The sequence below is a fragment of the Ursus arctos genome, unplaced genomic scaffold, assembly GCF_023065955.2.
Source record: "Ursus arctos isolate Adak ecotype North America unplaced genomic scaffold, UrsArc2.0 scaffold_2, whole genome shotgun sequence".
Lineage (NCBI taxonomy): Eukaryota > Metazoa > Chordata > Mammalia > Carnivora > Ursidae > Ursus > Ursus arctos.
The window spans coordinates 19,966,509-20,038,597 of NW_026622874.1; the positions used below are offsets into that span (position 1 = coordinate 19,966,509).

General features: G+C 39.4%; 1 protein-coding gene and 2 pseudogenes across 1 annotated transcript; 1 reads left to right on the forward strand and 2 right to left on the reverse strand.

Annotated features, from left to right (window-relative positions):
- The first annotated feature begins 1,340 nt into the window (after positions 1-1,340).
- LOC113262765 (complement factor H-related protein 2-like) lies at positions 1,341-24,031 on the forward strand. Its single transcript, XM_026509251.4, has 5 exons — positions 1,341-1,544; positions 4,829-5,023; positions 6,034-6,210; positions 21,698-21,880; positions 22,336-24,031. Exons 1-5 carry the CDS (start codon positions 1,415-1,417, stop codon positions 22,542-22,544), a joined length of 894 nt encoding a protein of 297 aa, XP_026365036.1. The 5' UTR covers positions 1,341-1,414; the 3' UTR covers positions 22,545-24,031.
- On the reverse strand, positions 16,603-17,052 carry LOC113262969 (protein BUD31 homolog; annotated as a pseudogene).
- Positions 24,032-71,354: 47,323 nt separating the features above from the next.
- Positions 71,355-72,089, reverse strand: part of LOC113262583 (transcription factor BTF3-like) — a 1,103-nt pseudogene continuing 368 nt past the window's right edge.

Consider the following 72,089-nt stretch of genomic DNA (forward strand, 5'->3'; position numbering starts at 1 on the left):
GTGAGGAATTTAATAAGATATGCTGGCCTTGAACTCCAAACTCATTCTCTTCCACACTAGGTATTACTTGAATTTTTCAAAGTTTTCAGCTTTGCAGCAATTTCTTCCCACTGGGCTGATTGGAGTTTTGCCCCATGCAGGCTCATGTAGATGAGGAAATAATTTAAGGGGACATATGGAGATTATTGGGGATTTCCCTGATGGGGCTCCATACATTTCTCTTCTCACCTGGCAGAGGTTCTCCCAGCCCCATATTCAGATCTCTAAATTGTCCCACAAGTGAGACTCCTGCTTTCTGCCTGAGCACTATCATCCATGCACCAAATGGATGTGGGTATGTTCTAAATTCATAAAATGGATAAATATTGACCTCACAGTTTAATTCCATTCTTTCAAAGATTGGACACTATCCATTTTCTGCTTGCATTTACTCACTCAAGCAGTTCATTTTTATAATTTATGTTGTTTATATTTGTTACTTTAATATAAGCTCTTTTGCTCTTCTGTAAGTACTAATTACTATATTACTAAATTATTTAGTATTTTAAAACTATGTAGTTATAGTAACGAAATAAATAAATTTCAATGCATTAACACTATGACATTGGTTCTGAGTTATTTTCTCTTCTTTTGTAATGATATTATATTTTCTATATTCATAATCTGCTTGGAAACAATTCTCTTATATTAAGTAATTGTATCTTAGAAGATGACAAATATAATTGGTTACATATATGTAAATATACAAGAATATCTAAAAAAAATAAAGAATTAATGCAGTAATGAATCAGTGAAAGGACAGCTGTGAGGACATTTGAGATATATTCCTATATGAAAAGGGAAATCATTGCATGCATCTGAATATATTGTACCCTAAAATAAAAGGTGCCTCAAAGCACATTAGTTAAAAAATATTTAAGTGCCAAAAATATGCTGAAACTCTTGCACTTAGTAGTATAACCTAATGTGAGTTTAAAAGTAAAGCAGTGTTTCCCTAAGCATAACAAAATACAGATAATGGAATGGGGTCCAAAAATACACATTGGTTTTCCTAGACCCCTAAGCAATGAAGTAGTGAAGGGAAGTAAAGGATAAGAGAAAAATATAATGACAGGGACTCAGTTATTTGCATATGATTCACCTGGTTGGGAAAGAGCCCTATTGATTCTCAAGGGGCGTTTAACTTAAAGTTTAGTGGTTTACATCACTTTTGGAGCCAGCCTATTATTGTCCCTAAAGAAAGTTATACAGTACGTATCAGGGAATGAATTCAAGAAATCATTGCAAAACAATTAACCAATAGGAATTGAGGGATTTTGCAAAGTTCTCTGAACTTTGATATTTACTGAGCAACCACAATTAATGAACTTCATGGTAGTGCACTTAAATTCAGGGTCACACTTGATAACTGCTAATGAACCAAATTTACAACTCCAAACAGCACAACTGGAATATTTGTATTAATATAGCATTGGGAATAACTAACATGCTGTTACCAGTTAGTATTATTCTCATCTTGTGGGTTTCCTGTGCTCATGGACAAGGTAAGTTGAAAACCGATCTGAACGCTTACCTTCTCTCTCTCTCTCTCTCTTTTTTTTTAAAAAAGATTTTACTTATTTATTTGAGAGAGAGAGAGCACGAGTGGGGTGTGGGGCAGAGGGAGAAGCAGACTCTCCACCGAGCAGGGAGCCCGATGTGGGGCTCGATCCCAAGACTCTGGGATCATGACTTGAGCTGAAGACAGACACTTAACTGACTGAGCCACCCAGGCACCTCATTTACCTTCTCTCTTAAATGTAACTTCATATCATATCTACTTTCTTGTGTCTATATTTTTGAATGAATTTATTAGTAAAAGTAGTCTGTATTGTGGCACCATAATGGAGTATAAATTTATAGGAAAATTATCTTGTGCTTATGTAAGGGGAAAATAAACTAAATTTTGTTTTCTGTTTCCTAAATTTGACAGGAAAAGGACAACTCAATGCTTATTATGGAGATGTGTGAATATGGTCACACAACTTTGGGAAATATGTCACAAGAAAAGTGAGATTCTGACCTCAAAATATATGGAGGTTTTTTATTTTTAATGCAAGAAATGGATATCTACATAATCTTGTATATGGTAATGGTTTTATGAATTTGTATGTCACAACTTCTTAAGTTTAGGAGAAGCACAATATTTGTCATTTTTTTAAACTATTGAGAGTCACTTAAAAACCTAAATTAATCAGTAATGATCAACACTTAATAGTAATTTCTATTAATGCAAGAGGATGCCTTTTGGTTGGGATAAAGTCATTCTAAAATATTTTGGATTTGTGGGATCACCTAGGTGGTTCAGTTGGTTAAGTGACTGCCTTTGGCTCAGGTCATGATCCCAGGGTCCTGGGATCGAGTCCTACATTGGGCTCCCTGCTCAGCAGGGGAGTCTGCTTCTCCCCCTCCCCCTGCTCATGCTCTCTCTCTCTCACTCATTCTCTTTCAAATAAATAAATAAAATCTTTAAAAAATATATTTTGGATTTGAACAAGTGTAAAGTCTGTGTTGTTATTCACAAAATGTGGGTATATAATTTTTAAGTATAAATTTATACACATATCACTTACTAAAACTACTTAAAACATAAAAATATCTATCTTTACAGTACAAAATATGTATTTGTTCTAAGCTAGTAGTTTAGTTAAATAAAGTAATTGATGTTTTATTTGGTGAAAACTGTTATCCCAATTCACTGACACAAAGAAACTTATTAAATCAGACATTTCAAATATATGCAGTTTACTGTATTTCAGTTATACCTTAATAAAGCTACTATGAAGGGTATCTGGGTGGCTCAGTTGGTTGAGCCTCCTACTGTTGGTTTCAGCTCAGGTCATGATCTCAGGGTTCTGGGATCAAGCCCCATGTCTGGCTCTGGGTTCAGGGAGGAGTCTTCTCCATCTTCCCCTCCCTCTGCTTGCACTCTCTCTCTCTCTCAAATAAACAAACAAACAAACAAACAAACAAATAAATAAATAATCTTTAACAAAACTAAAGCTGTTACAAGCAATTATGATCAATTTAATATTTCAACAAAATTTTAATTTACATTTCTGAGTCTGCTGGTAAATATCGAGTAAATAAAGAATTTTCAGATCATTAACTGTGGCATATTGCTCACCGATTTGTTTTCACTTTTTGAGTAATATATTGTCTGGATTATATCTCTGAATTCATTCCTTATATATTAAAAATTATACCTCATGACATAACAAATATAATTGGTAGATTTTTAAACATTAGAGAGCAATTTATTTTTGTGTACTAGTTCTAATAGCTTTTTGCTACATGTATAAAATCTGTAAGGTTTTTATTTATACGATTACATTTTCTCCTTCCTTAATGTCTTTATAAATTCTTTATTTGGTATCTTTTTTAAAGGCTATTTCTTTTAAAATCAAAAACTCTCATTTCCAAATTATTATAAACAAAGTCTCTAATGTGCTTCAGGATACTTCATTGCACCATTTTTGAATAGAATATAAATCACAATGCTTTACTCCTGAATTTACTAAAATTCATTTCAGTAATTGGCTGGGCACAGAGTTTTATATGCTCTTTAAGACTATATCCAGGCAATTCCATTTACTAGCAACAATAAGACAACAAAGCATCCCATCTAGTTTGAAACTCCTCCCCCAGCGAACTCTTTCTTTTTTTTCTCTTTTTTTAAAGATTTTATTTATTTATTTGACAGAGAGAGAGCCAGCGAGAGAGGGAACACAAGCAGGGGGAGTGGGAGAGGAAGAAGCAGGCTCCCAGCGGAGCAGGGAGCCCAATGCGGGGCTCCATCCCAGGACCCTGGGATCATGCCCTGGGGCGAAGGCAGAAGCTTAACGACAGAACCGCCCAGGCGCCCTCAGTGAACTCTTTTTGAAAGCAGCCTTTGAAATGAATGCCCTATATGTTTGGGTTGCACCATAGTTTCTCAAAGGAGAAATGAACTCGCTTGGCAGAAGCACACTGTTTTGTATATACAAAACATCTTTGTGTGTTTATTGTCATGGGTTTAATTGCGTTCCTGCAAAATTCAAATGTTGAAATCCTAACTCCCAGGACCTAAGAGTGTGACTGTATACAGAAATAGGGTCTCTAGTGAGGAAATTAAAACAGGGTCATTAGGGTGGCTTCTTCCCCAATAAAACTGGTGTCCCTATCAGAGGAGGAAATTAGGACACAGACACATATAGGGAAGACTGATGTGAAGACACAGGGAGAAGAGGCCATCTACAAGCCAAGGAGAGATGCCACAGAAGAAACCAGTCCTGTTGACACTTGATTTCTGACTTCTAGCCTCTAAAATTACAAGAAAATAAGTTTCTGATATTTAAGCCACCTATTTTACAGTTATAGTTTCCTATGTGTATGTGTTCATATATCCTATGTAATGTGTTGCCTAGAGTAGGAAAAGAGGGATGGAAAAGGCCAAGATATCTGGGGGGAGATTTGCAGAAGACACAGGAAGAAGAGACACAGGAAGTGAATAGAGAACTAGAAATAGTCTGACCATCCCTTCCCAAGCTAAGCTCTTAGATCCGAGAAGCCTACTGGAGAGAACCACTTTTATTCTTTCCTCGGTGTTTACATTTTAATCTTGGAAATACTTCTGAAGAGCTTAAACATCACAAATGCTTCAAATACCTTTGCACTCTTAGTTATAGATTGTCCCAGTTCTTCAATCACAAACATAAGTGGAACAATTAAATAGAATAATAAATTCATCAATATGATTATTAAAATAAAATATAATTATTCATATATGATACTATTTTTTTTTCTTAAGGAGGAACTTGTGATTTTCCAGAAATCAAACATGGAAACATATATGATGAAGACAGATATAAACAAAGCTTCCCAGTTGCTATAGGAAAATATTTCTACTATTCCTGTGATCGTAGCTTTGCGTCTCCTTCACAAACACTCTGGACTCAAATAATCTGCACAGAGGAAGGATGGTCACCAACACCAAAGTGTATCAGTGAGTAAATACCTGGTCATTATCTGGATGAATTATTCAGTGCATTCAGTGGGGGAGATGGGGATGAGGGGGATGCCAGGGGGATCACAGAATTTAGACAATCATAGAGTTGGGGGCGGGAGGAGCCAGCAAAGGCAAGAGAGTCATTCCTCTTTTGTAAGAAGCTGTTTGTAGAAATCAAATCAGAAAAAAACAAGTACAAACTTTTGTAGTCTATCTGGATCTTCTCATTTTAAATACTAATGGTCAATACTGTTAACTGCTACTATTTAATTTAAACACACTCCTTTGGTAATTGTATGAATGTAGATTTTCTCAAGAGAGTTAATTTGTGGGGCACCTGGGTGGCTCAGGCAGTTAAGCATTTGCCTTCACCTCAAGTCATGGTCCCAGGGTCCTGGGATGGAGCCCCAAGTCAGACTCCCTGCTCAGTGGGGAGTCCGCTCCTCCCTCTGCCTGCTATTCCCCCCACTAGTGCTCCCTCTCTCTCTCTCAAATAAAAAAGATAAAAAATCTTGAAAAAGAGTTTATTTGTATGTATAATATCTGATTCAAAGTGTGCTGTTCCTTCAAATATTCAAGAAGTGTTTTTAAGCTATTTTCCTTAATTTTGTGTTTTTTACTGATTACATCTTTGTTTTTTAAAATTATATCTGTCTAACCCTCTCAATGAGTACAGAGATAAAGCAGAGAAATGAAGAAGACACTGTCATGAAAGAGAAAAGTAACAAAGGCAAAGGAGAGAAAAGTCATCTCCTCCTTCAGAAATCAATTTAGACAACCAAATGAGAAATAAAAACTAACTTATCTGATATCTAGAGGAATTTTATAAATGTAAAAAGTTTTACATATGCACATGGAGTTTGAGGACATTACATATTTTTTCTTTTTAACTTGAATGTACTAATTTTTAAGAAATGAATTTTTGTGCTTGATTTCTCTTTTGAAGCTTGCAAAATGTCATACTCTTTCATTGCAAGATTTGTACTTGTCATCTTTTGGGTTTTTAGGGCAGTGCTTTTTCCCTTGGGTGGAAAATGGTCATTCGGCATCTTCAGGACAGACACACCAGGAAGGTGACACTGTACAAATTGTCTGTAATGCGGGCTATAGCCTTTTATATAATCAGAGGAACCTCAGATGTACAGAAAGTGGCTGGTCCACTCCCCCTACATGCAGTCAGCTGGGTAAGTAAAATACTGTCCTTTGGGATCCTGCATTCTTTTTTATTTTATACAGATGTAGCAGCATGAACGATGTGCGGCTTTGCTGCTGTGATTGTCCTCCTTTTAGGTTTAGGTTTCCAATTGTATCTGAGTGGACATGAAAGTCTCTGGATAATCACTAGAAAATCATTTTGTCTACTTACATGAGTTCAATGTAGGCAATATTAGAAAACACTAGTTACGAACACAGCAAAAATCTTCAAAAGATCCTTGCATGTTTTAATAACACAAATTTAATGTTTATAATGAAACGACACAAAATCAGTTGACATAGCATGAGGATAAGTTAAATTTTACATACTGTAATAGTTAAAATACTGCATTTGCACGATCTTATTGGTGGGAAACGTAGCTACTTGGCACTTATCTTTTTTTGGCAAATGCTAAATTGATATCATTTAAAGACTCGCACAAACATATTGATATTTCCACATTGTTAGAACTTTGTACTTCTGACATTTAGGTCTCCAGGGTATAATTTAGAACATGGAAAACTCCTTTATAAAAATCCATGTCAAAAACAGGAATGGGGGGCGGTAAACAGAAGGGGGGATGAACCATGAGAGACTATGGCTCTGGGAAACAAATCGAGGGCTTCAGAGGGGAGGGGGTGGGGGAAAGGGATAGGCCGGTGATGGGTATTAAGGAGGGCACATATTGCATGGTGCACTGGGTGTTACACGCAAGTAATGAATCATGGAACTTTACATCAAAAACTAGGGATGTACTGTATGGTGACTAACATAATATAATAAAAAATTATTATAAAAAACAGGAATATATTGGAACTGAAGTTGAGTTGGAGTTTCTCATTCTTTTAATGGAAACACAGCAATTGCTGGAAGTGAATTAGGGTCTTGGGAATAATAAGTTTCCTAAAGCATAGTCAAAGCCTCTAAGGGAACAGTGTCTATTCTAGCCCTCCATATTTTCCCACTCATTTAATCAATATTTACTGTGAACTTGTATATGCCGAGCAGTACAACAACTATTGGAGATCAATGCCCTACAAGAGTCCGTGTCTCTATTCATAGACTATAATGTCAGGTGGAAAACTGAGAGTAAAAATAACAGTAATTTTACAAAGAAGAAAATAGAAAATTAAAGATGATGAAGCATGCACATTGGAAAAGATAATATTAATAAAGTGACTGGAGGAAGGGCATATTTCACATGAGTTAGTTTTCAAATCTTCTCCAACCTTAAGGATGACATCTGGAAAAGAGTTAGATCAATTGCCCGAAGGCATCAAAAGCTTTGGACTCATTGAAACAAAACAAGGAGGTCAATGTGGCTGGCTCATGATGAGGCAGAGTGTTGAATTAATTAATTTAGAAGTTATAGGCCATAACACATATTTTGGATTTTAGTCTATGTGCAGTTAGAAACCTCTAGGAGATTTTCAGCAGGTAAATGACACAAAATGAGTTTAAAACAAAATCATTATGAATGCTATTTTGAAAATGAATCTGTAGTGACCAAGAAGAGAAGAAGGGAGGAGGACCAGTAAGAAGAACGCTACTGTCATCTAGAGGTGGCATGTTCTGGGGTTCAATAAAATGGAGAAAAGAAGCATCTTTCTGGAGCTGCAGTTTATGTTACATGCAATGTAGAAAAAGAGCGAATTGAACTGTCTGATACAGGCTGAATATTACAGTATGTCAAGTATGCTTTTAAATAAAAGGAAACAAAAAGTCAAGAAGAATTTTAATGCCTTAAACTTATGCAATGTTATTTGTCAATTATATCTCAATAGAGCTGGGGAAAACAGAAGCAAGTCTCTTGTAGACAGCATATATATGATTCTGAACATTTAAAAAATTTTTTCTTCAAAACTTTACCTTTTAATTAGAGAGTTTAATTCATTTAAAGTAATTACTGATAACAGAGTTTTTACCACTGCCATTTTAATTTATTTTCTGTATGTCTCGTAGCTTTTTTGTCCTCAGTTTTCCATTAATGCATTTTTTAAAATGTTTAATGGATTTTTCGGGTAGTGAACCAGTCTGATTTCATTCTCATTTGCTTTTCTTTCTATTTTTAGTGTTTTATTTTAGTGGTTTCTCCAGGGATTACAAATCACATCTTAAATTTACAATGACCTAGTTTGAATTAGTACCAGTCAAGCTGAAGTAGCATCTAAAAATCTACTCCTAAACATCTTCATTCCTTCCTCTTTATACGTTATTTTCACGCAGGATATCTTTATCATTGTATTCCCATTAATATATATTTATAATTATTGTTTCATGCATTTGTCTTTTAAATCATATAAGAAAAATAATTTAAAAACATGAACACAATAATAATGGCTTTTATACTTCCCTTTACTACCTATAGTTACCGAATGGGACCTATGGTGACCTTTACCATTGTCCTCTATGTCTTCATTTAGCTTCAAGTTACTGTCTGATGTCCTTACACTTCAGCCTTCAGCATTTCTTATAGGTCATGTCTACTCATAACAAATTCCCTCTGTTTTTGTTTATTGGAAGATGTCTTCATTTCTCCTTCAATCTTGAAGGATATTTATTGCCTGATATAAAATTGTTGTTTGATAGTTTTTTTTCTCTTTTAAATATTTCTTATCGGGGCCTCCTGGCCTCCATGGTTTCTAAGGAGAAATTGACTACTGACGTTAATTAGGACCACTTTCATGAGATGCGCTGCTTCTTCTTTGCTATTTTCAAGATTATCTCTTTATCTTTGGATTTGATACTTTGAGTCTAATGTATTTCAGTTTATTCTCCTTGGAGTTTGTTGAGATTCTTGGTTGTGTAGATAATACCTTTCATCAAATTTGGGAAGGTTTCACCTATTAATTTGAGCAGTGGTTTATTTTTCTTCATTCTTTTTTCTTACTGTTCCTCTTTTGACCTACCTTCAAGTCCACTGATTCTCTCTTTTGTTATATTTTCTTTTGTGCTTACAGACTTCTCCTTCAGTCATTCTTTAAGGGTAATTCTGCTGGCAACAAATTCTCTCAGTTTTCCTTTGTCTGAGACTATCTTATTTTCCTATAGTCCTGAAGGATATAGAATTCGAGGTTGACAGTTCTTTTGTTCCGCCACTTTTAAAATATTGGGCCACTTGTCCTGTCTTCCTTAGTTTTGGATAAGTAATCTCTCATTTGAATCATTGTTTGCCTATTGGTTCTGCATTATTTTTCTCTAGCTACGTTTAGGATTTTTTTTTCTTTTTGTTTAATTTCAGCAATTTGATAATGATGTGTCTTGACATCAATTTATCTTGTGAGGAGCTTGCAGAGTTGCCTGAATATGTATATTTATATGTTACATGAATTTGGGGACATTCTTGACCACATTTTTTTTAGTTATTATTATTTTTTTTTAGCTCTACACCCTTTCCCCTTTATGGAATGCCAATCTTATTTATTTTCCCACAAGTCCCTGTAGTCTGTTAATTTTGTACGATTTCATTCTATTTTTAGATTAGATCATTTCTATTCATCTATCTTCAACATCAGTGATTCATTCCTCCATCATCTCTAATTTATTACTGAGCTCCTTCCAATGAGGGTTTTTTTTTAAATGTTATCTTATTGTATTTTTCTATGTATATTTCTTATTTGGATCTTTAAATTTGATATCAAAGAGTTCCACAATCTGAATGATCTCAGGGTTAGCTTCTGTTCATTTTCTTTTCTCTTTTGAGATTTTCTGAATCTTGGTCTGATGAGTAATTCCAAATTGTATCCAGGACCATTGGGGTAAAATGTAATGAGAATTGGGATTTTATTTAAACCTTCTATTTGATCAGGTTTCCACCGATACAACTCTTGCAGGTAAAGAAGGCAATGCCTTATTAGTGCTGGGTAGGAGTAAAAGGCCTATCACTTGTTTTTGCAGGTATCTCGCTGGACTGGTATTGGGGCAACACCTTATTAATAAGCAAGGTACATTTCCAACTATGCACTTGGCTTCCACTGATACCATGCGAGAGGAAAGTTTATTTATTACTGCAACTGTGGACATAAGTATAGCATAAGCAGTCAGCCTCTGCTGATATCATGGGAAGGGCAAGGAACACCTTGTTTGGTAGGGCTGGTTGAAAATCTAAGCTACCTACTTAGCCTTTGCTGATTGATAGGCAGTCTGCAGTGTTTCTATGGTGTTTTTCTAGGATAAGTTAGGTATTATTAAAAAAAAAAAAGCATCTGTCTTTGTAGGCTGTTTTTCTTGGTCTTTGCCTAGAAAGAGAGCAGATTCCTTTGAGGGCTTTTTTTTTTTTTTTTTTTTTTTTGGTATTAATTTCATGGCTCCAGGTTGAAAGTTTCTCTCATCTCATGTCTGAGATATGCAAGAGGCAAAAAACAAAACAAAATAAAACAAAAAAATAAAAACCCAAGTAATTCATGGCTGTGTTGCTCCTTTTGTTTCTATCTCTCTAGCAAGTCTGACTTCTCTACATTATTTGGAGTTTCCTTATGTTTGTTTTACATAATATGTCAGACTTTTGTGTTAGAGGGAGTTAGAAATGCTTCTAGATTCCATCTTTCTGAAACAGGAAGTTAATATACCCTTTTTACCTTCTATCAATTTGTTTCTTTAGTTTTTGCAAGGAGCTGATTTTTAAAAACAATGAAAAAATTAAATGACTAGTATCCCAAGAGACATTGTAGTAGGTTGTGTAAGAGTACAGGAAATTTAGGGGCACCTGGGTCGCTCAGTTGGTTAAGTGTCTGCCTTCAGCTCAGGTCATGATCTTAGGGTCCTGGGATGGAGCCCCGCATCAGGGTCCCTGCTCAGCAGGGAGTCTGCTTCTCCCTTTTCCTCTGCCTGCTGCTCCCCCTGCTTCTATTCTCTCTGTCAAATAAATAAATAAAATATTTTAAAAAAAGAAAAGGTACAGGAACTTTATATGATGGCTAACTATGCAAATGTCCATCATTAATCATTGTAAACATTTTTATCCTGGAATATAGCAAAGCAGAAATATTTATTTCTCGTGTATGTGTAGTTTAATGTGGCATGAATGGAAGGGCTACAAGATACTGCAATCCTAATTGCAATAGACTGCAATTATATCACCAATAAATTATTTCTTTCCTCAGAATCACACAAGTCCTGATATCACATATTGTGCTGCTTCTCAGATATACAGGATATTTTGTATATAATTCCTAACAATTTCACATAATATAACAATACATTAAAAGAAACGAGTCAAAGTAGGGTTCTATCATAATACTTTTAAAAGGTGGCACAGTTTGATTACTCTGACAAGATCAGTTATCAAGAATGGATGGTGTATAGAAAGAAAACCGTTACTGGTATCTGGTGTTCCCAGATTTGCATCAGAGAGAGCTCGCTTGAAGCATGAGAGTCCCAGACAAGGCAACTAACTAGAAGGCAAGAAGCAAGAGTTCTACTGAACAGAAAGACTCTGGGCTTAGGGGAGCAAGCTGGGGTAATGGTGTAGTCTAGGGGTTTCTACAGGTTTTATCTGGACAGGGGGCAGAGTTTGTAGCCCCCTCTCTCAACACTTTTCCAATTGGTCAGTTGAAGAACTTTTCTATATAAGGCTATGGCACCATGGACTTGATGGGCATAGTGCTATGTCCTAGCTTCCTGTTTTCCAGGCCCATTGTTTAGCCTTACATAGTCTATTGTCAGCTTTTTTTAAAATCTTCTTTAGGCCCCTTGGTGGATTCTTTGTTCAGTGGCTGTTTGTCTGGTTTTAGGCATGGAAAGTTTGACCTGCAGATGTTTGTGAAAACTTGCTTCAGCCCAGGTCCCTGACTACCTATCAATTTCTTAACGCCTATCAAAACAAAGGGAGGGGAGAAAACTAGCTTTATTTTAATTGTGCAAAACCAAGTTGTAAAATAGAAAATTTTCAGTTATCCTATATGGCTTTGTCTTATGTCCACTAAAGATGTCTATTTGTAATCCTGACTGAAATTTGCTATTCAGCTGGTATGATGATCTTTCCTTTTATCATGTGTGTTTTTTCCACACCACCAAACAATTATCTGACACCAGCAGGGTGTCCTACAATTCAACTCAAGTCTGCCTCTATCTACCTGGAGATCACATGATCCCATAGATTAAGGGCTCGGTCCTACTAGACGGCTCCTACTCCCTTCACTAGCCAATTGTAAATTCAGTGTGTTACCTGTGCCTCTAACCAAATAGCTATAGATCAGAGGTTCCTAGGACCTTGGTAGAGCAGCTCACAGAACTAAAAAGCAAAACAAAAAACAACCCATTTTATTTACTAGATTACTAGTTTATTATAAAAGGATATTACTCAGGAATAGCCAGATGAAAGAGATGCGCAGAGCAAGATATGTGGTAAGGGGCATGGAGCTTCCATGTGCTCCATGTGCTCACCATCCTGGAAGCTCTCAGAACCCAGTCCTTTTGGGTTATTATGGAGGCTTCATTCCATAGGCATGGTTGATTAAATCATTGGCCATCAGCAGTTGATTCAACCTCCAGTCCCTCTCCCCTCTCTGGAGGTCAGGATGGTGGGACTGCAAGTTCCAACTCTAAAGATAGGGCTCATTCCTCTGGTAACCAGACCCTATCCTTGGTGTTTCCAAAAGCCACCTTATTAACATAACTAAAGACACCTTTATCACACTCATCACTTAGAAATTCCAAGCATTTTAGGAGCTCGTGCCTAATGTGCCTGATGGGACAAGGACTAAATATATATTTATTATAAATCATAATATCACAACTATTAACTTTGCTGCAAGTAAATTGGGATTGTAGCGTATCAACAGCTCTCTTTTGTTTGCTTAAAGAAATTTCCTTATATTTGTGTTTGTAAGAATTTTGTTGATTGTATTTCTTTTTTTGGCTAAGTAGTTGTCTTGAATTATATTGGATTATCACTTTATCTGCATCTGTTAAGATGTTTAATCACTAATAACTTTCTTTCTCCAGGCTTAGGACTTTGTACTCTGCTAGTTTAGAAGGTAGGTCATAAGATACAATGCTTTCACCAGGACCAAATCAATATTTCCCTTTACTGGAAGTAGATGGTAACTCTGTTGTTATCTTGGGCCTCTCATGTCATTGAACTAACAGGCAGAGGAGTGGATTATGTACACAGGCTAGGATATTGAACTGAATTGCCAAAGGGTCATTGTTTACTGCTACACGACAAGAGCAGGGAAATTATATTTGAATGCAGAAATTTCTCTGAGGCTTCTCCTTTATACTTCTCTGTGTATCTATCAATAAAGGTTAATAGAAGACATCAACAACCTACTAAATGTAAGGTTGCTATGGACCCTGTCAATTTGGAAATGAAGTTTGGTTAACCCCATCAGGTAGAGGACCTGGACAAGTATAGATGCTGGCTGAAGGGGAAGGAAATATATAATGGGGTGTAGAAAAACATTTATAATATCAACCACAGCCTAATGATCAATAACTTACATGAGGACTATGGCAGTATAGTTTCTGTTTTGATTTTTATAGATTTATTTGTATATTTTTAAAACTGTTTTCTCTTCCTTGACCTTACCTTTTGTGAAAGGGAGTGAATTAGCTTCTAAGGTACAGAATACCTCTATGGGATTGAAACTAAAATAAGGTAATAACATCACCAAATAGTAATAGAATGACTCTTGGAAGTTCTGACTCCCACTTATAGGAAGAGAACAAGGTCATCTTCATTACGGGAAGGCAGATTTGATCTTGCTATGTGGAGCTATCATTACTGTTATTGTGATGGACAGTGGTGGACTACGTTGATTATTTCATTGATGTTGTCAAGTACCACACACAAATTTCTTAAGATTTAAAACATATAAACTACATTTCCTATTATTCTTTGTTGGTTTTCATTGAGTTTCACCCATAGAAGGAGTAGTCGGAAATCAGAAACAAGAAAGATCATTTTGGCTTTACCAGTGTAGCAGTTCCCAACGGTAGTTAGGAATAGATGTATTCAAGTGGAAATTGCGTGATCCAGAGGGAATACTACTTTTGGAAGTCCTGATAGTTTGTTCCTGTTCTTCCATAGACCCAGGACTAACTGCAAAACTCCTTCCAACAGCAGACCAACAGGTTCACGCTTTAGGTGCCATCTTGAAAGCAATAGAATCTTTTGCTTTTTGATATTATACTTATTGCCCTTTATGTCCTCCAGCTAGATTGGTGTCTGGCCCTCAACTGAATGTGACTAACTCAATAAGCAATGACAGAGAGGACATATTCATTACATGCAAAGTTTAAGATGTGGGGAGAGTAAATGGACCCAAATGGAATTAAAGTCTCCACATTTTACTTGAAGTGGTAATGTGTGAACACCAGAAAGGAATGCTAAGCTATATACGTACATCTTAATACATAGAGCTACCACTAATAGAATTATACAAGAGGTATACTCAGCAATATAGATGTCTTAAAATAAAATTATTTTAAAATGTTGAAGAAACGTAAGGGAAGGCAAGAAAAGGAAACAGGAATGAGAAACAGAGGAAACACACACACACACACCAAATAATAAAATGACTGACATGGCCTTTAACAGCAATAATTACTTTAAATGTAAATGGTCTAAATACTTTAGTTAAAAGACTGAGAACAGCAGGGTGAACACATAAACAAGACCCAACTATGTACTGTCTCCAAAAACTCACTTCAAATATGAAAACATGGTTCCACTCAAAGTAAAAGATAGAAAAAAAAAATCACTTGATCTATTTTGTTGTCAATGCTCTCCATTGCATTTTTTATTTCATTTCTTGAAGTGCAGAATTTGTTTGGTTCTTTTTGGTGATTTCTATATCTTTGTTAAATTTCTCATTTTGTTTGCGTATTGTTTTCCGGATTTTATTGAATTGTTTTTCTGTGTTTTCTTGTGACTCACTAAACATCTTTAAGACAGCTGCTTTGTTTTGTTTTTTTTTTTTTTTTATAATGATTTTTTATTATATTATGTTAGTCACCATACAGTACATCCCCGGTTTCCGATGTAAGGCTCGATGATTCATTAGTTGTGTATAACACCCAGTGCACCATGCAATACGTGCCCTCCTTACTAAGACCTGCTTTGAGTTCTTTATCAGGTAAATTGCAGATCTCCAATCTTTAGGGTTCAAAGTTACACTTTGGCGTCCCTTTGGTGGTGTCATGTTTCCTTGATTTTTTATGTAGTTTTATGTTGTTGCCTTTACATTTGAAGTAGCGTTCACCTTCTGTCACCTTTAGTGATTGAGTTCAGCAGAGGAATACCTTCTGTCAGGCATCCTAAGGATTCTGATGATTTCTCAGATCTTTTTGTGGTTGTGCCAGGTCCACAGTTCTTGCTTCCCCCTGTGGCAGAAATATTAAGCTTGTATGCCTTCTCAACCCTGCAAAGCCAGGCCAGGCACTACAGTCTTTATGAAAATAATTTTCTTGTGGTTTATAAATTCATTTGAAGTTTATGTAATTTCTAATATTTATGTTATTAAACCCAAACAGAAATATCCAGAGGAACTCATTTTTAATGGATCTTTACAAAAAAAAAAAAAAAAAAAAAGAAGTCTATCTAACTTCTAGTGAAGGATATGAGAGAAATTTAAGGTATAGACGCTTAAATCTTATAAAAAATATTGTTTTATCTCCTTACACTTAAATTTATTAAAATTAGCAGTTTTTAAAAATGATGGTTTAATAATTGATTTTGAATCCTGTTTGACATATACTTGGAATCCCATTTGCTGAATTGTTACTCAAATTATCATTACATCAGAGATACATTTATTTTCTAATCAATGTTTCTGCTGTGAATCCACTCATAGTGGAAAATGCTATTATACCAAATAAGATGTCTAGGTAGGTATCCGTCTAGTGAGACAGTACATTATAAACGCATCAAACCTTTCGATTTGTTTGGTGAGGTAGAAGTGATATGATTTTGTTTTTGTTTTGTGAGAGAGAGAGCATGAAAGGGAGGCAGAGGGAGACAGCAGACTCCCTGCTGAGCAGGGAGCCCCATGTCTCACAACCCTGAGATCATGACCTGAGCTGAAATCAAGAGTCAGATGCTTAATCCACTGAGCCACCCAGGTGACCCCAAAGTGATATGTTTAAATGGAACCTGGAGAGAACAATCTTAGTGTGAAAGATTATCTCATTTCCCCCCAGGTTTTAGAGAACATATTAAAGATAAAATATGTTGCTATAAATATGTTTTATGGGATTTTTTAAAAAAGGTTTTATTTCCACAAATTACAGCTGATAAACACCAAAGCCTTTACCTGTAGAGACCACGCTCCAACTCAGGCTGGGAGTACCACTCTGTGAGAAGAGCTGCGCTCCCAGGAAAGGGGGTGGCGCAAGAGGCAGAAACCCCGGGAAGTCCAAAGTTCAGGGTCAAGAGGGGTTAGGGCTTGAGGGCCTCAGCCTGAGCCCCCCAGCAGCCACAGTGCTAGATGAAATGATCCGGCCCACATCCAGCTTGGTTTTGGGGACCTGGCAAATGCACTTCGTTGCCAGTATTGGTGTCCTGTGCCTGAATGCAGCACAGCCTGCATAAATTCTCAAACCCCTGCTTTTTCCATTTTGTGATCAGGTTTTAATCTACATAGTCTTCTTTAATACAATATTCATATAATTCTCTGCTGATGGCTTTCCACTTCTAAAAGAGGTCAAAAATACAGTGGGTTTTCTGTCGTTGGATCCTGGAGATAGACCACAGAGATCACACTTTCCTTTTTCCCTCATGAGGTTCTGTCTCAGCTTCTCTCATCTTTTGATCTAATTCATCTAGTGTTGGCTCCACCAACTCCCAACCACCTGGGGGAGCTTTCTGGCTACTTTTGACTTTAGGCATTTTCCCCACAAGTTAATTTGCAAAGATCATCCGCTTCTCAAGAGTGTACCAGAAAGACCTCTGGTCTCTTCAGTTACAGACTTGGGTTCTTGTCCAGCTCTACCAGATATTACTCTGTGACTTTGGGGAGGTCACATTCCCTTTCTGGTCCTCAGTCTCGTCAGAACCACCCTCACCATCAGCCACCACTTCTCTCTTAATGGCATATTTTAAAAAATACAAATAAAATGATGATACTTAAATTTTTTTTTTTTTTTTGCAGACTGAACTAAGTAATGTAGTATATTTGTTTCATGAAAGATTTGGCCAGATTGAAAGAACAGTTGGAATCATGGAATATTCCCTATCTTAAGCATTAGACGCTCAGTTATTTCCTGAGGAACAAATGTATTAAAACTAACTTAAGTACATTTGACAACCTATGAAATTCCACTTTGAGACATGGAATAGGCAGCTGGGGTGTGATCATAGAAGATGATATAAATTTGGGCTTCTTCAGCATGTGGATTATATTTCAAGGTAGCTTACTACCTGAGTTTATCCCAGGGATTAGTGAATACAGAAAAAAAAAAAAAGTCTGAGTATTTGGTCATAGAACTCTCTAGTATTTAGTTCAGGAAATAAAGGGAATCAACAAAGGTGCTATTATAGTAGCCCCTTTGGTATTTCATATTAACTTTTGCCTGGCATATATATTTTCCAGTCTTTTACTTTGAGCCCACCTCTGCTTTCATGTTCAAAGAGAGTTTCTTATAGATGCCCTATAGTTGGGTATTGTTTATATGTCATCCTGCCGTTTTCAGTCTTTTAACTGAAGTATTTAAACCATTTACACTTAAAGTAATTATTGATAGATTAGGGGCTGTATCAACCATTTTATTATTTGTTTTGGGTGTGTTTCCTCTGTTTCTCATTCCTGCTTTCTTGCCTTTCCTGTGGATTTTTGGAATATTTTAAAATTATTTTATTTTGATATATCTATATTGTTTTTGAGTGTATCTCTTTGTATAGTTTTGTTAGTGTTGCTGGTGGTATGAAGATGCACATATATAGCTGATCAGTCTCGCTGGTATTGACATTTTACTGCATCAGGTGAAATGTGGGAACCTTACTTCCATTTAGGTCCATTTACTCTCCCCACATTTGTAACATAAAGCTCTTAAGTATTTATTCCACATACATTAGCACGTGATATAGTTCTGCTCAGACGTCAAATCATATCAAATGATGTAATTTTGTACAAACATCAAACATAATTTAACCAACTAACTAGGAAAAAGAGAGTCTATTATATTATCCCTATTTTTATTAGTTCCATTTTTTTCTTCCTTCCCAAAGTCTTTATTCTTCTGTTACCTTTTCCTTTCTATTTAGAGAATTTCTTTAGAAATTCTTTAAGCACAGGTCTGCTGGAGACAAAGTCTCTGTTTTTCTTTGCCTCAGAATGTCATCATTTCTCCCTTGAATCCTACAGGATAGAGTCACTGCATATAGAATTTGGGTTTGACCCCATGGTCACAGATGAGCACCCCACTAATATTTGAGGCCTTTCTCCCCCATTGGTTTGCATAATTTCTATCTAGCTTTTGGTATTTTTTTCCTTTTCTTAATAGTTTTCAGCAGTTTGATTATGATGTATCCTGGCATAAATTTCTTTTGGTTTAACCTGTTTGGAGATATCAGCTATTTTTTTTTCCTTACGATTTTTATTATTCACATATACAGATTGTTAAAATAATACGGATTATTAAGAATAATGCAGAGATTCAGCTTTTTTAGTATACATATTTATGTCTTATGACCAATTTGGGAAATTTTCAGCCATTATTTTTTTAAATATTTTTTTCGTCTCCAATCCCCTCTTTCTTTTTTCGAGTGTCTACTCTTTGTTACCTTCTCACAGATCCCTGAAGCTCTGTCCTTCTATGTTTGTTCGTTTGCTTGTTTTCAGGCTATTTTCAAGGTGAGTGATTTGTATTGCTCTACATTCAAGTTTATATATCCTTCTGGCATCTCCAATCTATTACTGAGCCCATCTAGTAAGTTTGAGAAGAAATTCTGTTACATTTTTCAGTTCTATACTTGACATTGAATTTTTAAAAACCACTGTCAAATGTTTCCAATATCTGTGTCATCTCAGTGTGGTCTTCTGTTGATTTTCTTTTCTCGTTTGAGATTTTCCTGGTCCCTGCTGTGATGAATGATTTTCAATTATATTCTGGACAGTTTGAGCATTATGTTCGAAAACTCTGCATTTTGGGGCACCTGGGTGGCTCAGTTGGTTAAGCATCTGCCTTCGGCTTGGGCCATGATTGCAGGGTCCTGGGATTGAGTCCCACATTGGGCTTCTTGCTCAGTGGGGAGTCTGCTTCTCCCTCTCCCTTTGCAGCTCCCCCTGCTTGTACTCTCTCGCTGGATATCTCATGCTCTCTCTCTCAAATAAATAAATAAAATCCTAAAATGAATGAATGAATGAATGAATGAATGAATAAATAAATAAATAAAACTCTGCATTTTTTGGGAAATATTTTATTTATTAGGCCTTCAGTACTAACATGCAGGGTACAAGTCCAGGCTTCCCACTTGGCCTCCACTGACATCTCGGGAAAAGGGAGTGGTGTTTTGTTCCCCAGGAGTGTGGGTAGAAGTCTAGGCTCCTCACCTGGCCTCTGTTGATCAAGGTGGAGAAAGGGGTGGTCTTAGGTTTCTTCTATGGTGTTTCTCTGGAGTAATTCAGGTATTGTAAGAAATGCCTCTGTCTTGCTAGGCTGGGGAAATCTCTTTTTATGTTGGAAGCAGAAATGTTTCTATCTCGGGGCGCCTGGGTGGCACAGCGGTTAAGCGTCTGCCTTCGGCTCAGGGCGTGATCTCGGCATTATGGGATCGAGCCTCATATCAGGCTCCTCTGCTATGAGCCTGCTTCTTCCTCTCCCACTCCCCCTGCTTGTGTTCCCTCTCTCGCTGGCTATCTTATCTCTGTCAAATAAATAAATAAAATCTTAAAAAAAAAAAATGTTTCTCTCTCATCTTGTCCAGAACAGGAAGCCGGCAGTTCCCTTTCACATTATACAAATTTGTAATTCTTTGAATTTCATTAAACGGGAGGATATTTATTTTGTAATAAAAACGAAAATTAATAAAAAATGAGTAGAGATCCTACCATTTGCATCGACATGGATGGGGCTGGAGGGGATTATGCTAAGTGAAATAAGTCAAGCAGAGAAAGAGAATTATCATACGGTTTCACTCATATGTGGAACATAAGGAATAGCACGGAGGACAATAGGGGAAGGAAGGGAAAACTGAAGGGGGGGTAATCAGAGAGGGAGACAAACCACGAGAGACTATGGACTCTAGGAAACAAACTGAGGGTTACAGAAGTGAGGAGATAGGGGGGACAGGGTAACCAGGTGATGGGTATTAAGGAGGGCACATGTTGTGATGAGCACTGGGTGTTATACGCAACTAATGAATCGTTGAACACTACATCAAAAACTAATGATGTACTGTATGTTTGCTAACTGAACATAAAAAAAAATGACTAGAGACCCAATAGACACTACAATATGTTGTATATAAAAATAAGGACACTTCTTTTTTTTTATTTATAATGATTTTTTATTTTATTATGTTAGTCACCATACAGTACATCCCTGGTTTCTGATGTAAAGTTCAATGATTCATTAGTTGCGTATAACACCCAGTGCACCATGCAATACGTGCCCTCCTTACTACCCATCACCAGTCTATCCCATTCCCCCACCCACCTCCCCTCTGAGGTCCTCAGTTTGTTTCTCAGAGTCCATAGTCTCTCATGTTTCATTCCCCCTTCTGATTACCCCCCTTTCTTTATCCCTTTCTTCCCCTACTGATCCTCCTAGTTCTTATGTTCCATAGATGAGAGAAATCATATGATAGTTGTCTTTCTCTGCTTGACTTATTTCACTTAGCATTATCTCCTCCAGTGCCGTCCATGTTGTAGCAAATGTTGAGAAATCGTTCTTTCTGATAGCTGAGTAATATTCCATTGTATATATGGACCACAACTTCTTAATCCAGTCATCTGTTGAAGGGCATCTCGGCTCCTTCCACGATTTAGCTATTGTGGACATTGCTGCTATGAACATTGGGGTGCATATGGCCCTTCTCTTTACTACGTCTGTATCTTTGGGGTAAACACCCAGTAGTGCAACGGCTGGATCATAGGGTAACTCAATTTTTAACTTTTTAAGGGATCTCCACACTGTTTTCCAGAGTGGCTGTACCAACTTGCATTCCCACCAACAATGTAGGAGGGATCCCCTTTCTCCACATCCTCTCCAACAATTGTTGTCTCTTGCCTAAAAACAAGGACATTTCTGTATCTAAGCTATCCATCTGTTCAGCATATATTCTCTAGGAAAAGTATTTTTTAATACTGAAATAATGCAAAGCAGACATATTTGTTAATGCCTCTGTGTGCTTTCATGTGGGGTGAAAGGAAGGGCTTAAAAATGTAACTCTCACTTTAAGTGATTAAAATTTCTTCAATGAATCATTATGTTAGCAGAAATCACATGTCTTAATATTAAGTACTGTGCTATATTTTTATTGCTTTTCTGTGTTTTCCTTTGGTCTTTCAATAAATCAAATAATGCTTTTTTAGACCCTCAGGGAAAATGTGGGCCCCCTCCACCTATCGACAATGGAGACATTACGTCATTCCCATTACCAGCTTACGCTCCAGGATCATCAGTTGAGTACCGATGCCAGGCCTTCTATGCACTTCAGGGAAACAGGAATGTAATATGTAGTAATGGACAGTGGTCAGAACCACCGAAATGCTTAGGTAAATATTTTCATGTTCTCATAGATCCTGGGATAATTTGTGTAATGAATATGATGTTTTCCTATTTATAGAATTTTCATGGATTAACAAACAACGATTCTGTTGAATTCTTGACCACCAAATATTAATATATGAGGAAATCAAGTTGGAAAAATTCTTGTTCAAACAATAACAGCAACAAAAGATTCTTTAATCAAAGTTCTTCATATGAGAGCTGACATTTTGTATCTTTGATTATAATATCTAATTATTACACATTAAACACAGTACCTCATTTTTACATCCTTTGTTTAAAATGATTTAAATCTGCATGATGGATTTTCAATGAGTTAGTTTGGAAAAGGTTTTGCAAATAAAGTGCTAGGCCAGTGTAGATACTTTACTTGAAAGTCTGAAATTCTGTGGCAAATATTTGTAAGCTACTTAATGTTTTATGTTCGTTTTTGTATTTTCAGATGCATGTGTGGTATCAGAAGAAATGATGGAAAAACATAACATACAGTTACGATGGAGACATGAGAAAAAATTTTATTCTAAAACAGGGGATAATATTGAATTTATATGTAAAGTTGGCTATCATAGAAAGTCACCAGGTCATGCATTTCGAATAACCTGTCAGGAAGGGAAAGTGATATATCCCACTTGTGTACAAAACGATGGTTAAGATGCAGTCCTAAAATTAAAATATGTACGTTTATTCCAGAGTTTTCATTATGAATCCAATTCTTCTCAGTTATTTTTTCAACTGTTACTTAACTCATTTTTATTCATAAATCAGAATTTGTGTTAAATAGCATGTGGATGATATAACCTGAGACACAAATGAATCACTTCTTAAGAGCACCATCTTAAAACTTGGTGAACCAAAATGCTATGTGTCCTATTGATAAAATGTCTGTGGCAAGAAATTAGTTGTGATCACGTCAATGCCTGCTTCTTTCCATCCTTCTCCTTTCTCAAAGCTTTCTTCATAACTCCTGAGGCTTCCTGAGGCTCTCCCTTTCAGAGGAAATGGGGAAAAAATGCTTGCATCAATCTTCAAAATCGTATTACTTCACAAACACATAGAAACCTAACTGTGTCATACCTATGTTAGTAATAAGATATAAGAAGTTATTTACTTTTGCTTATCTCTCAATAGATATATATGCCAAAAAAATGATGAAATGTATGATCTCCTATAAGATGTCTCTCTAGCAAACATAAGAATTCAAACAAATCATAAAGAGGAATTCAAATCTAATTAGGTGCATAACTATTATAACATTAAAAGTGATTCAAAAGTCCAGTATCAAGTATACACACACACACACACACATACACATACACACTATGCTTTGAACACTGAATAAATGTTTATAGAATAAAGGCTGGCAGAAAGCACAAAAATTTATAATAACTATAATTGAATTTAGAGGTAATAGAGGAAAGAGTAGCTGTTTAACTCCTTTATACACACCTGTATTGTCCAATTTTTCTATCTTTAATATGTATCACCTTCGAACCATAGAATACACTATTTTAAGATAAAGGTATGTAAAAAGCAAGATAATACACATTCAGAACTATAAAGACCTCTGGTGATTATGTTCAGATCTAAAAACATTTTCATGATTTTGCTGGTATGGAGGGCTTTGGAAACATTCAATGACAAGAGTCTGAAATAAGATTTTTATGTTCATACATTTCCAACAACATAATTAGTTAAAATCAGTTGACTATAAACATTTTAAATTTCTACAAAAGCACAACTTGAAGATGAAAATAAAGATATACCTAATTAAGATAAAATATTATAAGGTGATATCTTGTATCTTTGCATTGCATCAAATCAAGTGGCATTCTTGCTTGGAATGAGAAACCTGGCTGTCACCAATGGAGTCAATTTATCTACATGTGAATCATTGGTGACAGCCAGTTTTCTCACATATAAAGGAACACTGTTAGAATTGGCCAGTTATCTTTGTTAAAGCTTGTATATATACTAGTCTCTACAACCTTTCACCTAATGTTTGTGGATTCTATTTATGATACTTGTTTCTAATCATTTCAAAATAGTGACTTTTGTATCATTTTTTTTTGCACTTGTCATTCTTGTGTAAAGATGAGTGTTAATTTATCAACTCTGTTAATTAAACTTTCACCTAAAAAGATTTGGTAAATCTTTATTTTTTCCCTTTATTTCCAATTTTTGGAGTAAGAACTTGATGTAACAGTGACCTTCTGCGATCATTTTAAAGGCTTTCTAAACATGGTATCAGCCTGGATTTGTGAATTTTTATTTACTCAATTTGTCACAATCAATTATAATCATTGTTCTTTGAAGCACAAATGATCCCACATTTGGCTAGTGAGTGCCTTGCAACTGGCTCCTGATTGCTTTGTTATATCCCATTACTCTTGGAGTATTTCTCTTTTTTTTTTAGCACAATATGACATTTTGGGCTCACTCTCTACTTCCCCTGTGCAACACCCATAATCATACAGCTTTCCAAGAAGTTCTGATTCTTTTTCTTGGAGCACAGGGCTTAGAATCCAAGTTGTACTGTTAATGCTAGTTGGGAGTGTTCAATACTGTTGAAGTGTCTTTACTTCCAGGGTCTTTTGGTTGTCAGAAATTTGAGATAGAAATGAAATTTCAAATTCATTAGCTCCTACTGTATTTTCCAATTCAAGTTTAATAATATACGGTTAAAAAAACCTTTTAAACACATTTTCCCCTTTTCTCTTTACTTATACATTCTTATATTTCAATGTCCATGAAAACAACATCAAAAGTGCCATGCAAACATTACTATCACCAGTTAAACTATCAAATGAAGGTTAAAATGTCTTGTGTTTATTTTGTCCCAGGATGCTTGACTCTGAGTGTAAGTATCTTCTTAAAAAGTAACTTGAAATGATTCTTATCTCTGATTGGCTCTCTTATCAAATTAAGAGTTTTACATTTATTTGAATTAGTATTTTTTCAATTTTAGATTTTGCTGCTTCTTACTTTTCTTCCCCCCTTTTTTTAATAATATTTTTTTTATTATGTTAGTCACCATACAGTACATCCCTGGTTTTTGATGTAAAGTTCCATGATTCATTACTTGCATATAATACCCAGTGCACCATGCAATACGTGCCCTCCTTACTACCCATCACCGGTCTATCCCATTCCCCCACCTCCCTCCCCTCGGAAGCCCTCAGTTTGTTTCTCAGAGTCCATAGTCTCTCATACTTCATTCCCCCTTCTGATTACCCCCCTTCTTTATCCCTTTCTTCTCCTTCCGATCTTCCTACTTCTTATGCTCCATAAATGAGTGAAACCATATGATAATCGTCTTTCTCTGCTTGACTTATTTCACTTAGCATTATCTCCTCCGGTCCCATCCATGTTGCAGCAAATGTTGAGAAATCGCTCGTTTTGATAGCTGAGTAATATTCCATTGTGTATATGGACCACATCTTCTTAATCCATTCGTCTGTTGAAGGGCATCTCGGCTCCTTCCACAATTTAGCTATTGTGGACAATGCTGCTATAAACATTGGGGTGAATATGGCCCTTCTCTTCACTACGTCTGTATCTTTGGGTTAAATACCCAGTAGTGCAATTGCTGGATTACAGGGTAGCAATTTTTAACTTTTTAAGGGACCTCCACACTGTTTTCCAGAGTGGCTGTACCAACTTGCATTCCCACCAACAGTGTAGGAGGGATCCCCTTTCTCCAACAATTGTTGTTTCTTGCCTTGTCAATTTTTGCCATTCTAACTGGCATAAGGTGGTATCTCAATGTGGTTTTGATTTGAATTTCCCTGATGGCTAATGATTTTGAACATTTTTTCATGTGTCTGTTAGCCATTTGTATGTCTTCATTGGAAAAGTGTCTGTTCATATCTTCTGCCCATTTTATGATTTGTTTATTTGTTTCTTGTGTAATGAGTTTGAGAAGTTCTTTGTAGATCTTGGATACCAGTCTTTTATCTGTAGTGTCATTTGCAAATGTATTCTCCCATTCTGTGGGCTGCCTCTTAGTTTTTTTGACTGTTTCCTTGGCTGTGCAGAAGCTTTTTATCTTGATGAAGTCCCACAAGTTCATTTTATCTTTTGTTTCTCTTGCCTTTGGAGATGTGTCATGAAAAAGGTTGCTTTGGCCGATGTCGTAGAGGTTGCTGCCTATGTTCTCCTCTAGGATTTTGATGGATTCCTGTCTCACATCGAGGTCTTTTGTCCATTTGGAGTTTATCTTTGTGTATGGTGTGAGAGAGTGGTCAAGTTTCATTCTTTTGCATGTAGCTGTCCAATTTTCCCAGCACCATTTATTGAAGAGACTGTCTTTTTTCCACCGGATGTTTTTTCCTGCTTTATCAAAGATTAGTTGCCCAAAGAGCCGAGGGTCCATTTCTGGGTTCTCTATTCTGTTCCATTGGTCTATGTGTCTGTTTTTGTGCCAGTACCATGCTGTCTTTGTGATCACAGCTTTGTAGTACTGCTTGAAATCCAGCAATGTGATGCCCCCAGCTTTGTTCTTACTTTTCTAATCTAACTTAAAAAAATGGAAAACATCTCCATGTTTTAGAAGGCAGAGTGATATGAGAAGGTCTTTATGCAGAGGTGTCTTCTTTCTGTTATACCTGTTCCCTCACTGAATAAGGTGATAATTTTATTAGTTTCTGACATCCTTCCAATGTTCATTAATTTCTCTCTCTCTCTTTTTAGAGAGGGAGAGAGAGCACACAAGCAGGGATCCAGGGGCAGAAACAGAGGGAGAGAGAGAATCTTAAACACGCTCCATGCTCAGCGTGGGGCCCAACATGGCCTCCATCTCACAATGCTTAGATCATGACCTGAGCTGAAACCAAGAATTGGTCACTTAACTGACTGAGTCACCCAGGTGCTCTCTTAATCTCTTTTTTATAGAGATTATTTTACACATTTATCTGTCCCTTGCTGTTTTTATTTTAGAATGTATCTCACTCAGACCATTCTGATATTTTTACTATTGCAGATAACAACATGATGAATATACTTTGTGGACATATTGTCAGGATATACTGTTCAAACTGAAGTTAATGGATCATGAGGCAATTTCTTCAGTATTTCAAATTATTTTTCACAGGGGTATTGTATGGTATCCTGTACTGTCCTAGAGAGCCTACTTTTCCTTGGTCTTGTCAACTGAGAATATTGTCAACCTTTTGAATATCTTTCCTGTTCGGTAGATAATAAATGGACCTCTGTGTAACTTTAATAAGCATTTTATTATTTTGAATGTGTTTATTTGCATTTAAGATATTTAAGGCACATTTGTTTGGGGTTTTTTCTCTCTCTTAATTTTCTGTTTAAGAGATTAGCCCATTTTCCTATTATTTTTCCTTTCTTTAGAAATAATGAGATTATCCCTTTTCATTTTACATTTCTGTGATATAAATTAGACATATTTTCCAAGTGACTTTAGACTTTTGAGTCCACGTTAATTTTTTGAGGCAGAAATTTTTGAATCTTATGCACTTATAATTACCAATCATGTTTTTTTATTCAAATTCTGAATCCCTTTAATGTTCTTTTTTTTTTTTTTAAAGATTTTATTTATTTACTCGACAGAGATAGAGACAGCCAGCGAGAGAGGGAACACAAGCAGGGGGAGTGGGAGAGGAAGAAGCAGGCTCCCAGCGGAGGAGCCTGATGTGGGGCTCGATCCCACAACGCCGGGATCACGCCCTGAGCCGAAGGCAGACGCCCAACCGCTGTGCCACCCAGGCGCCCCTAATGTTCTATTCTTAGCAAACGCACCCAGGCTTTTAGACCTTGCCATTCTCTGACTGTGTAGTCATAGCTAATGTGTTTCTCTTTTGAGTCTCACTGATGAGTGGTGATACTGAACACATTGTGCATAGGTTTGTGAGGTGATTTTTTGCAATTTTTAAGTTGGGTTATTTTTTCTCTTGGTTTATGAAACTGCTTTGTGTGGAATACATATTAATCTCTTATCCAATATATGTAATGCAAATGTCTTCTCCCAATCTATGGCTTTGTGTGTGTGTGTGTGTGTGTGTGTGTGTGATGTTTTTGATGGATTGGAAATTTAAATTACTACTGAAATATAATTTGAAATGTAAAGTAAATATTGGTTTATCATGAATGACTGGTTATAACATGATCTTTTCTCTTAGATGATTTATATTTAGATCCACAATCCAGTTTCAATTAATCTACTTGGTATGAGAAAGAGGCTGAGTTTCCATTTTGTTTGCCATACCAAAATCCAATGGTTACTTCACCATAGTTAAGAAAAAAAATTCTCGCCTCATTGAATTACATTAGTGCATAAAACAAGTGATCTGGGTGTGGGTGTGTATTTCTGGACTCCCTTTCTTCCACTGATCAATTTGTCTCCCATTTGATACTACCACATGATAAATAGAGTATCCTTAATATAGATCTAGAAATCTGGTAGTACAAATCTTCCAATTTATTCTTTTTCAGGACAGGCTTGGCCATTTCCAAATGTATTTGAATCATGTTGTCAATTATTTTTGGTAAAAAAAGAGACTTTTACGTGGGTCATGTTCAAAGAATAAATTAACTTAGGAAAATTAACATCCTAATTGTATTGTCTTCCAACCGTGAACGTATAGAGTTCTTCCTTTACATGTCTTTTTACTTTTTTCTCAGTAATGTTTTGCAAATTTTAGTGTAGTGATCTCACAAATTTTTTGGTCAGATTTATGCTTTCATATTTTAAGTTTTTCAATATTAATAAAAGATATATATTTTTATATTTCATTTTCCAGTTTTGTGTTCCTCGTATAAAGACATTATTTGTTGTTTTGGCTCTAATATCTCTTTTTTTGTGACATATGTAAAGTTTTTTAGAATTATATAATTATGTTTTACTCTTTCCTTATAATTTTATTGCATTCTTTTTCACTGCCTTACTGAATTTGAAATTACCTGACACCACATACATACGTTTAGATGGAGGGAGCCCACCCCTTGCAAATTTTCTGAGACAGCAGCTGCAAAGCTGACAGTGAATCCCCACTTGGACTTGCTGCCTGATGGAGACCCGGAACATTCCCCACTGCAAGGCAATCCAGTTCCTGCCATCATCCCTTCAGGAGGAATAGGAGCCTAGGGTAGATGAGGGCTTGCGATGAGGCAGATCTGCTGTTCTTCCAATACCCAGGTTTGTGACTTGGCCTCTCGAAATTTCTCATATTCAGAGGTTTTACGCAGGTTCACATCTCTTAAGGCTTGGAATTACACAGATACCTTGTGCCCCGTGAGCCAGCCTCTCAAGCCCTGCACCCTGTTCCAGCTCCCTGGCCACCCGGACCTGTGTGGCTCATGCTGGTGCAATTTGTACCCCTTCAGTCAACCAGAGGCATCTGGGGGTCTCCAGGCATGTGGAACACTGGTCCCCAACCACCCACATTGCCTACAGTGTGAAAGGAACCCACCCCAACAGTCTTTCTGAGGTGGCTACTTTACACTACCGAGAGTCAGTTCAGTCCCCATTTGGACTGGCTGCCTGATGGGGTTTGGGCTTATCTGTGCCCCAAGCTCCAGGTGCCTTTTAGTGGAGGATATTCTCATCAATTTGCCCAGACCTGCCCTGGCCAGGGAGTCCAGGTTCTTCAGCTTTGCCTTCAGGGAGAACATACATATTTCTTTGGGCTAGGGTTTGGAATTATACAAATGTCAAAGACCCCCAAGAACCTGTTGTTGAGACTTGTTATTTCTTGACACTTAATTCCTAGTCCCTGGCTTCCTTGACCTCTGGGGCCCGAGCATGCGTACTATGCATCCCATCAACAGGTCTTGGGAAGGTAGGTCTCTCCAGGCCTGTGGAGTTTGTACCATTTCCCAGCTACCTGCTACTGTCCAGGGCAAAGGAAGACTGCCCACAAAAGTCTTTGTGAGGTGGCAGCTTTAAACTGTTAACAGTCAGTCCCCATTTGGACTGGCCGCCTAATGGAGGTCCCAGAATCCTCCAGCAATCAGGGATCCCAGGTGTCTCTAATTGAAGAATACCTCAGTCAGCCTACCCAGCCTGCCCTGTCAAAGTAGTCCGTTATCTACACCTCTGCTTTTAGGAGGAATCTGTGCACTTATATAGGTTAGGGCTTGGGATTAGGCAGATGCCATGGACCTCCAAAAGCCCCCTCTTGAGACATGGCCTCTCCCAACACTTGACCAGGTCCAGATCCCTGATCTCTGGAGCCTGCCTGTGAGTAAGTAGTATGCACTCCATCGGCAGAACTCGAGGCAGCTGGGGCCCTCCATGCCTGTGGAGCTCCTGCTGGCCCCAACTACCTGCAGCTTACAGAGCAGAAAGGTGCCACTGTCCACCCCTGAAGAAGCCTGAAATCTCCCTTGCAGCCTAAGGCTGGGCAATGGGATGTGACTGCCCATGCATGGGCTACATAGGTCAGGGTACCCAGGGACCTGGAACAAGGCAATGTTGGGTGAGGCTGGGTCACAGGAGAGGGCTATTAGGGGTAAAAGGAGTTAGCCTAATATGCAAAGCCTACCCACCCATTATGGAATATTCCCTCTGAAGGCAGAGCTGGAGGTTTTTCAACTGCCCTGCCAAGGAAGGGCCCAGCCATCAGACGGGGCCTCCATTTGGAGACGAGTGGGAGTCCTGGTTCCTAGGGAAGCCCAGGATGCCAGTAGGCTGTAAATCCTGTGGCCCATTTGCAGCTGTCCGCTTATAGCAATATTCAGGTGGTTGCGGTCTGGTCGGAGTCTCACAGGTGGAGAGCCTAGTCCGCCCAAAGTGGCTTACTGGTACGTACTGTGCATGCGTGGGCCTCCCAGGTTAGGGTAGCCAGGGTCCTGGAACCGGGTGCCAGCTCACGGAAGTGGGCTTCTTGAATTACTAGGCATCTGCCTAATTCCAAGCCCTATCCTACACAAATGTGCGTATTCCCTTTGAAGACAGAGCTGCAGTAATTGGGACTGCCTTGCCAGGACTGAATCCAGTAGGCTGGCCAGGGTATCCTCCAATATGAGACAGCGGGGAGCCTTGATTGCTGCAAAAGCCCCAGATAATAGCAGATGGTAAGTAAATGCGTGGGGCCAGATTAACACCCATTTTTGCGGCTGTCTCAGAGCAGTTCTCGCAGGGTGGACTCCCTCCACACTTTAGGCTATGCAGGTGGTCGAGGATGGGCCTGAGGGCACCTGCACAAGGGCTTTCAAAGTACGTCCTGTGCATGTGTAGGCTGTGCAGGTCGGAATAGCCAGGGACGTGGAACAGCTCAGGTGTCAGGAGACTTCTAGTCAGAGGAAGGGGACAGAAGGGGTGCCTGGCATCTGCCCAAGTCCAAGGCTTAACCGACAAAAATTCGTGTATTCCCCTCCTAAGGCAGAGCTGGAGATTTTTCCACTGCCTTGCCAGGAAAGGGGCAGTCTGGCAGGACAGGGTATCCCTCCATTTGGAGACACCTGGGGGTCATGGATCTGACCAGTACTGGGAGTCTGACCAGAGTTTCACAGGCTTGGAGGGCCAGCCTGCCCCAGGCTTGCTTTGGGGGTGTATACTGCATAAGTACAGGCCTCCCGGGTCGGGATAGCCAGGGACCTGGAGCAGGGCAAATGTCTGGGTGGGCTGGGTCATGCGAGTAGGCTCTCGGGGTTACAAGGCCGCTGCCTAATATCAAACCGTGACCTACACAAATGTACATATTTCATATTTCTGAGGAAGGCGGACCTGGAATAACGTGGACTTCCCTGCAGGGCTAGATGGGGTGGGCTAGCCTGGCTGTACTCTGGTAAGAGGAGATTTGACAGCTGCAGAAGATCAGAACCTAAGCAGGCGTGAAGTCTTACATGGGGGCTAAGTGACGCCCATCTCAGTGGGTGCCCCAGCGATTTGGGGATGATTGACACTCTCTACCTTTGAGGCTATTTTTAGATGGTTGAGCACGGACCCTAGCTCCACTGGCCTTGAGGGTCAAAGCTCCAAACGGTGGCTGACGGAGTATGTACTTTGTATGCAAGTGCCCAGCAGGTCAGGGGAGCCAGGGATTTGGAAAAGAGTAAGTCTCCTGTGAGGTCAGGTCACAAGGGCAGACTATGGGAAGTAGCTGACATCTGCCTAATTGAAGCCTTAACCTATACAAATGCTCATATTTTTCTTAAAGACAGGTCTGGAGAAACCTGGACTGCCTTCCCAGGACAGGCTGGGTGGAATGGCCGGGGTACTTCCCGATAAGAGACACCTGGGAGCTTTGATGACTAGAGAAGCCCAGGACCCCATTAGGCAGCCAGACCATTTGGGGACTGACAGTTTAAGATGAAGCCTCAAGTATTGGGGGGGGGGGTGGGCTCTCTCTAGCCTATAGGCCGTAGGTGTTTGGGGACCAGCTTAAGTTCCACAGGTATGGGGGGCCCCAACAGCTGATAAGGTGCTGACTGCACATGTGTGGGCCTCACAAGTCAGGGTAGCCAGGGGACCTGGAACAGGGCTAGTTGGGCAAGACCAGGTCACAGGAAGGAGCTCTTGGGGGGACTTGGTATACGTCAATTTTCAAGGAGTAACGTATACAAACATGCATATTCACACCGAAGGCGGGCTAGGGGAATCTGGGACGGCCTTGCTTGGGCAAGGTTGGGTCAAATGGCTGGAGCTCCCTCCAGCACAGACACCTGGGAGCTTTGATTACTGGAGAAGCCTGAGGCCCTAATGGGTAGTCAGACTTAATGGAGACTGACTGTCATCAGTTTAAGCTGAAGCCTCAGAAAGATTTTCAGGTGGTGGGCTCTCCACCATGGAGGCTCACAGGGGTTTGGGGATGTGCTTGAGCTCCGCAGGCCTGGAGAGCCCTCACTGACAAGGACTGGGGCAAGCTGAGAGGGTGTGGACTGCACACGCAGGCTGCAAAGGTCAGAGCATCCAGGGAATGGGTAAGGCCAGGTCACAGCAGGGGCTATGGAGGTATCCTGGCATCTAACACCTAGGCTTCACCTACAGAAATGTGCATTTCTCCCAAATGCCAGTCCAAATGGGGGACAGACTGTTGCCAGGTTAAAGCTGCCACATCAGAAAAATTTCTCAAGGGTGGGCTCCTTCCACCCTGAGGCCATTCAGGTGGTTGGATTCCAGCCAGAGTTCCATAGACCTAGAGAGCCCTCTACAGCCCAGAGCCGACTGACCGGTATGAAGGGCGCATGCCCAGGCTTTGCAAGTCAAGGTGACCGGCTGTCTGGTGCTGGGCAACGCGGGGTGAGGCTGGGGCCACAGGAGGAGGATCTTTGGGTTATAAGGCATCTGCCTAATTTTTAGCCTTAACCTACATACATGAGCATATTTTCACTGAAGGTAGAATTGGAGTAATCTGATCTGCCTTTCCAAGGCTGAATCAGAAGGCTGGCCTGGGTATCTTCCAATAAGAGACATCTGGGAAACTGGGTTGCCGCTAACGCCTGGGACAACAGCGTGCAGTAAGTCTACATGGGGACTGTCTATCGCCCACTGCAGTGGCTGCTTCAGAATAATTCTCATGGGGGTGGCACCCTCCACTCTTGAGGGTATGCAGGTGCTTGGAGGTGGGCTATCGATTCACAGGCTTGCAGGACCAGACTGACCAAGGACAGCTTTTGAAGTATGTACTGCCCAGGCATGGGATGAGTAGGTCAGGGTAGCCAGGCACCTGGAACAGGGTAGGTGTCAGGAGAGTCCAGGTCACGAGAGCAGGCTATTAGGCAAATCTGGCATCTGCCTAATTCCAAACATTAACCTACACAAGTGCGCATACCCCACCCCGGAGCTAGAGCTGGAGGAATCTGGACCGCCTCGCCGGGGAGGGGCCAGGAACTCTTGCCAGTTTTTCGGGAGGGGTGAGTGGGCTCAGGTGGTTAGCGTTTGGCTGGTGCTTCATAGGAGTGGAATGTCCCCGGCACCCATGCTGGATGACAGGTTGCGGGCTGTGCATATGTGGGCCGTGTGGATCAGGGTATCCAGTGACCAGGCGTAAGACAATGTCACGGGAGGATGATCCTGGGGATACAGTGCAACGTCTTAATGTGCATGGCTTGCCTACCTATTGTGGAATATTCTCCCTGGAGTGTTTCAATTGCCTTGCCGGGTAGAGGCTGCCTTGGCAGGACAGGATATCCTTCATTTGTAGAAACCTGGGGGTCCTGGTTCCTAGATATAATGGACACCTGGGGAAGGCTGGACCCAATCACGCAGCAGGTCCAAATGGGGGCCGACGGTCACCAGTTTAAAGCTTTAGCCTCAGAAAGATTTTTGGGGGTTGGCACTCTTCACCCTGGAAGGTAAGCAGGTGGTTGGGAAGAGCCTGAGCTCCACAGACCTGAAGGACCCCCTCAGCCAAAGCCTGGCTGACAAGGTGTGGGCTGTGCCCATGTGGGAGGCACAGGTCAGGATATCAAGGGCCTGGAACAGGTTAATGTCTACTGAGGCCAGGTGATGGGGGGCTGACTGGGGGTCCCAAGCATCTGCCTAACTCCAAACCCTAACCTATACAAATGTCCATATTCCCCCTGAAGGCCGACCTGGAAGACTCTGGATTGCCCTTCCTATGGCTGGGTCTTGCAGGCTGGCTGAACTATACTCCAATAAGAAACATTTGGGTACCTTGATTGCTGCAAAAACCTGGGACCCCCAGTAAGTAAACATGGGGACTAACTATCACCCATTTCAGTGGTTCCCTGAGAGTGACTTTTGGGGGGTGGGCTCCCTCCACCTTTGAGACGATGCATTTCATTGGGGATGGGCCTTAGCTCCACAGACCTGGAGGGCCCCAGCTGGCCGAGGTGGCTGACAGAGTGAGGACAGCTCATGCCCGGTGTGTAGTTCAGGGTAGCCAGAGACTTGACATAGGGCAATGGCAGGCAAGGCCAGGTCACAGGAGCACCTGGCATCTGATGCTTCCGAACCCTAGCCTACACACACGCACGTACTCCGCCTGCGGACTGGTTTGTTTTGGGAGGCATGTAATGCTTAGGGACTGAATGTCCTTTTTTTTTTTTTTTTTTTTTAAGATTTTTTATTTTTATTTTAAGTAATCTCGACACCCAATGTGGGTCAAACCTATAACCCCGAGGTCAAGAGTTGCATGCTCCACCAGCCGAGCCAGCCAGGCGCCCCGTGACTTTGCCTTTGCCAGCAATGTTATTACATCGGTTCACTGTGTGGATTTTGCAAGCCAACAGCATACAGAACAGTTTCTTCTAATTAGTCATTAAAGAAACGCCTTACTCCAAAACAATGTTAGATTAATCACACTATTGTTCCAGGCAAGGGGAAATGAAAGGAATAAGTCTAAGTTTAGTTGATAGGTACGTTTATAGAAGTTGGTACTTGGGATCGGGGCTGAGCCAACTGAGAGCTGACGTCCCACCGCCAATGCAAGAGTGCGAGGCTCCTGATGCGAGAGCGCGTAGCTGAGGCACCACAGTGCTGGTGTGGACAGACGAGATGACCGTCTTCAGGGGCGACTGCGTATCTCCTGCCACTGCAGGTAAGAGAGTCGCCTTGACCAGGCAGGAGCTAATTGCCGCCTGGTCTTCAGAGAGCTCTCGCAGATGGGAGAAGCAGAGCCTTGCACAGAGCGAGCGCTCTCTCCTCATCCTCAGAAACTCTTACGTGCAGTCGGATGGCCCCTTGGGCGGTTGGTCTTCATAGGTTTTTTACTAACCAGCCCCCAGCAGGGCCCCTCATGAGCTGAGCTTCGGAGTTCTTAGGGGTGAGAACGGAGGAGATGACATCCTGACACAGCTTACTTCATTCTTGTATCAAAACAACTTGAACCAACATTTTTATTTTTTTTTGTCATAAACAAGTGGATTTGAAATAGTATCAGACCAACACACAAATCCACCTGGTGAGTTCTAATCGCACCCACGTTAATTAATATGAAAGGCCCTATGCCCAGTACAAATCTGAGTTCACGAAAGTATCTGTCCAGTCTGTGATTCCGCATCACTTAGGATCTGCATCACGCTCATTCATTTGTTGGGAGTATTTTTTGCTCAACACACATTCTTTTAGACCACAGTTCAATGACCAGTTTAAGCAATCATATTCCTAATATTATCAATAGAAACATAACTGTCCACCATGGTACCATATCCAGTTGCCAAATGACTAAAAAAACTTTCTTAAACCACTCCGCTTAACTTCCTTGACACACACATTTCCAAGTAGAGATCATTTTTAATAAAACTTCAGGGGGCACAAGCCAGCATAGCACTAACAGTTGCCCTAACATCAGAATTCAAGCCTGTCATTATTTTAGGGATGCACGTTTTTTTCTCTTTTTAATTCCTGCAAAGTTATTTTGACTTTACTCGTCTCATCTTCCAAATGTGCCATTACTTGTCTCTTCTAATGTATGATTTGCATTTACTAGATTACTTTTAGGGGATTCAGTGTGAAATATTTCCCTGGTTATTTTAATAGTTCCTTTCTCTTCTATCGACCATGGTAACCTCTTTTTCCTTCTATTTTTATATTCATTGCCTGTTGTTTTACACATCTCATCATGTTTTATGTTCCTTATTTCCCCCTTGACTCCAGTAAGTTAGGGTGAGGTTTGGCTTAGAGCATACTGTCCTGGTCCAGTCTCCCACGTTACATATAATTGGTTGAGAAAGTATCAAAGCCATAGCCATAGCCTTGTACCATAGGTATAGCCAAAGTCTAGAAGTAATAAAGGTATTTTGGTTTCATTCCAACAAATATACTTAGGAACATGTTTTCCTTCTATCATAAGGGGGCTTTCTATGTTCTATAGGCTCCACTCTCCCTGTTGATATTGGGGAACCATAAAAGTGTGATGACCCAAAGTCATGTTCCTTCCTCTAAGTGTCAATGGTCTATTCCACAGTTGCCCAGGAATCACAGCCATTATTAGGATGTGGAAACTACTTACTTCTGATTGGGTTGTCTGTTATCTCCAGCAACTGCATAAGTATTGCATAAGATTATAGCTGTTCTAAGTGTATTCCACATACCAATCTATTTATTATTATTATGATGATGATGATGATGATGATGATGATGTTAGTCACCATACAGTACATCATTAGTTTTTGATGCAGTGTTCCATAATTCATTGTTTGCGTATAACACCCAGTGTTCCAAGCAATACGTGCCCTCCTTAATACCAATCACTGGGCTAGCCCATCCCCCCACCACCCTCCCCTCCAAAACCCTCAGTTTGTTTCCCAGAGTCCATGGTCCCTTGTGGTTCATTTCCCCTTCTGTTTACCCCACCCTTCATTTTTCCCTTCTCCTACCAATCTCCCTGCTATTCCTTATGTTCCACAAATGAGTGAAACCATATGATAATTGTCTTTCTCTGCTTGACTTATTTCACTTAGCATAGTCCCCTCCAGTCCCATTAATGTTGCTGCAAATGTTGCGTAAGCATCCTTTCTGATGGCTGAGTAATATTCTTTTGTATATATGGACCACATCTTCTTTATCCAGTCATCTGTTGAAGGGCATCTTGGCTCCTTCCACAGTTTGGCTATTGTGGACATCGCTGCTATGAACATTGGGGTGCATATGGCCCTTCTCTTCACTATGTCTGTATCTTTGGGGTAAATACCCAGTAGTGCAATTGCTGGACCACAGGGTAGCTCAATTTTTAAGTTTTTGAGGGACCCCCACGCTGTTTTCCAAAGTGGTTGTACAAACTTGCATTCCCACCAACAGCGTAAGAGGGTTCCCCTTTCTCCACATCCTCTCCAACATTCGTTGTTTCTTGCCTTGTCAATTTTTGCCATTCTAACTGGTGTAAGGTGGTATCTCAATGTGGTTTTGATTTGAATTTCCCTGATGGCTAATGATGTTGACCATTTTTTCATGTGTCTGTTAGCCATTTGTATGTCTTCATTGGAAAAGTGTCTGTTCATATCTTCTGCCCATTTTTTGATTTGATTATTTGTTTCTTGTGTATTGAGTTTGAGAAGTTCTTTATAGATCTTGGATACCAGTCTTTTATCTGTAGTGTCATTTGCAAATATCTTCTCCCATTCCATGGGTTGCCTCTTTGTTTTGTTGACTGTTTCCTTTGCTGTGCAAAAGCTTTTTATCTTGATGAAGTCCCAAAAATTCATTTTTGCTTTTGTTTCCCTTGCCTTTGGAGACATGTCATGAAAGAAGTTGCTGTGGCCGATGTTGAAGAGGTTACAGCCTATGTTCTCCTCTAGGATTTTGATGGATTTTTTCTCATATCAAGGTCTTTCATCCATTTGGAGTTTATCTTTGTGTATGGTGTGAGAGAGTGTATTCTTCTGTATATAGCTGTCCAATTTTCCCAGCATCATTTATTGAAGAGACTGTCTTTTTTCCACTGGATGTTTTTCCTGCTTTGTCAAAGATCAGTTAACCATAGAGCTGAGGGTCCATTTCTGGAGTGTCTATTCTGTTCCATTATTCTATGTGCCTGTTTTTGTGCCAGTACCATGATGTCTTGGTGATCACAGCTTTGTAGTATAGCTTGAAATTAGGCAACATGGTGCCCCCAGCTTTGTTTTTCTTTTGATTTGTTTTTCTTTTGATTTTCTTTGTTTGATTTGGGGTCTTTTCTGATTCCATACAAATTTTAGGATTGTTTGTTCCAGCACTTTGAAAAATGTCATTGGTATTTTGATCAGGATGGTGTTGAAAGTGTAGATTGCTCTGGGTAGCACAGACATTTTAACTATGTTTTTTCTTTCGATCCATGAGCATGGAATGTTTTTCCATCTTTTTGTGTCTTCAATGTCTTTCATCAGTGTTCTATAGTTTCTAGAGTATAGATCCTTTACCTCTCTGGTTCAGTTTATTCTGAGATATCTTATGGGTTTTGGTGCTATTGTAAATGGAATCAATTCCCTAATTTCTCTTTCTTCAGTCTCATTGTTAGTGTATAGAAATGCAACTGATTTCTGTGCATTGATTTTGTATCCTACCATGTTAGTGAATTGTTGTATGAATTCTAGTAATTTGGGGGTGGAGTCTTTAGGGTTTTCCACATAAAGTATCATGTCATCTGTGGAGAGAGAGAGTTTGACTTCTTCTTTCCCAATTTGAACATCTTTTATTCTTTTTTGTTGTCTGATTGCTGTTGCTAGGACTTCTAGTACTATGTTGAACAGTAGTGGCGAGAGTGGGCATCCTTGTTGTGTTCCTGATCTTAAGGGAAAGGCTTCCAGCTTTTCCCCATTGAGAATGATATTCGCTGTAGGCTTTTCATAGATGCTTTTTATGAAATTGAGGAATGTGCCCTCTATCCCTACACTCTGAAGGGTTTTTATCAGGAAAGGATGCTGTATTTTGTCAAATGCTTTTTCTGCACCAATTGAGAGACCATATGATTCTTGTCTCTTCTCTTATTAATGTGTTCTATCACACTGATTGATTTGTGAATGTTGAACCACACTTGCATCCCAGGAATAAATCCCACGTGGTCTTGATGGATAATCCTTTTAATGTACTGTTGGATCCTATTAGCTAGGATCTTGTTGAGAATTTTAGCATCCATATTCATCAGGGATATTGGTCTGTAATTCTCCTTTTTGATGGGGTCTTTGCCTGGTTTTGGGATCAAGGTAATGCTGGCCTCATAGAATGAGTTTGGAAATTTTCCTTCTGTTTCTATTTTTTGAAACAGCTTCAGGAGAATAGGTATTATTTCTTCTTTGAATGTTTGGTAGAATTCCCCAGGGAATCGGTCAGGCCCTGGACTCTTGTTTTTTGGGAGGTTTTTCATCACTGCTTCAATCTCTTCACTGTTAATCGGTCTATTTAGATTATCAATTTCTTCCTGTTTCAGTCTTGGTAGTTTATAGGTTTCCAGGAAGGTATCCATTTCTTCCAGGTTGCTTAATTCATTGGCATATAGTTGTTGATAATAGTTTCTAGTGATTGTTTTTATTTCCTTTGTGTTGGTTGTGATCTCTCCCTTTTCATTCATAATTTTATTAATTTGGGTCCTTTCTCTATTCTTTTGAATAAGTCTGGCCAGTGGCTTATCGATCTTATTAATTCTTTCAAACACCCAGCTTCTAGTTTTGTTGATCTGTTCTATATTTCTGGTTTCTAATTCATTGATCTTTGCTCTAATTTTAATCAATTGTCTTTTCGTGGGTGGCTTAGGCCTGTTCTTCTGTTCCATCTCCAGCTGCTTAAGGTGAGAGTATAAGGACTGCATTTTAGATTTTTCTTTTATTTTGAGTGAGGCTTGGGTGGCTATGTATTTCCCCCTTAGAACCGCCTTTGCAGTGTCCCATAGGTTTTGGACTGATGTGTTTTCGTTCTCATTGGTTTCCATAAATTGCTTAAGTTCATCTTTAATTTCCTGGTTTACCCAATCAGTCTTAAGCAGGAGGTTCTTAGTTTCCAAGTGTTTGAGTTTCTTCCAAATTTTTCCTTGTGATTGAGTTCCAGTTTCAAAGCATTGTGGTCTGAGAATATGCAGGGAATAATCTTCGTCTTTTGGTATGGGTTGAGACCTGTTTTGTGACCGAGTATATGGTCTATTCTGGAGAAAGTTCCATGTGCATTTGAAAAGAATAATTATTCTGCTGTTCTAGGGTGTAGTGTTCTGTATGTATCTATGAGGTCCATCTGGTCCAGTGTGTCATCCAACGCTCTTGTTTCTTTCTTTTTTTTTTTTTTTTAAAGATTTTATTTATTTATTTGACAGAGAGAGAGACAGCCAGCGAGAGAGGGAACACAAGCAGGGGGAGTGGGAGAGGAAGAAGCAGGCTCCCAGCGGAGGAGCCTGATGTGGGGCTCGATCCCATAACGCCGGGATCACGCCCTGAGCCGAAGGCAGACACTTAACGACTGAGCCACCCAGGCGCCCCAACGCTCTTGTTTCTTTGTTGATTTTCTGCTTAGATGATCTGTCTATTGCTGAGAGTGGAGTGTTGAGGTCCCCTACTATTAATGTATTATTATCTATATGTCTCTTTATTCTAATTCAGAGTTGGCTTATGTAATTGGCTGCTCCTCTGTTGGGGGCATAGATATTTATAATTGTTAGATCCTCTTGTTGGATACACCCTTTAAGAAATATAGTGTCCTTCCATATCTCTAACTACAGTCTTTAGTTTAAAATCTAATATGTCTGATATGAGAATTGCTACCCCAGCTTTCTTTTGAGGTCCGTTGGCATGAAAAATGGTTCTCCATCCCTTCACTTTCAGTCTGGATATATCTTTAGGTTTAAACTGAGTCTCTTGTAGACAGCATATGGATGGGTAATGTCTTTTTATCCAATCTACAACCCTGTGGCATTTTATGGGGGCATTTAAGCCATTCACATTGTGAGTGATTATTGAGAGATATGATTTTAATGTTGTCATGTTGCCTGTGAAGTCCTTGTTTCTATAGATTGTCTTTGTAAATTTCTGTTCTGTATTACTCTTGGGGACTTTTTACTTTTATAGAACCCCCCTTAATATTTCTTGTAGGGCTGGTTTGGTAGTCACATATTCTTTCAGTTTCTGCCGATCTTAGAAGCTCCTTGTCTTTCCATCAATTCTGAATGACAGTCTTGCTGGATAAAGGATCCTTGGCTGCATGTTCCTCTCACTTAGTGCTCTGAATATGTCTTCCCAGGCTTTTCTGGCCTGCCAGGTCTCCGTAGACATGTCTGACATTATTCTAATGTTCCTCCCTCTGTACGTGTGGAATCTCTTCCCCCTCGCTTCTTTCAAGATTGTTTCCTTGGATCTAAGATTTGCGAATTGTACTATTATCTGTCGTGGTGTTGGTCTGTTCTCATTGATCTTGGGAGGGGTCCTCTCTCCCTCATTGGACACGAATGCTTGCTTCCTTCACCAGATTAGGGAAGTTCTCAGCTACAATTTGTTCAAATATCTCTTCTAGACCTCTCTCTTTCTCCACCCTCTTGGGGATGCCAACGATTCTGACATTGGAACATTTCATTGAGTCAGTAATCTCCCGTAGGCTTTTTTCTTGAATATAGAGTTTCTTTACCCATGTTTCTTCTCTTTCCTTCTTTTCTATCATCTCATCCTCTAACTTACTAATTCGCTCTTCCGCGTTGTTTACCCTGGCCGCCAGAGCATCTAGTTTTGACTGCAATTGATTCATAGCATTTTTAGTTTCTGCCAGATTCACTCTCATTTCCGCCCTTAGAGATTCTATATTCTCATTAATATTTTTGTTAATATTTTTTTCAAGTCTACACATCATCTTGACCATTGTTACTCTGAACTCCATTTCTGACAATTTGGTTATATCCATATCCATCAGATCTGTGGCAAAGGCCACAGACTCATTATCTTTTCTTTCTCCTTGTCATTCTGATGAGGAGAGGTTGTGGGGATGCCCAGAGCCCAAATTATTGACCAGGACCCAGGCAGTGTGCACTTGTTTTATAGGGACCTTAGGGATGTGGGCTTCTTGATTTTTCAGCCTGCCTTCTGGGGGAGGGGCCTGCCGCACCGATACTCAGGCAACCCTGTTTGGGTAGAGTCTCCACATCCCCTGCAAGGGGGGATGGGGATGGGCACCCTGTGAGCCGGTATTTCCGGGGTTTTGTTCTCTGGCGGCTTTCCCTGGCAGTTTGCTGTGCCTCTTCTGAGAGTCAGAGCAGCAGCGGACGAATCTCAGCCTCTGTCTCAGAACAGAGAAATTGCAGTCTGCTCTCCACTGAGCTCTTCTGGTCTCTTTAACTCTGTTTCTGTTGGTGCTGCTAAAAAACCTGCAGCGTCCCAGGTTGTGCGCCCCACAGCCGCTCTCCCAGCCCTCGCTTCCACGGTGGCAAGTCTCTGTCCTTTGTGCTTCTAACACTGCCAGCCGCCCCCGGTTCCCGCGCTCCCAAGCTCCCTGTCTCAGTGTGGTTTGCACCCGCACCAGAGCGCCGGTTTTCAGTCTGGTCGCGTGTGTGCTCCCGAGCTCCCGGTCTCAGTCTAGTTCGAGTGAGTGCTCCAGAGCTCCGGTTGGCAGTTTGGACGTGCGCGCTCTTGAGCTCCCGGTTTCAGTCTGGTTTCCTGGCTGCTACCGGTCCGCGAGTCCAGCTGGCTCCCCAGCGCAGGAGGCTCTGCCTTCCTGGTGCCGGAGCTGGGTTGCTCCCTCCCCTTAACTTCTGATATCTGCGTGCAGACTCTCGGCTCCTCGCTTCACACCTTGAGACCCAGCGCCGGAGATGTTCTGTTTGTAGAGATCCAGATGTATCTTCCTACATTTCAGGCTGATTTCGTGGGTGTTCAGCATGGTCTGGTAGATATCCAGCTCGATTCAGGGGACCTGCTGAAATAGGACCCCCTACTCCTCCACCATCTGTCCCCCCCTCCTGCCTATTTATCATTTACATTTATTTTTTATTTTTATTCCAATATAGTTAGTATACAGTGTTGTATTATTTTCAGGTGTACAACTTAGTGCTTTAACAGTTCTATACATTACTTAGTGCTCATCATAAGTGTCCTCTTAATCACCTTCACTTATTTCACCCAGCCTCCCTACCTACCTCTCCTCTCAATTGTTGAGTCTGTTTTTGATTTGTCTCTTTTTCATTTGTTTTTTAAATTCTACATATGAATGAAATCATATGGCATTTGTCTTTCTCTGGTTGATTTATTTCACTTAGCATTGTACTCTCTAGTTCCATCCACTTTGTTGCAAATGGCAAGATTTCATTCTTTTTGATAACTGAGTAATATTCCTTCTCTCTCTCTCTCTCTCTCTCTCACACACACACACACACACACACATCCCTTCTGTATCCATTCATCTATCAAAGGACACTTGGATTGCTTTCATAATTTGGCTATTGTATATAATGTTGCAATTAACATACAGGTGCATGTATCTTTTAGAATTAGTGTTTTCATATTCTTTGGGTAAATACCTAGTAGTGGAATTACTGGATCATATGGTTCTATTTTTAATTTTTTGAGGAACTTCCATACTGTTTTCCAGAGTGGCTGCACCAGTTCACATTCCCACCAATAGTATAAGAGGGTTTCTTTTTCTCCACATCCTTGTCAACTCTTGTTGTCTCTTGTGTTTTTGATTTTAGCCATTGTGACAGGTGTGAGGTGATATTGTAGTTTTGATTTACATTTCCCTGATGATGGGTGATGACAAGCATCATGTGTCTGTTGGCCATCTGGATGTCTTTGGAGAAAGGTCTGTTCATGTCTAATTCCTATTTTTAATTTAATTGGGGTTTTTTTTTTTTTGGTGTTGAGCTGTATAAGCTATATATTTTTGATATTAACCTGTTATTGGGTATATAATTTGCAAATATCTTCTCCCATTCAGTTGATGGTTTTCATTTTATTGATGGTGTCCTTCAAAAAAGCTTTTTATTTTGGTGTAGTCCCAATAGTTTATTTTTGATTTTATTAATAACATAGGTTTCCATATACTTGGGGTAGAAATCTGTGGTGTGAGCTAGAAGCCTTAGATGTACCATGAAGGATAATGATATGTGTTATATGCTAAGTCTCCTATGTGTCCTCTATATACTTTACAAGGTGTCCGTGTTCTTTCAAAGTCTGGATATGGTGTCCATGGACCTACTCATTTGCTAATAGGTGAATATTGATTAAACAGTGTAAATTGGGAGTGCAGTAAATAACCAGTTTTTGGCCTCTTTATATTTAAAGATATAATTGCTCATTCTGTGTATTCAGCAGCTCCTCTTTTATGCGATATTAAATCATGAAGTAAATTAGGAGTTAAATTGAGTCATTTCAACAATCTCTGCCAAACGTCCAATGCTTCACTCAGGAAGATAGGATAAGATATGGTTGTCTTGTTATATACGCTGGATTAGAATATCAATGACTAGTTAGTAGGTCAGGCCAATCCACTGAGCGTGTGGTTCAGGATCCTCACTGATTCTTCTGAAGATTGAATTGGAGGTTCCCACTTCTTCAGCTTCCCTAAGTATTTGGTTTCTCCATTGGTTGAAGATTTTCCAGGGCTTAGATGGTGCTGATAGCAAAGAGTGGGGTGGAGAGGCTGGCCTCGGGTGATGCTGGTGGTGTTGGTGATGCTGCTGAGCCCTCTGTTGTAAGAAGGTGACCAGAATGGTGATTTATGGAGGGAGGAGGAGAAGTCAAAGACAGTGACATTGTATGGGACCAGAAAGTAGCAGTCTAACTTGGAACAGCGGCACAACCGCTATCACTAGAGCTGTCAAGGGGGTACCCGTAGCTGCAATGAGGATTGTATCCAATAGTGAACAATAGGCAAAACAGTATGGTCAGCGGCAGCATGCTGCACTAACCCACCTAATAATTTTTATAGGATTAAAGATACGTACTGGATTCATGGCTGTAAAATAAAGATAGCGTCCTATAAATTTTTAATTCTTTCTTCTTGTTCTTGCCACTGAAGGAAATCTATAGTTATAACAGCCATTTCTGCTAATTTTCCTCGAGCATGATCACCTTACATCATGCTTAGCTGAACATTCGGCATCCAGTGTTGATACAATAAAAGATGATGTTCTTCATGCCCGAGATTTTTGTAGAGGCTTCATGTTATTTTCTTTAATTTGAGGTAATATGCCTTTTCCCTCAGACACCCAGTAGGTTTTAATATATATGTATATAATTCCCCAGGATTTTTAATATATATGTATGCATATTTATTAATACTTTTCCTTTTAATTTAATTCTGTGTTGTTGTTAGTGCTAATGCTTATGTCTGGGGGGTCTGCAATAGGAATTCAATAGGACTTTTTCCATCCTGTCTGTAGTTATGGCTTAGAAATCTTATGGCCTCCCAGATAGCTTTACTCCAAGCTTTCATATCTAGATTATTAGTAAGACACCTAAGATTTGCTTGAGCAAGCCATTACACCTTTCAACGAACCCAGAGGCCGTTGTTATAGGTTAAGTGGAAGTTCCATATTATTCCTTGTTCCTTAGTACATTCTTGTATTTGTTTTCCTGTGAAGTGTGTGCCCTGAACTGATTTTATGACGGTTGGGATATCCTAGCCAGCATCCAGGTTTCTAATTCTCTGATAGTGGATTTCTTGAAATCCTATTTCCTACAAGGATAGGGTGCCCCTATTTCTGATCATGTGCCTACAGTGGTGCATGTAAATAGTTTATTCTCCAATATAGGCAAGTGTCCTACATAATCAATATGTATAATTTGGGAAAGTCTCTGACTTTATCTGGACTATTCATTCATAACCTACAAGCTTTGAACTTTTTGCAATTCCCACATCTAATTTGGAGGATTTTGGTAGGTTTTTTCTCTGACCATGTTCTGCAGCCATGTGTGTGGCATGACCTGCTTGGTGATGTTCTGCAGCCATGTGTGTGGCATGACCTGCTTGGTGATGTGCCCGTGCAATCAATGACCCATGCCTGTGGGTTCACGTGATATGTTGCACTGCCCTTCTTGTATACATGTGCTTACATTTTGTGTTCGTTTCCTCCTTACCGATGAATCATTCTCACTTTAAAGTTAAATTTTAGGAGTCTTTGCCTCTTCAGTTTCCCTAGTGAGTCTGTCTACCTGGTTACTAAATTCGGTTACTTCAGCAGTGTCCTTTTGATGTGCAGAGACGTGTGTGATGAATATGGAGATGTCAGCCTGTGCCGTCTATTCTGCCATATGTCCTTCCCCCATATGTTCTTATTTCTCATTTTCTAGTTATTTCCCCACACGTTCCTGACCAAAGAACTGTTCCATTAGCTACTGCCCATTAGTCTGAGAAAAGATATACCTCATTCTGATTTTCATTAACAGATTATTAATAACTTATTTTATGACTATTTATTCAGTATATTGTGCTGATTTTTCTGAGCCTGATTCTGTCAGGGTTAGACTGTCATTAGTCCTCAAGGCCATGGACTGCCAGCATAATTCAGATGGTGCCAGGAGGTGATCTATTTATAAAACCTATATTGTTGAGTTCCATAGGCCAGGGTGCTCCTGATTGCCCAACTGCTTGAGTTTGGGTGGTCTCACCCCTTGAAAATTCTGGCACCATCATTGGCTTTGCTGAAATTTCCTCCGTTCATGCTGAGGGTTGACCTTCCATCCATATGTCCTGCTCAGAAATACACCATTTCCATGTTAAGAGTTTATGGTCAGGAGTAGTTACCCTGTTTGTCAGGGGTCTGCTTTACCCATTCCAGGATAGGTTGTTGAAATCTAAGTTAACTGGTGTATTTTCTGTTAGTGGCTCTGTATTTTGTAGGGTCTCATAGAGTGCCTATGTGAACATTTCGGTTGGTTGGTACATGTTCTCGGACCATGGGAACTTCTTATAGTCCAAAGTGCAGGTGGGTAAAACTTTGGGTCCTGCGGTGTTTTAGTCCACAAAGACTATGTTATAAACTCTTGTGGGTATAGACCCTCTATATTTAGAGTCCTCATTAACTGGTGCCAATATATTAAGAAGTCCTGACAGCATTGTTCAAATACGTAAAGGCTGCCTCTTGAGTCTGTCCATATAAATTCCCTACTCGTCCTAGTTATTTCATAATTGTGCCTTAGTAGGACCCCCATCTGTGGCACGTGCTGTTTCCAGTATCTAAACAGTACTGCCAGTTTCTGAGCTGCCTCTCTTGTGGTAGGAGCTGGTTTGCAGTCTTGTTTATGCTCAGATCTGGCATTTTTCTCCCTTTAGAGGACCAATTTAAGCCTAAACATTTTATGGTAGTGTGGGGTTTCTTGGTCATTACTTGGGTCAATTGTCCATCCCGAGTGTAAGGAACTTATTTAACTCTATTGTGACCTTAGTCTACACTTCCAAGTCATCACCATAAATATGTCGTCAATATAGGAAGTGCTGCTTTGTGTATATGTGATACTTTTCATGAAAGTCCTGGATGTCTTGTGTTAGATGGTCATGGGCTATTAGTGAGTTGTTAAGGTATCCTTGTGGTAACCTGTAAACTAGTATTTTCTGCCTTCCTATGTGAATGTAGTCATGAGTTGGCTCTCCTCATCAATTGGAATACAAAGAATATGTCAGATGAATCTCTCACCAGGTCATCAGTTCCGGATCCAGTGGTGATATTGTTTATGTTAGTGCCTGTATTCAGGAGTGCTCCCTCAATCTGGGGGCAGTGTTTGTTTAGATTCCTATAATGTACTGTAAATCCCTATGACCCGTCCGGCTTTTTAACAGGCCAGATTGGGTTAGTATATGGTGAGATAGTAGGTGCAGTAGTTTAGGACTCCCTGGATGTCTTCCTTGATTTTTTGTATGTCCTATTACATCCATTCTAAGAATGTTTTCTTAATGGGGATCTATAAGGTATTAAGCCTTAATGGGTGGTCTATCATCAATTCTTAGTAATCTATGTACTCATGGGGGTTAATTTTCCTCCTAATCCTTCAATTAGTCCCTTTTTATTGTTAAAGTTTTCTGAATTTGTAGGATATCCTTGTATCATTGTTACTTGAGCTCCAGCACCTAACAACATGCTGTGTATATAGTACTTTCACTTACAAAAGGGTTTTTTGTTGTTATGGCCAATGTAACATACAGGCGATTGTCTCTAGCTTGGGCCAAGACACACAGACTGCTAAGTCCCTCTGGGGGGGCTCATGGGATTTGTTCTTGGCTTTCAGTGGCTTGTTTATAAATGAAATTAGGTTTTATAAAGGGGTTAGTATTTACAGTAAATGGGTTAGTGAGTCTATATGTGGGTTTATTTTCTGAAGTCTATTTACTCTAAAAGGTTTTTTGTTTCCATCTCTTTGCCACTGTATATAGTTTTTGAAGTTTCTGTTGGGTTTCTATTTTTATAGTTGTTTTGAAGGGTGGTGGTCTAAATGGTTGCTAAAAGGGCCTTGTAGATTTGGGTCTATGTGTTCTATTTTGATTTGGTTTATTTACATTAGGTGCAAGCCTTCTTGTCTATACACATGAGTGTTAAAGCCATAACCTTTATCTTGATTTAATTCCTCAGCTGTTCTTGTCAAGTCAATCAGTTTTCTTGTGTTTCCGGCACCTGCAAATACTGTAAATAATGCTGTTCTCTCATGTGGGGGCACAGCTTTTAGACCTTTTAAATTTTTCTGTTGCTTCTACATATATTAGTGAGGATATCTGTTCTCTATCATAAATCATATTTAATAGTCCTAATGTCATTATTATATTAGTAACTTCCCTATTGTTTTCCATGTTTTTTTTTTAAAGATTTTATTTGAGAGAGAGAGAGAGAGTGAGCAAGCATGAGCAGGGGAAGGAGCAGAGCGAGAGGGAGAAGCAGACTCCCCACTAAGCAGGGAGCCCAATGTGGGGCTCTATCTTAGGACCTGGAGATTATGACCTGAGCTGAAGGCAGACAAAACCAACTAAGCCACCCGGGCGTCCTTCCATGAAGGCTTTTTTAGTAAGTTTTTAATTTTAATTCCAGTGAAGTTAACATACAGTATTATAATAGTTTCAGGTGTACAAGATAGTGATTTAACAATTCTATACATTACTCAGTGCTCATGTTAAGTGTACTCTTAATCCCCTTTACCTATTTCATCCATCCCTCCCACCCTCTCCCCTCTCGTATACTTTATTGTAAATGAGTACTCCCAGTTGAAGATTTTTTTTCAACAAGAACATTTTTTTTAAGTGAAGCATACTTAAGAATACACATGGTTCTAAAAGTTATATATAAAACATTCCATCCAAGAAAAATAGAATACACATTTTCTTCAAGTACACACAGAAGAATCCCCTGGCTAAATCACATTAAAAAAGGACACACAGATATTACAAATTTAAGAAGACTGAAATCATACCAAGTTTATTTTCCAAACACAATGATACAAAACTAAAGGTCAATGATAAAACAAAGCTGGGAAACCTACAAAGTAAATATTAAATATCTGAAAGTAAATATTAATACACTACAGCACAAGCAATGGGCCAGATAAGAAATCAGCAAATCAAATAAAAATGTCTGAAAACAAAAGAAAAAACCCACAATATTCCAAAACTATAGGATGCAGAAAAAGCTGATGTTATGGTGAAATTTATGCTATAAATACTTGTATTCAGAAAAAAAGTTCAAATAAATAATTTAACACTACACCCCAAGGAACTAGAAAAGGATGAAACTTAGCTGAAACTTAGTAAAGAAAATAACAAAGAAAAATAAGAAATATAGACCAGAATAAACAATAGCATAACACTGAAAATAATCAATTAAAAAAAAATTAAACAAAATTGGCAATGCTTAAACTGCATTAACTAAGAAAAAAAGTCACAAAAACCAAAATGAAAAATGGAAGAGAAAACAATGAAATATAGTGTGATAACAGATTACTATAAACAATTATATACTAATAAATCAGTTAATTTAGAAAAAAAACCCAGATAACTCATAAAAATCACAAGTTACCAAGATTGAATCATGAATCTTGAATCCAAGAAATAGGAAATCTGAGACCGATAACAAGAGTGAAAGTTGAATTAGGAACCAAAACTCTCCCAGCACTGAAAGCCTAAGACCACATGGTTTCATTCATGAGTTTTACCAAACATTTAAAAAAACAATTAATGATAATCTTTATCAAAATCTGACAAATAACGAATAGAGGGAACACATACAAAGTCATCCCAGGAGGCCAGTAGTACCCTGATACCGAAGCAGGATAAAAACACTACATGAACAAAAAAGCCTAATTTGTCTGATAGAAGTATTGCTACTTGAACTTTGACATTCATATGCTTGATAAATGTTCATAAATGTTTCATCACTCCTCATTTTCAATCTGCAGGTATCTTGAGATCTAAAATGCGTTTCTTGTAAACAGCATATAGATGGGTCTTTTTTTTTTTTTTTTTTTACCCATTCTTACACTCCATGTCTTTTGATTGGAAGAGTTAGTCCATTTACATTCAAAATAATTATTGATAGATATGTACTCATTGCCATTTTATTACTTGTTTTTTTTCTGGAGATTTTTCTCTGATCCTTTCTTGTTTTTGCCACTTTTGGTCTCTCTTTAATATTTCTTGCAGGGCTGGTTTAGTGGTTTTTAGTTTTTGTTTGTCTGGGAAACTCTTAGTCTCTCTTATTCTGGATGATAGCCTTGCTGGATGGAGTATTCTTGGCTGCAAATTTTTCCCATTCAGCACTTTGAATATATCATGCCACTTTCTTCTGGCTTGCCAAGTTTCTGTTGAGAAATCTCTAACTACCCTTATGGGTTAAGGTTAAATTAAGGATTTAAAAAAAAATTTATTTGACAAAGAGCGGCAGAGGGAGAGGGAGAAGCAGGCTCCCTGCTGAGCAGGGAGCCCGATGTGGGGCTCTATCCCAGAACCCTGGGATCATGACCTGAGCCGAAAGCAGACACTTAACTGACTGAGCCACCCAGGCGCCCCTAAATTAAGGATTTCTTTTGTCTTACTGCTTTTAAGATTTTTTCCTTTTCATTATATTTTGCAAATTTAATTATAATATATCTTGGTGTTGGCCTGCTGTTTTTGATTTTGATGGGAGTTCTCTGTGGTTCCTGGATCTCAATGTGTTTCCCTTCCCAGATTAGGGAAGTTTCCTATTATTTCTTGAAATAAATTTCCTGACCCCTTTTCTCTCTCTTCTCCTGGGACTCCTGTAATACAAATGTTATTATGTTTGGTGGAATCACTGAGTTCCCTAAGTCAATTCTCTCTTTTGTTCAGTTTCATTATTTTATCTTCTAGGTCACTAATTCATTCCTCTGCTTTTGCTAACATATTGTTCATTAAATCAAGCCTGTTTCCAATCTCATTTATTGTATTGTTCATCTCTGATTCTTTTTTTAACTCTTTTATCTCTGTTGTAAGGGTCTCACTGATATCTTGTATTCTTTTCTCCAGCCCAGTGAGTAGTCTTAAGATCATTGCTTTCAATTCTCCACCAGGCATGTTTCTTATATCTGTTTTGCTTAGATATCTGGCTGTGGCCTTATCTGGTTCTTTTTTTTTTTTTTTTTAAAGATTTTATTTATTCGACAGAGATAGAGACAGCCAGCGAGAGAGGGAACACAAGCAGGGGGAGTGGGAGAGGAAGAAGCAGGCTCATAGCGGAGGAGCCTGATGTGGGGCTCGATCCCATAACGCCGGGATCACGCCCTGAGCCGAAGGCAGACGCTTAACCGCTGTGCCACCCAGGCGCCCCCCCTTATCTGGTTCTTGATAAATCCTTCTGGCTTCACATTTTGTCTAAGTCTCTGCCTTCTCTAAGTTAGAAAAGCCAGTTATGTCTCCGTCTCCTAAAAGTAATGTCTTTATGAAGAAGAGGACATGTAGTGTCCAGGGTCTGGCACTTTAGAGAGCGTCTCTGGGGTGTGCTGTGTGCACTCTGCTGCTGTGTTTTAGCTGCTCTGTCCTTCAGGCCAGTTGTCTGCAGAGGCTTCCCTGGTGAACTAGGTGAGCTCTGATCTGCTTGTGAAACGATACCTGACACCAAGCCCACCAGAACTGAGGCCCTGCAGAACTTTCTGGTCAGGAGACATGGTGTGGGCAGGGATTTGTGCTGGTCTTCTGGGGGTGGGGCCCACCACACTGGGACTGAGGCATGCTTGACTGAGAAGGGCAGTTATTCCAGCGTACAGAGGGAGCAGGGGGCTTGGTGTAAGCAAATTAAGCAGCCAGTGTCAGCTCTGTGCTGCCTTCTGCTAGTGGCTCTGTGTTTATGTTGATGGGCAGGGAATGGAAATGGCACTGGCCAGCTCCCCTGTCCCCAGAGAGGTGTCTCTGTGAATGTTGCCTCATAGGGATGCTGTCTGAGGTGAGCAAATAATCTCCCCACTGTGTGCCCAGGTGCTCTTCAGATTGCTGTTTCCACACTGTCTGTCCCCCAGGTTGTTTGCCTGCCCTCTCCCAAGGAGCAGGGTAGTGCCCTCTGGGCTCTATCCCAGCCAAGCCAGCTAATCTTTAAAACTCCAGGCTTTAAACCCTGCTGGGTGCAAGAACTCACAAAATTCAGTCCCTTTCATTTTCCAAGCCAATGGCTTTGGGGAAACCTTCTCCTTGTGCATTCCTCTGTGTGCTCCTCTCTCTCTCACCCTTCTTTCTGACCATGGCTCCCCCCCCCACAGCACTCGCAGTGCAGTTTCTCCCCTAAACCATGTCTCCATACTTCTACCTATTTTGATGTGGCCATTCCTCTCCCTTTAGTTGTGGAGTTTGTTCTATCAGTCTTCAGATTGATTTCTGGGGTATTTAGGATGATTTGATGCTGTGACACTGCCCGTGGAGCCACAGTGTGATTTGGGAGAAGGATGAGGCACAGACAGGTTACTGACCTAAACAGCTGCGACCTCGCGTATTTATTGGCAATAAACAATCAAAGACAATCAAGGGGAGTCTTGTGATCTGTAGCACATCCTAGTGAATAGTTGTACATCACGCAGAAGGTCATGGGAGTAGATGATGTAATGTTCAGCAAGTGAGGCCTATTCTTAAACATGTTTCTATAGATCCTACAGGCTGTTGTCAAGAGCAATCAGGTTTCGGTTGGGGCGGCGTTCCGCCCTTTAGCAGACCAGGCATTCCTGGCTGGTCGTTATCTGAGGGGGTTTCGGGAAGGGCAGCGTTCCACCCTGAGCAAGCTGGGCGTTCTCAGCTGCTCGTGCTCTGACATTCATGCTAAAGCCCACAGGGTCACAAACATGTTTTCCTATTATATCCTTAGCATAAGCTCTTGGCCAGGGGCTGCTGCATTTCCCCCTTTTTCTTTTTGTAGAAGCAGGAAGGGGGACTTGGCCACTCCATGTTCCATCATTAGTCGGAAGATTTTTCTTTCGCATCTGAGGACTAAGCATATTACAAACGAAGAGACAAAAAGTAATAGTAGAGCTCCTAGAAGGCTAGTGCCATTATTGTTAAACGACTGGAAAGGATTTGAGGGGCACAGTGTCCCATCAGTATTTTCCACCAAGCTTAAGCCTGTTAACATTTTGTAAGTCGGCATGAGTGATGCCCTGAATGGTAGCTTGTAGCTGTTTAATATCAAGAGTTAAATTGTTACCATAATGATTAGATAGATGTCTTCGAACTTTCTCCCAAGGAATTTCGGTTGCATTATAAGGAAAGGGAGTAACACAAAACGTTTGTGACATTCCAGTCACAAAGAAGACGCATGTGTAATTTAATATTTTGTATTTCATCTCCCAGATACGTCATAGTATATTCTAGATGAGAGCCATTCACTTATTTTTTGATCAATAATAGTTTGTTGACTCCATGCCCTGCTGGCATTGTGATGCCAATCTTGCACAAATCTTGTCGTTTGTACTGTTTGGTGCAATGCTGTTCCTGCCACCGCAGCTGTGGTGGTGATGGCAGTAATGCCGAGAATGGCCAGGATAAGGAGTCCTATAAAACTTTTTCAGCGTTGGACCCACTTATGCAGGACTGCTAACAAGGCATGCATGTCTGGAGAACTCTCCCATGGACGGGGATGTTCAATGGGTATCCATATTCCGACTCTCCTCCGTCCTAATAAGATAATTGATTGGTCAGTATACATATTACAATTTAGGCAGGTATATAACCTGCAATTTGTGCAAAGAAGCTCTTTTTGGGACATATCCAATTTAAAGGGTCCTACCACCAACACATATGGGTCTCTCACACAAGCTTGAATATAGTCCTTATCAACCATCAGAAAGCTTAAAGTATAGTTTTCATCTTTAAGATAGGTCCCATTCCAGATCTTAATAGGGGACTTCACCACAGCAAGTTTCCATAAATGTTTTTGTCTTTTGTGGTAGTCCATAAAAGGAGAGGAGGTGGCTAATTCGTCTCCATGCTGTATTATGGGGCCATCGGAAATAGTATAAATGGGGGTATGATTAAGTACATACCATCGTAAGGCTTGATGATGAGAGCATTGTCTCCCAGTGCAATTAGAGACTGCAAACCCCTTAGGGGGCCAGTCCCATACTACTCCATAGCAATCATTAATTAATATACTGGGATGATTTGCTCTACATTCCTCCCAGTTGGGCTGAATCCCTTCATCTGGCCACACTCTGGCCATTTTACATTCAGGTATTGGTGGGATTTCAATGTTTTCTGCAGTAAAATTGTAGGCAAAGCCCACAGTAGATATCAAATAAAGTTGCATTTTGGAGGAATTAAAGTCTCCAGGAGGGTCACCAGCCATCCTTGGTTTAATGGTCTTAAGCAATTTTTGTAATGGCTAATACATGTAGGTCTTGTATTAAAGACCAACGTGATATTAATTTTGTGTCCTTCTCCTTTAGGGAAAATTGGGAGCCTAGGGTCTGCTATCCCTGAGATCCATTTAGAACCATTCATGTATACAGGAATGGCATCATCATCCCATTCGATTGGCCTGATAAGAGGGGGATTGGGTACATAGGCCCAGTAAGTAAAATTGGTGGCTGGTGCCCTGTGACAGAGTGGGATACTTACGGCTACTGTCAATAAGGCCATCATAGTAACAGCCATATTGCTAGGGGTAAAGGGGTGCTCTTCATTATGCATCATTTCTTCTGTTTTCTGGGTCAGCTTCTTGATCTAACCCCATGTGGGCATCTCCGCCATCTTGATCTCTGGCAGTGTGATCTTGGTGGTCTGTAGGGTAAGGCCCTTGAAACTGATTATCAGGGGAACTGGATCAAACATGAATCTCTTCTGCTTGCTCATGCCGAACCTTTAATAAACGAGAGGGGACCCAAACAGGCTTGATAACATTGTCCGGCATCACACAAGCATAACCTTTTCCCAAGTAATTAAAGTGCCAGGAAGCCATTGATTAGATTATACATCCTTCCACCAGATAGGAGGGGACTGAGAACGTGTTTCTAGGTGAGAGTTATGAAAATGTCTGCCAACAGCAGTGGAGTCCTTCTCATCTCAACTCAAAAAATTTAAAGTAAATAAAGTTTTGCCAGCATTTCCGTGGGGGTTACATGTACTCCCCCTTTTTGTTTTTGTAATTGCAATTTGAGGAGTTGGTTGGCTCTTTCCACAATACCCTGTCCTTGGGGATTATATGGGATGCCCGTGGAGTGTGATATATTCTGGGCATCAAAAAATTGTTGTAGTTTGGCAGAGGTATAAGCAGGAGCATTATCTGTTTTGATACTTTTAGGAAGTCCCAATACAGCAAAAGCACTGGTTAAATGTTGAATGACACGAGAGGCTAATTCTCCAGTTTGAGCAGTAGCCCAAATAAATCGGGAGAATGTATCGATGGTGACATCAATGAAAGATGATTTACCAATGCAGGATAATGGGTGACATCCATCTGCCAGACTTCGTTGGCTTGTAAACCACAGGGATTAACCCGTTGTTTGGGACTGTGCATTCAATGTGGCACAGGCCGGACAGGATCCTATAATGGTTTTAGCTTGTTCCCACGTAAGTGGGAAATGATGTCATAACCCTCAAGCATTAACGTGAGTCAGTGTATGGAAGTGGGAGGCGTCTTGAAACGCCGGATATAAAAGAGCGTCAGCAGTGGCATTTCCTTCAGAGAGCGGACCTGGAGGATTATTATGACTGCGAATATGAGTAATATAGAATGGCGAAACACGGGAACGTATAAGCTGCTGCAACTGTTGAAAAAAGGTCATAGGCTGGATATCAGATGTGGAAATGGAGGCCGTCTCGATGTGGCTAACGATGTAGACTGTATATAAAGAATCTGAAAGTAAATTAAAGGGATCGGAGACATCCTGAAAAAGGTTAATAACAGCCATTAATTCAGACCTCTGAGCAGATAGATGAGGGGTCTCAATTGTTTTTGTTCACGGCCCATAGTAACAGGCTTTTCCTCTTGTGGATCCATCTCTGAAAAAGGTCAAAGCATTAGGTAAAGGTGAAGAGGCTGTGACTTTGGGTAATATAAAGGAAGTTTAGGAAAGACAATTAAGGAATAAAGGGGTAGTGGGAGGATGAATTTCCCACAAACTGAATAAGCGCAATTTGCCAAGATAGATTATTTTGCAGAGCACTTTTGATCTGTGCCTTAGTAAGAGGAAGAACGATTGTTGAAGGATCCAAGCCAGTTAATTGTTGAGCGCCTTTCCGTCCCATCTGCAAGAGAGTTCCAATATGATCTAAGTAAACCATTAGTGTTCTTGTGGTATGGTTTGGTAAAAATAGCCATTCCACAAGGGCTTCATGCTGGATTAAGAGACCAGTAGGTGAATGGGGTGTATGAAAAAGAAAAAAAAATTTTTTTTTTTAAAGATTTTATTTATTTATTTGACAGAGACAGAGACAGCCAGCGAGAGAGGGAACACAAGCAGGGGGAGTGGGAGAGGAAGAAGCAGGCTCACAGCAAAGGAGCCTGATGTGGGACTCGATCCCACAACGCCGGGATCACGCCCTGAGCCGAAGGCAGACGCTTAACCGCTGTGCCACCCAGGCGCCCCTGAAAAAGAAAATTTTTTAAAAAGATTTTATTTATTTATTTGACAGAGAAAGACAGCGAGAGAGGAAACACAAGCAAGGGGAGAGTGAGAGGGAGAAACAGGCTTCCCGCCGAGCAGGGAGCCCGATGCAGGGCTTGATACCAGGACCCTGGGATCACGACCTGAGCTGAAAGCAGATGCTTAACGGCTGAGCCACCCAGGCGCCCCAAAAAAGAAGTAATGTTAAAGGTATATTTGGTAAAACTCTTTGAGTTTGCATTTTATGAATTTGTTCCTCTACAAATTGCAATTCTGAAATGGCTGCTTCGTTGAGGGTCCGGTGGCTGTTTAAGTCTGGATCACCTTTTTAATAATTCAAAGAGATTTTGTAACGCATAGGTAGGAACGCCTATATGGGTCTAATCCAGTTAATGTCTCCTAATAATTTTTGCATATCATTTAAAGTTTTAATGGCATCCTGACGAATTTATACCTTTTGGGTACGTATTGTGGTACGATCCATTATATAACCTAAGTAAGAATAAGGGTTGAGGTTTGGACTTTTTTCAGAGCAATGACAAGTTTGTGAAGATCAAATTGATATTTGAGAGAACTGAAAACAGTAGCTAATTCTTCTTCCGTTTTTGCTGCACATAAAATGTCATCTATATAATGGATTAAATTAGCTTGTGGATATTGGACTAATACTAGGGATAGTGAAAGCAAAGCGGGGACAATCTTGTTGTGCAAGTGGAATTGTATAGAAGCAGTCCTGTAAATCAATAATAATAAGAGGTCAATTAAGAGGTACCATATTGGGGGAAGGGAGTCCTGGATGGTGCGGTCCCATAGGTTGAATTGCTGCACTAACCTCTCTTAAATCAGTAAGTAAACGCCATTTTCCAGATTTCTTTTTGATCACAAAAACTGGCAAATTCCAAGGACTAAAGGATTCCTCTGTATGTCCTTTTTGAAGCTGCTCTTGAACCAAACTTTGCAAAGCCTGTAATTTTTCTTTGTTTAATGGCCACTGCTTGATCAAATGGGGCATTTGTTCTTCCACATCAGTGGGATTGGCTCTGGAGGACCCATCAGAGGTCAAGCAGTGGCCCCTACGAAAAAGGCGGATTGGCCTCCATCTCTTTTGTAGGAGGTGGTATCATTATATACGTTTCCCATTGTTGGAGTAAATCTCAACCCCATAGATTGATGGAAATTTCTATTATATATGGCTGAATATATCCTGTTTGTCCCTCAGGCCCCTTGCATGGGAGAATATGAAGACTTTGGTTTACATTTTTGGCTTGTCCTAAACCTGAAATAGTTATTGCCGTGGGGCCCTCTGAGGCCATTTCTTAGGCCAATTATCGGTTCCAATAATGGACACATCTGCTCCAGTATCAATAAGTCCCTGAAAGGACTTTCCCTGTATCTTTATACAGCAGATTGGGTTTTCTCTGAAAATTTTTTCAGTCAAATATGCTCCCGACTGACTGGTACTTTCAAAGCCTGTGTCACCACGCGTTTGATTTTTAAATCTTCCCTTAATAAATGGCAGCAATAGTAACTGTGCTATTCGGTCTCCCTTTAAAATTTTATATGGGGTATTTGAAGACATTAAGAGCATGGTTTCCCCAGTATAATCTGAGTCAATGACTCCTGTAAGAACTAAAACACCTTCTTTAATCAAACTAGATCGTCCTAAAATTAGTCCTACGGTATCGTTTGTCAAAGGGCCAAAACAGCCTGTAGGCACCTTCTGAGGAGTCTGATTTGGGAGCAATAAAAAGTTTTCTCTACACAGAAGATCAAGTCCAGCACTCCCCGGCGTGGCATGTAACAAATCTAAAATTGTCTGAGATTGAGATTGGGGGGGTACCCCCTTTTGGTTTGGGGCTGAGGGCTTGCCCCGTAACCCGGTTCCCTGTAGAGTAGTACCATCTTTGTCAACTGTAGAGTGGCACTGACTGGGCCAGTGATTCCCCTTTTTGCATTGGGGACAAAGACTAGGGAAATTATTATTTTGATTGTTTTTTCCCATCGTATTCCTATTCTTAAGACAGTATTGGGCACAAATATGCCCATTTCGTCCACAGTTGAAGCATTGTCCCTTGAAACTATTCGTTGTTAAGGCTGCCATGGCCTGACTTAGTAAGTCAGCTTTGTAGGTCTTGGTGCCTACACCTTGGCACAATTTGATGTAATCAGTGAGAGTGCCTTTTCGTTTGCATTTTCATAGGCCAATAATTGTAATAAAGTGTCGGCAGCTTCTACATTATTGATCTGTCTTTTAATAGCTTCCTGTAATCTTCCTATGAATTCAGTATAAGGCTCCTCAGCTCCTTGAATGATCTTTTGAAAAGAGGCATTAGCTGTAGATTGAGACTCAATTTTTTCCCAAGCACGTAGGCAACATCTGCGAAGTTGTTCTATGGCCTGATCGGTCATCTGCACTTGTTCCTGCACTTGATTCCAAAGTCCCACCCCCATCAGTTGTTCTAGAGAGATAGGGATGTTATGAGCTCGATTATAATTTGCAGCAGTTTCTGCATGGTCTTGCCACCACGTACGAAATTGTAAGAATTCCCCGGGGGACAGGACAGTCTTTGCTAACAAAGACCAGTCCGTGGGAATCAATCAGTTGCCTTCCGCAATGCCCTGAATAAGGCCCACAGTGAAGGGTGAATTAGTACCATAATTTTGAACTGCCTGTTTTAATTGTTTGAGAACTTTAAAGGGAAATGGTTCATGCGTGGCTTCATATATTCCCTCTGGGTGGTTAGGATCTACCCCGGGAGGCAAATGTTCCCTTATAGTTACTGGGAATGCAAATTGTAGAGCATCCAAATCTCCTTGTTGTTTGGCCAGGAGCAAGGCTTTTTGAACTGCTGAAAGCAAGGATTGAGATTGCTCGTTATATGGCGGGACTATTGCCTGTTTTTGAGAGAGGAAACCACCATTCCTCTTTGTAAGCAAAGGTGCCGGTGGGAAGCCGTCCATTTCTATGGGAGGAGAACGAGAGGGAACAGGTTTTACTTTTCCTTCTTCTGGGACAGCGCGTTCAGGTCCTGTTGAGGACTCATCTTTGGCATTAGGACTCGCAAGTTCAGTATCACTCTATGAGTCCGGAGTTTGAAGTGGTTCCAGGATAGAATGAATCAGAGACCACGTAGGCTAAGTAGTGATGGGAATAGGCTTTCCTCAAGCATGCTGTTGCTTAAGCTTGTGTCCTACTTTTTCCCATGCTTGCAGATCTAAGGTCCCCAGCGTGGGAAACCATGAACAGTATTCTTCTATGACTTTTAGTAAGTCCAGAAGTTTGCCCTCGCTAACCTTAACTCCTCCCGCTCTTAGGAGTTGCTTCAACAGACAGATGTAAGGGCGATAATTATCTGTGCTCTGAGAATTACCCATACCCTGCTGAAAGTTCCCCAACTCACCAGCGGGAAATGTCCAAGGCCTTGCTTCTTTATCCATCGGCCTCCCCCTGCGCTGTAGTTTCCCATCCCTGTTCGGGTGCCACTTGCTGCGACACCGCCCGCAGAGCCGTGGCGCAATTAGGGAGAAGGACGAGGCACAGACAGTTAAGCTGCAAAAGAAAGTGTGGATACAGTGGACAACCGCAAAGCATGCCACCGCCAAGAGTGTGATCGCCCCGAACAGCTGCAACCTTGCATATTTATTGGCAATAAACAATCAAAGACAATCAAGGGGAGTCTTGTGATCTGTAGCACATTCTAGTGAATAGTAGTACATCACGTGGAAGGTCATGGGAGTAGATGATGTAATGTTCAGCAAGTGAGGCCTATTCTTAAACATGTTTCTATGGACCCCATGGGCTATTATCAAGAGCAATCAGGTTTCGGTTGGGGCGGTGTTCCGCCCTTTAGCAGACCAGGCATTCCTGGCTGGTTGTTATCTGAGGGGGTTTTGGGAAGGGCAGCGTTCCACCCTGAGCAAGCTGGGCGTTCTCAGCTGCTCGTGCTCTCACATTCACGATAAAGCCCACAGGGTCACAAACATGTTTTCCTATTATATCCTTAGCATAAGCTCTTGGCCAGGGGCTGCTGCAATTTGATAGTTATCTGGACATGTTCATGGCATGAAATGAGCCTAGGGTCCTCCTATTCCACCACCATTTTGGGTTCTATCTTCCACTAAGATGTTTTAAGGGATAATATATTAGGTATAGCCCATTTTAATCTCCAGGTTGCTGTTACCCAAAGATCTTTGTAAAATAGTATTTTCTCCAAATGCTCTAAGGTGTTGATGCAATTTAGCATCAATGGTGATGGGTCCAAATTGTGCAATCTCTGCTCCTGTGAAGACCATATTTTGGTTTTCTTTGGACCATAAATCTAATAGCCACTCGGTTTCTGTGTCCATTTAAATTTGTTGGAATTCCATTTTAATTTTTATCATTTCTTGTCTGGTATAAGCTTGCACTTCAGTGAATCTGATTGGCTCTATATTCTCATTTGTTGCTGTTTTGTCTGTTTTTTTATGGGCCTAGTTTCTAGTTACAGTTACCAGGGTCAAAAGGGTTAAAATAATCCTTGTCCTGGGGTGTGGATTGGTGTCCTTAGAAGCAAGGTAGTCTGGGTTTCTTCCTACTCTGGAGATGACTTTTTGTGCAGGCACTTTTCCTTTCTGCCTGTCAGCATCTCTTTTACTTCATGCTCCTAATAAGGGTTTTGGGATGACTCCCTTAGTTGTTCTTTTTAATATAGAATATAACTCACTGGGTTAGGTGATCAGGCCAACATCTGGAGTTTCCTTAATTTTAAGTTTTGTCCGGATAAGTCTTTAGTAGGTCTTCATGGATCCTCAGAAATGAATATATAATCAATTCTACCCCTGAACTACCAAGGTAATTTTGGTAAGGTTAGTGAATGAGTCATATTAATTACTGTACTTTTGTTGTTCACACCTGTGTTTTAGATGTTTTATTGTAGAAGCTTGATGTTAGGGTGCAAACAGTGTATGTGTGGGCCATGCAGGTCAGTCGAGCCAGGCACTTATTACAGGAACATTCCAGTAGAAGCCTGGTGACGGGAGCAGTACAAGTTATCTGCCTAATTCCAAGCCCTAATCTACAGAAATGCACACATTCACACTAAGGAAGTGCTGGAGAAAACTGGATTGCCTCACCAGGGTGACAGCAGGCAGACTGCCTGGTGTAGCCTCTAATAAGGGACATCTGGGAGCTTTCATTGCTGAACTCCAGATTTCATCAGAAAGCCAGCCAAATGTAGACTGAATATCACTAGTTTAAAGTTGATGCCTCAGAAATATTGTCAGAGGTTGACTATCACTTCCCAGGAGGCAATATGGATGGTTGGGGACCAGATGATGTTCCACAGGCCTTGAGGGCTCTGGCTTCCCAAGGCTGGCTGACAGGTGCATACTATGCATGCATGGCCTGTGTAGGTCATGGTTGCTAGGGACCTGGAAGAGGGCAAATGTCAGGAGGGTCTAGGTGTCAAGAGCAGCCTCTTGGGGATCCATGACATCTGCTTAAATCTAAGCCCTAATGTACACCAATAGGCACATTCTTCCAAAGGCAAATCTGGAGGAATCTGAACTGTCTTGCCAGGGCACTGCTAAGCAGGCTGGTCAGGGTACCTTTCATTAGAGATACCTGAGAGCACTGATTACTGGTTTTGGGGAGAAATTTTTTTTCTCTACCCTTCCATATTCTTCTAACTGATCTAGGAATTAAATTGACATGAGATTAACAGGAGAAAAAAACCTGAAGGTTTATTATGTGTATACAGAGGCCCAATAATGAAATTGAGACTCAAAAAATGACCAAGTCATGCAACTTCTTTATGTTTTATACAAAGAAACATAAAATCCATGAGTATTGACAGGACAAATAAAACTTATGTTCTGGAGCTTAATTAGTAAAGAATTCTCAATAGCATTTGGGCTAAAGTAATAAATTAGTAAAAGTAACAAGATTTGATTATACAGCCTTTTTGACTCTGAATTCCTTAGCTCTGAATTTTAGGATATCTCTACCTGGTACAGGGAGGGTACCTCTCACATGGGAGATTTATTTCTTGCTGTCTGGATATAAACGAGTGTCAGAGTGTTCCTCATACAGTAACCATCTCTTAGTAACTTTAATTCGAAATAACCAGTATGCCAAAGGCGCACATTTTTGGTGACAGCCTGCCTTTAGCCCCTATGGTTCCCTCCTCTGACACGTCCCTGGATGTTTTGCATATGAAAATTGGTTCTTGTTGAACCAGTCTCTTAGTCCTGGCAATAGATCACTTCAGTCAAACTCATTTCAGGAGGCAGCGTGCAGATGTTTTCCCAAAGTTAGGCCTATGGTTCAAGTAATTAGTAATAGGTAATCTTATTAAATAAGAGACATTTCAGTGGAAACAAAATAAAACAATGGTTAATGACTGGAGCACCTTATAAACCAGATTCTAAGTTCTGAAGATAGTCAGTTGAGATTTCCAGATGTCAGGATCAACGTATTTTTATACAGAGTGAAGGCAGGCAATGGCAATCTGATTTTTCCCCCCCGGTATGCAGTTTGGATGTCTCTGGTGATGTTTGTTAGTGGCCACAAAGTGGCTGCCATTATCAAGAGTATTCATCTTGAGCTGCTGTGGTTATTTCTCTAAAGTTTATATCCAGTCATTCATATTCAGTTTGGAAGGCTTCAGGAAAAAGGAAAACGTTTTAATTTTAAATGATTTCAATTCAAAAGGAAGGGAGAAAGTTGAAAATATTAATTCAAAGAGTTATACCCCACTTCAGAGGAAAGTACAATAACTCAAGATCAAGTCTAGTTTATAGATAGAAATAAAAACCTTAAAAATAATAAAATTAGAATCTGATATCCATAAGTATGTAATATACTTTCAATTGAAACATAATCTTTTCTCTACAATTACTCCTATTTCTATCAATGATAATCATAGTAGGACTAACTTGTTAGCAAATTAACTCGTTACAATAAATTTGGCTTGATTATTTACACAAGTGCAGCACGAGTAGCAATTGATCATATATGCACTTTAAAATCTGCTTTACTGGAATGCCTGTGTGGCTCAGTTGGTTAAGCATCTGACTCTTGATCTCAGCTCAGGTCTTGATCTCAGGATCGTGAGTTCAAGCCCCACGCTGGGCTCCACACTGGGTGTGGAGCCTACTTAAACAAAAAACTAAACAAACAATATATATATATATATATGTGTATATATATATATATATATATATATGTATATATATATATACATATATATATACACACACACACACATATATGTATATATATATATACATACACACACACACACATACACACACACACACACACACACACACACACACACACACATATATGAACTTTTCATTAGGACTCTCAGATTGAACTTTTAACAGCCTCTTAAGGCTAAGAAGCCAGGCCAAATACTTGCTATCAGACTTCACCTATAGTACTTGATATATGGGTTAATTCCTCTCTTCTTGAGTTCCCTCAAAATATCCTGAGTTTCCTACACCCGCTAGGAAGTGACCTTCCCTCATCTGATAAAGCTGATGGGATCCCTGTAAGCAAGGTATCAGGCCAATATTTCCAAAGAGCTCTACTGGTGTCAGAAAGTCAATCTTAGTTACTTAAAGCTACCTGGTCTTATCTCAGTCTATGCATATCTCTTTCAAATATGACATTCCAGGCAAAGCCTTGGTAATATAACCAATATTACCAATTGTGTCCTGTCACAAAGAGAATAGATTCTTATTGAACATATACAAATAAATATATTATCCTGAAGACATAAAAATACTCTCTGGGAGTTTCTGATTCTAGAGGAATCAGGTAGGGAGAAAAAGATAAATGTTTCAATACTGCTTACAAAGGTATGATTTACCAAATTAGTGTAAGTCATAATTAGTTTAAGAGGACAGGTTTTCTTATATTTGGAAAATAAAAGATTAAAGATCCAGCAATATTTCAAGCAAAAAGCCATTAAAAAGTATAATTATCCTCCTCAGTTTGTTCAGTGCTGTGTAGTTGATTTCAAATTTTTGTTGGTAGTTGTATGAAGCCATCAGTTTCTTCAGTAGAGTTCTATAAATCCTTACACAGTTCAGTGGCATGATCTTAAAGGTATTACCTATTACCTGTATTATATAGTACTTGTCAGAATCTTTCCCCTGAATCTCCTTGAGGATGAAGCACTTTTGTAAAAGTATCAAAATAAAATAAGTGTCTGTAAATTACAAAAAGTCTCAAAAAAATGGCAATTGTTAAAGAGCTGATTAGAGTTCATTACAATGCAGTTGACAAGGAAATTTAATTATTTCTGTGATATACAGTCCTTTAAGATAATAACTAGAGTTATAAGTGATAGCATGCAAAGATATGAGATTTTCAGGAGTTTCATACAATTTATAGAATACTTATTTTAATAACTTATATTTACACAAATATAATCTAAGAAGGTTTAGCATCACTTATTTGACACTGCTTCCCATCTGATTTCACAGAGGAAGTAAGACAAATTTATTTAATCTCTCTTTTATGGGAAGAGCAAATACTTTGAATTGTTCCAGGGACTTGCTGAAAAATTTAGTTTGTAATGGAAAGACTTCATTTTAGAACTCAGTTTTGGAAGTTTGTCAAAAAATCTCAAAAGGTTTGGAAATTCAATAGGATCACAGATCACTGAAATGATACTCAGTTATCCCTTTCACCAAAGTGGCACTTAAAGACTAAAGAGGTCAATACAGAAAGTTAAATTGTTATAAAAAGTCTTAGCTCTTTTAATATTAGACTGTTTTTAAAAGTAATCAAACATTTAATAAAGATAAAACATAGAACACTTGTTTTCTAGGTAGATTACATTAAAGAAAAATCTCGGTTTACTTTCTTATTAAAATCGGATCAGTGATCGGAGAAAACTTTGCTTTTAACAGCAACCCTCCCACAAGTTTTTTTGTATAAGCTTGCTTTTAATTGAAGTATAGTTGACACACAGTGTTAGTTTCAGATGTACAACGTAGTGATTTGACAAGTGTATACATTATGCTGTGCCCACCACAAGTGTAGCTCCCATCTGTCACCGTACAGTGATATGACAGCATCACTGACTATATGCCCTACGTTGTACCTTTCATCCCTGTGACTTATTTATTCCATAACTGGAAGCCTGGATCTCCTACTCCCCTTCACACATTTTCCCCATCCCCTCACTTGCCTCTGGAAGCCCATCAGTCTGTACTCTGTGTTTATGCATCTGTTTCTGCTTTTTGTTTGCTTATTCATGTGTTGTCTTTTTAAAATTCCACATATAAGTGAAGTCATATAGTATTTGTTTTTCTCTTATTTCACTTAGTATAACATTTTCTAGGTCCATCCATGTGGTCACAAATAGCAAGATTTCATTCCTTTTTATGGCTGAGTAATATACCACATCTTTTTTATTCATTCATCTATCAAGGGACACTTGGGTTTCTTCCATATCTTGACTATTGTAAATAATGCTGCATTGAATGAAGCAGTGCATATCTTTTCAAATTAGTGTTTTTGTTTTCTTTGGGTAAATACTGGATTATATGGGATTTCTAACTTTACTATTTTAAGGAATCTCCATACTGTTTTCCATAATAGCTGCACCAATTTGCATTCCCATCAACAGCGCACGAGAGCTCCTTTTTCTCCACATCCTTGCCAACATTTCTTTCTTTTTGATTCTATCATTCTGATAGGAGTGAAGTGATTTCTCATGGTGGTTTTGATTTGCATTTTACTGACGACTAGACAAACAGAGCGTCTTTTCATGTCTCAGTTGGCCATCTGTATTTCTTCTGTAGAAAAAATGTCTATATGGTTCCTCTGCCCATTTTAAAAAAAGATTTTATTTATTTACTTATTTATCTATTTGGAGTGGGGGAGAGGCAGAGGGAGAAGGAGAAAGAATCTGAAGCAGACTCTGTGCGGAGCATGCAGCCTAATTTGGGGCTTGATCTCACGACTCTGAGATCATGACCTGAGCTGAAATCAAGAGTCCGACACTTAACTGACTGAGCCACCTAGGCACCCCCCCTTTGCCATTTTTTAATCAGATGTTTTTTTAGTGTTGAGTTGTATAAGTTCTTCATATATTTTTTATATTAATCCTTAATATCTTCTTCTACTCAGTAGGTTGCCTTTTCATTTTGTTGGTTTCTTTCACTGTGAAAAAGCTTTTTATTTTTGCATAGTCCTAATAGTTTATTTTTGCTTTTGTTTCCTGACCTGAGAAGACATTATCTACAAAAATGTTGCCAAGGCTGATGTCAAACAGATTAGTGCCTGTGTTCATTTCTAGGATTTTATGGTTTCAGGGCGCACAGTTAGGTCTTTAACTCATTTTGAATTTATTTTTGTGTATGATGTGAAAAAGTGGTCCAGTTTCATTTTTTTACATGTTGCTGTCCAGTTTTCCCAGCTCCATTTATTGAAGAGACTGTCTTTTCCTCATTGTATATTCTTATCTCCTTTGTCATAGATTAATTGACCATAAAAATGTGGGTTTATTTCTTGGCTCTCTATTCTGCTTTATTGATGTGTCTATTTTTGTGCCAGTAGCATACAGTTTTGCAGTAGATCTTGAAATCTGGGATTGTGATGCCTCCAGCTGTTTTCTTCTTTCTGAAGATTGCTTGGCTATTCAGGGTCTCTTGTGGTGCCACACAAATTCTAGTATTTCTAGTTCTGTGAAAAATGTGTTGGTATTTTGACAGGGATTGCATTGAATCTGTAGATTGCTTTGGGTGGTATATATACTTTAACAATATTAACTCCTCCAACCCATGAGCTTGGAGTATCTTTCATTTGTGTCATCTTCAATTTCTTTCATCCATATTTTATAGTTTTCAGAGTATAGGTCTTTCACCTTCTTCATTAAATTTTGTTTCTAGATATTTTCTTTGTTGGTGCAATTATAAAAAATTGTTTTCTTAATTTCTCTTTCTGCTACCTTTTTTTAGTATACAGAAATGCAAGAAATTGCTGTGTGTTGATTTTACATCCTTCAATTTTACTAAAATATTTTATTCTAATGTTTTTTTGGTGGGGTCTTTAGGGTTTTCTATGTATAGTATCATGTCATCTGCAAATAGTGACAGTTTTATTACTTTCTTACAAATTTGAATGCCTTTTATTTCTTGTCTGATTGCTGGGGCTGGGGCATCTAGTACTATGTTGAATAATAGTGGTGAGAATGGACATTCTTGTCTTGTTCCTGATTTTTAAAGGAAAAATTCTCAGTCTTTTGTCATTTGAGTATGATGTTAGCTGTGGGTTTTTTTATATATGTCTTTTATTATGTTAAGGTATGTTTGTTTTAAATTCATTCTGAGAGTTTTTATCATGAATGGATGTTGCATTTTGTCAAATGCTTTGATTATATGATTTTTATTCTTTTTTGTTGTTGTTAATGTGGTGTATAATGTTGATTGATTGGAAAATACTGAACCATCCTTACATCCCCAAGTAAATCCCACTTGGTCATACTGAATGATCCTTCTAATGCATTGTTGAATGCGGTTTGCTAATATTTTGTTGAGGATTTTTGCATCTATGCTCATCAGGGATGTTGGCCGGTAGTTTTCTTTTTTTGTATAGGTCTTTATCTGGTTTTGGTATCAGGGTAATGCTGGCCTTGCAGAATGAATTTGGAAGCTTTTCTTTCCTTTTCTTTTCTATGTTTTTGAATACTTTGAGAAGAATAAATATTAACTCTCCTTTAAAGGTTTGGTGGAATTCACCTGTGAAGCCATTTGGTCCTAGATTTTGGTGATAGTTTTCTGATTACTGATTCAATTTCATTACTAGTAATTGGTCTGTTGAGATTTTCTGTTTCTTCCTGATTTAGTTTTGGAAGATTGTATGTTTCCAGGAATTTATCCAGTTCTTCTAGGTTGTCTAATTTGTTGACGTATAATTTTTTGTAGTAGTCTCTAATAATCCGTTGTATTTCTGTGGTGTTGGTTATTACTCTTCCATTTCTGATTTAAATTTTTTCAGTTCTTGATGAGTCTGGCTAAAGGTTTATCAATTTTCTTTTCAAAGAACCAGATGTTGCTTTCATTCATCTTTTTAAAATTGTTTTTCTAGTCTCTATTTCATTTATTTTTGCTCTGATCTTTATATTTTCTTCCTCCAACTAACGCTGGGATTTGTTCTTTTTCTAGTTCCTTTAGGTATAAGGTTACATTGCTTATTTGGGATTTTTCTTGTTTCTTGAGGTAGGACTGTATTGTTATAAACTTTGCTCTTAAATTTTTTTTTGCTGTGTCCCAAAGATTTTGAACTGTTATGTTTTCATTTTCGTTCGTCTCCATATTTTTTTTTTTAATTTCCTCTTTGATTTTTCATTGACCCTTTGATTGTTTAGTAGCATGTCATTTAGCCTCCACATGCTTGTGTTTTTTTAATTTTTGTGATTGATTTCTGGTTTCATACTACTGTGGTTGGAAAGAGGTATGATAGGATTTCAGTCTTCTTAAGCTTACTGAGATTTGTTTTGTGGCCTAATAGGTGATCTATCCTGAAGGATGTCCATGTGCACTTGAAAAGAATGTGTATTTTGTTGTTTTTGGAGGAAATGTTCTACATATCTCTTAAGCCAATCTGGTCTAATGTGTCATTCAAAAACAGTTTCCTTATTGATTTCTGCCTGGACAGTCTACCCATTGATGTAAGTGGGATGTTAAAGTCCCCTAGTGTTATTGTGTCGCTACCAATTTCTCCCTTTACATCTGTTAATATTTCCTTTATGTATTTAGGTATTCCAAGGTTGGGTGTATATTTATAATTATTATACTTTCTTAATGGATTGATCTCATCATTATGTAATGTCCTTCTTTGTCTCTTATTACAGTCTTTGTTTTAAAGTCTATTTTCTCTGGTGTAAGTATTGCTACCCTGGCTATTTTTTCCCCCTTGCTTTCCTTTGCAAGAAATATATTTTTACATCCTTTTACTTTCAGCACGTATGTTTCTTAGTTCTGAGTTGAGTCTCTTGTACGTAAGTCTTGTTTTTTCCCCCTTCTATCACCCAATGTCTTTTGAGTATTTAGACCAGTTACATTTTAAGCCATTATTGATAGTATGTACTTATTGCCATTGTATTGTTTTCTGGTTGTTTTTTGTAGATCTTCATTCCTTTCTTTTATTGCTCTTTCCTTGTGATTGATTAGTTTTCTCAGTGTTATGTTTGGCTTTCTCATTATTTTTTGTATATCAGTTATAGGTTTGGGGATTGTGGTTACTGCGAGGTTTATAAATAACATCCTACGTTTATAGTAGTCTCTACTGATGGTCACTTAAGTGAGAACACATTCTAAAAGAACGTTTTTACTTCCCTTCTGTGTTTTATGTATATGTTATCATATTTTACATCTTTTTACATCATAATTTTCTTCTAATCACAGCCTTTTCTATTCTATCTCAAGAACTCCTTTATTTTTTGCTTGCCTGGGAAACCATTTATCCAATTCTGAATGGTAACACTGCTAAGTATTCTTGGTTGTAGATTTTTTTCTTTCAGGTCTTTGAATATATCATGCCACTCTATTCTGGCCTGCAAAATTTCTCCTGAAAAGAATCAGCTGACTGGGGTGCCTGGGTGGTGCAGTCATTTAGCGTCTGCATTTGGCTCAGGGCATGATCCCCCTGTTCTGGGATCGAGCCCCGCATCAGGCTCCTCCGCTGGGAGCCTGCTTCTTCCTCTCCCACTCCCCCTGCTTGTGTTCCCTCTCTCACTGGCTGTCTCTGTCAAATAAATAAATAAAATCTTAAAAAAAAAAAAAAGAATCAGCTGATAGCCTTATGCGGTTTCCCTTATACATAACTTTTTGCTTCTCACTGCTTGTAAAATTCTCTATCTTTAACCTTTGACTGACTTTTTTTTTTAATTAGGCAAAGAACTTTATTAACTTTGTTTCAAACTTTATTCCCAGACTTCTTCAGCTTAATTAGCTGCAAAGAAGGTCTTGTGTATAAGCAAAAACTGGAAAGAGCTGCAGTGTCCAAGGGGCTTGGACTTAAAAATATTAGAGCTCTAGATTGTATCAGATCCATGAATAAAATTTTAAAAAGCAGTCATAATATAAAATAGCAGCTCCCAGTAACTTCAAGTTTTCTCTTCTTCAGAAGTTAATTCAGTTTGCTTTATTCTTGGAAGCTTCATCGAAATTCTCTGTAAGATCTGGGACTTCATCCTCCTCCTTTCTGGTAGCAAGTGGTGCTTTTGCATCCATAGATTGTTTGGGCAGAGCTTCAGTCAGTCTTCTTAAAGGAGTCAAACTGTCTCCACTAAGTTGGTTTAAGATACTGGGTAGCATTTCCGTCAGCTGTTTTGTCTTAGCATGGCCCGTGATGGTTATTATTAAAGTGTTCACACTGCCAGGGATGCCTGAAGTTTAGGGTTGTTAAAGTGGATCGCTGTCCTTGGTTTGTGAACACATTCGCTTTTTCAATACCACAGATATTGTTTGCCCCTAACTTCTTAAAGGAGGACTGAAATTTTTTATCATCTGCTGTAGCCGTTTCATGAACCACCTTCTTTCAGTGAGCAGTTCTTTTCCCACCAATGCACACATGTGCCTGCAGTTTGGCAAGGTCCCCTGGTTCATGACAGTTTCTTCTATCTTGTTGTAGTGGAAATGGGACCCCACGGGGGACTTGGATTGATGCTCAGGGGGTCTCGGGTGGACCAGCTGAGATTAGGTGCACACATGGGGTTGCAAGATGGCTTAACCTTTGACATTTTAATTATTATGTGTCTTGCTGTGGGCCCCCTTGGGTTCATCTTGTTTGGAAATCTATTCTTCCTGAGCCTGGATGTGTTTCCTTCCCCAACTTGGGCAAGTTTTCAGCTATTATTTCTTCAAATA

Excerpts from the sequence above, each read along its gene's own strand:
- LOC113262765 (XM_026509251.4), top strand. The coding sequence starts at position 1,415 with ATGAACCAAATTTACAACTCCAAACAGCACAACTGGAATATTTGTATT. Across the intron at positions 6,211-21,697 it reads CCCTACATGCAGTCAGCTGG|ACCCTCAGGGAAAATGTGGG; the intron begins GTAAGTAAAATA and ends ATGCTTTTTTAG. Across the intron at positions 21,881-22,335 it reads AGAACCACCGAAATGCTTAG|ATGCATGTGTGGTATCAGAA; the intron begins GTAAATATTTTC and ends TTGTATTTTCAG.